The sequence below is a fragment of the Podarcis raffonei genome, chromosome Z (genome assembly GCF_027172205.1).
Source record: "Podarcis raffonei isolate rPodRaf1 chromosome Z, rPodRaf1.pri, whole genome shotgun sequence".
Taxonomy (NCBI): Eukaryota; Metazoa; Chordata; class Lepidosauria; order Squamata; family Lacertidae; genus Podarcis; species Podarcis raffonei.
The window spans coordinates 11070232-11127030 of NC_070621.1; the positions used below are offsets into that span (position 1 = coordinate 11070232).

General features: G+C 45.0%; 3 protein-coding genes and 1 pseudogene across 9 annotated transcripts; 2 read left to right on the forward strand and 2 right to left on the reverse strand.

Annotated features, from left to right (window-relative positions):
• Positions 1 to 547: 547 nt before the first annotated feature.
• Positions 548 to 15942, reverse strand: SLC2A8 (solute carrier family 2 member 8). Of its 4 annotated transcripts, XM_053373934.1 has the most exons (11): positions 15654 to 15942; positions 12328 to 12489; positions 9204 to 9366; positions 7840 to 8046; positions 7349 to 7448; positions 6373 to 6584; positions 5046 to 5192; positions 4696 to 4804; positions 4100 to 4276; positions 2425 to 2570; positions 548 to 1888 (listed from the first exon to the last, which is right to left on the reverse strand). In XM_053373934.1, exons 2-11 carry the CDS (start codon positions 12426 to 12428, stop codon positions 1748 to 1750), a joined length of 1503 nt encoding a protein of 500 aa, XP_053229909.1. In that variant the 5' UTR covers positions 12429 to 12489; positions 15654 to 15942; the 3' UTR covers positions 548 to 1747. The 4 variants fall into 4 exon arrangements, with proteins under 4 accessions (XP_053229909.1, XP_053229910.1, XP_053229911.1 ...); XM_053373935.1 differs by lacking the exon at positions 7840 to 8046; XM_053373936.1 differs by lacking the exons at positions 12328 to 12489; positions 15654 to 15942 and adding an exon at positions 11653 to 11816.
• Positions 15943 to 16164: 222 nt separating this feature from the next.
• On the forward strand, positions 16165 to 35883 carry FBXW2 (F-box and WD repeat domain containing 2). 4 transcript variants are annotated; one of them, XM_053373938.1, is made up of 8 exons: positions 16165 to 16267; positions 19926 to 20034; positions 20644 to 21153; positions 28026 to 28220; positions 30458 to 30591; positions 31754 to 31840; positions 32916 to 33085; positions 34149 to 35883. In XM_053373938.1, the coding sequence occupies exons 3-8, from the start codon at positions 20664 to 20666 to the stop codon at positions 34435 to 34437; spliced, it is 1365 nt and encodes a 454-aa protein (XP_053229913.1). In that variant the 5' UTR covers positions 16165 to 16267; positions 19926 to 20034; positions 20644 to 20663; the 3' UTR covers positions 34438 to 35883. The 4 variants fall into 4 exon arrangements, with proteins under 4 accessions (XP_053229913.1, XP_053229915.1, XP_053229916.1 ...); XM_053373940.1 differs by having other exon boundaries at positions 16195 to 16267; positions 19929 to 20034; XM_053373941.1 differs by lacking the exon at positions 16165 to 16267 and adding an exon at positions 16402 to 16485 and having other exon boundaries at positions 19929 to 20034.
• Positions 35884 to 40861: 4978 nt separating this feature from the next.
• On the reverse strand, positions 40862 to 50913 carry LOC128406498 (uncharacterized). Its single transcript, XM_053373942.1, has 2 exons — positions 50809 to 50913; positions 40862 to 42364 (listed from the first exon to the last, which is right to left on the reverse strand). The coding sequence occupies exon 2, from the start codon at positions 42319 to 42321 to the stop codon at positions 40996 to 40998; it is 1326 nt and encodes a 441-aa protein (XP_053229917.1). The 5' UTR covers positions 42322 to 42364; positions 50809 to 50913; the 3' UTR covers positions 40862 to 40995.
• LOC128406949 (nucleic acid dioxygenase ALKBH1-like) lies at positions 43990 to 44882 on the forward strand (annotated as a pseudogene).
• Positions 50914 to 56799: the final 5886 nt, after the last annotated feature.

Here is a 56799-nt window from a genome sequence, read left to right on the forward strand (position 1 = left end):
TCTACTCTGTTTTAAAAGAAACATTTTTTAAAAAGCATTATTAAGAAGGCAATTCATAATAAAATACATAATAAATATCACATATTCTGGTTAATAATTTCACTAATGAATTGGTTAGATTGTGCCCAGTATTTCAATTACTACTAGATTCTGGGTGGGAGGAATCCTCCAGTGTGTTCTTTCTACCACAAGCCCACAAAAACAGCGCACACACAATCATATACTCCATTCTTTCAGATTAAGGATGACTGACTCAGTGCAGACCCAAGTGTAAAATGTGTCTAGGAGGAAATTTAACAATAGATTTGAAAGTAGAAATTGTAATGAATTCTAACTGGGAGAGGGGAATGTGCCTGAATCCCCACTCCTGACCTGGAAGCTCCCTCCCTCCCCGCCATAATCTCAAAACTAGTTGATGAGCAGAGGTTTATGTTCTGGTCCAAAAATGGGAAAGTAATCCTCCCTAGTTTGTCCCTCAGTGTTATTTACGGTACACAATATTTACTGAACATTAATAAAACAGAGATGGTTTGCCCAAGGCATCAGATGGAATTCAATATATTGGTTTATTCCACATAGCACCATATTCCTTGAAACTTTATTCCACAAAACAAGATTAGAAGTCTGGAAACGAAGACTTTGGAACCTTACTAGCAGAACTGGGTCCAATCCCTATCCACCCCATGACATGTTTTAGATGGAGTCGCCTTGGGGCAGAGATTGACAAGAAATGCAATAATGGGAATGAGATTTATCATTTCCCAGCTACAGCACTACTAACCTCCTGAACAGAACTCAAGAACCCGGGGGGGGGGGGGAATAGTGGGCAGCAGTATGCTGAACCCATTCATTAAAAAAAATCATCCCACGTGATTGCCCAAGTTTGACCTTTCGTGTGCAAATCAGAACAAACCTTTGGCAGCTTTAAACCCCTCTGCATTAAAATCTACACATACCATGGAAAGAACTGGTAGCATACCACTTCAGACAGCATGGATGCATCTCATTTTAAAATGTTTGTGTGAGAAACATTGGGGGTGCAAAATAGTCTGGTGACGTTGGCTAAGTCAGACCCTGTTTCCCTCTTTTGCTAGGTTTTTTGTGCGTGCTGTGTGCAATGCTCAATGTGCCTTTTCAGGACTCTGCCTCACCCTTCTACACCTATAGAGTAGGCCCAGATTACACAGAATTAGAAGGTAGTTCGTGAGAGCTTTCGAAACACAGAGACAAAGGAAGTGACAGTAGAGAGGGGTAGTGATGGCAGAAAGAGGAAGGGGTTGAGCCCAGGGGAGAGGGCACCCACTTTTGGCTCTAGCCCCACCTACTACCAGGATGACCCTCCCATCAGCCCCCCCGCCCCCGAGGAATACAGTCCTCAGCAGAAGAAAAGGCTGGCCACACAGAACATGGCCAACGAACAGAGAAAAGCAATGTTTTGTTCAAAACCAATTCTTAATCACCTTGTTCTAGATGTCAGAAAACTGAACAATGCCTGCCGTTCTGTAATACTGTATGTGGTGCTGTAATACTGAAAAGTGGTAGGTCATTGCCCCACACAAAATGAACCTGCCTTTCATCTTGCCCACACATTCTACACCCCAGACAGTTCTCTGGACCCAGTTGAACCCGGTGAAGACTTTACATTCGTGCAAATCTCTGAAGAAGGGTTGGGTCCCACCAGCCACCACCACCCACACCTTAAGTCCAAGACCAAGGGGAAAAGTTCTCCCACTAAGATTGCAAACAGCTAATGTGATCTTTGGAAGTAGGCCTCTATCTCTTCTAGGCTTTTCCCTCTGGTTTCAGGAACGAAGAGTATGGTAAAAAGCACGTTGGAGAAACACATGGCACAAAACAACCAGAAAGTACCATGAGGCGTCAGGAAGACCTGGGGCAGAAGAGAAAGAGATGTCTGATTAAGAACCAGAAGCAGTACCAAGGTGGTTGAGCTGTACTCTTGAGATGGCAAATGGGGAACCTTTGGCCTTCTAGGTGTAGATGAATGACAACTTATATTATCCCTGGCCATCAGCCACACTTGCTAGGGCTCATGGGAGTTGTACTTCAGCAACATCCAGAGGGCCAAAGGTTCCCCATGCCCAACATAAGAGAATGTTTTCTCATCCAGAATATCCCTGCATGCAGAAACCTAGCATGTCTGTAGTACCTGCAGACACAGGTTGATGCTCTCAGTAAGCATGAGAGCTCTCAGTAAGCAGCTAAGACTCCTAGCCCTTCCACTGGCTACGTCACAGCATGGTTACTGCTTTTCACTCTAGCAGGATCCTTGCATATGGTAGGCAAAAAGAATCCAACAACCCATTTTTGCCACTGGCATGTGGCCCCCAGAAGGCTGCTGAAAAGAAAATGGGGGCCACTGTTCCCATTCCTGCTGTAAACCATTCTGATGTGATCCTTGCTTACCATGAGGTCATGGAACTCCTTGGTGATCAGAAAAGCCATGAGCCAATTTGTTAAGACACAGGCACCACTGGCTACGCCTCGAGCTCGGAGGGGGAATATTTCAGACATCAACAGCCATGGGATCGGGCCCCAGCCCAAGGCAAAGCCTGCAAGTTGCAGAGGAAGGAGAAAGTGAACTCATTGAGAGCACAGTTAGTAGAGGTTTCCCTGAACTGAGCAAGGTCAGTAATGAACAGGCAACCCTGATTGGAAACCAGAAAGATACAACTAGACAAGACTTCCCCTCTTCCTCACATGTTATCTAGCAGCAGGCTGCAGCTAAAGGGGAGAAGGGAAGCAGAGCCACTCCATCGGTTCAGCTTGGAACCCAGCGTCCATCAGGCTCTTCTCTCCATCAACAGTCACATGATAGCAGCCATTTTATTAGGCTACAGGAAGAGAAGAGAAGCAGCGCCACTCCATCAGCTCAGCTTAAAGAGGAGCAACTTTTGGCTGCTCAGTTGAACTCTTCCCATCATAGCTGCCATTATAAGAAAGAAATAGTGCCAAGTTTGTTTCCCCCGCTCCCTTCCCAATCCTTTCCCTTTCGTGACATGCCATGCAGCGTGGAAGACTGATAGCAGGGACTGTATTATCAATTTTCATAAGCTGCCCAGGGAGCCTTTTGGATGAAGAGCAGGGTAAACACACTTGAAAATAATAATAATGCAAGGGTACTTTTAAGAGGTCGACTTGAGTGAGGCAGGAGTTCTATGCCCAGGACTGGCATCAGGGGGTAGCCATTGCTTGGCAAGTATCTAAGACCACACCCCAGCAGGTACACAACAACCCCCATAGCCACCCAACCTTGCTGCTCTCCTTCTTCGTTGCCTCTTCCTGTTCGCCTGCCCTTCTCCAAGTCAGCAAGCAGTGATGGTAAGGAGGAGAGATATCTGCCACCACTCACACAATATGTCCTCTCTTTCTGAGCAGCAGTGCAGCTCAATGAAAGCAAACAGCCAGCAGCAATAGCAATGTGGAGGAGGTTGTGCTACCCAGGGAGGGGCTCCCCCAACAGCATCTTCAAAAGAGCCCCTGTCAGGCCCCTCCACCTAGCTTTCAAGACCCCAGGACCCACACCCTCCTTGCACACTTTTGCCTGTGTCACTGAACTCGGATCATGTCACTTGCTTGCCTTGATGGAGGATAGAGAGGGGTGTCTGAATCTGTGTGTAGAAACCAGGCTATTGTAAAACTGAACATGTGTTGCTCTGGCCCCACCCACCACATGACCCTTGCGGAACACTGCCCCCCCCCCAAATGTGACCCTCTGGCTGAAGAAAGGTTCCCTACCCCTAAGGTCTATGCTCCACAAGCACTAGGCTACCAATAAGCAGGTCATTAATCTGACCTCAAAAAAGCTGGACTCCAGCGAAGGAGGAGGAATCAAGGGGCTTTGTTGTGATCAAACAGGACTCTTCCGACATGTGTATTTCCTGTGTCTGCATCACCTGCTGCTGCAGCAGAGAGGGCATTCTGGTGTGGGAAGAATCCACGTAGTCAAAGCATACTCGACCTTTACTATGTGGCTGGGAAACTCCTCAAGGCACCAAAAGGCCCAGAATTCTCTAGGTGGATGGATCTATATAGACTAGCTTTTGTGGGTACAGCAACTGCAGCAAAAGTGCCCACTAACCCATGACGAAGAGGCCCAGGCTCAATACCGCCAACCACGCAAGGTGATGATCTTCTTCCACAACAGCAGCACTCAGAATGGAGCTTGGTGGGTTGGCATGGGAGGAGTTGATGGGGACTGGGAGAGCCATTTTGCAATAGATCGCGAAGATGGCAGCACTGATAGCCATAATGAACCCTGGGAAAGATGAGATAAATAGTTAACAGAAGACCTAGTTATACTGTTTGGGAACAAGAGTGTATGTAACAAGAGCTGTGCTGGATCAGAGCAATGGACCATCTAGTTCAGCATCCTTTCTCTCCCCCCCCCGTCTCCCTCTCTCTCTCTCACACACACAAGCACAAAGTGTGTGTGTGTGTGTGTGTGTGTGTGTGTGTGTGTGTGAGTGTGTGTCCTGCCGGGGTATGCTGGGGATTATGTCCAGCCACTGACCTAAGGCCCTAAGGCCAGTTATTTCAAACACATAAAAGCTTGCCTTGCTGGACATCCACCACCAGAAAATTTTATCCAGCTGTTCATGGTGTTCCACATTAAATTAACTTGCAAAGGCACAGAATCCTACACTTCACACTGGAAGGATAGCTTTTCTGCAATACCTGATACGACCAGAAGGACTTTTCGACCTTTTCTATCAATAATAAGAGCAGCCACAGCAGTGAAAAAGACTTGGATGGATCCCACAATGATGGAAGCAGCACCACTCTCCTGAAAACACACAGCAGCAAGAAGTAAATAAAAATCTCAAATATTTGAAAATGTGTGATGCAGCAGCAAAGAAAAGCTAATGCTATTCTAGGCTGCATCAACAGAAGACCAAGGGAAGTAATAGTACCACTCTATTGTGCCTTAGTCAGACCACACTTGGAATACTGTGTCCAATTCTGGGCATCTGACCAAGATATGAATGAGTATGGCTGCATCCAAGGTGTCAAGAAGAGCCCCCCACCTTGAATTTGGCTTCTTCAAAGATGGTTTCCGCATAAAACATGATGGCATTGATCCCCGACACTTGCTGGAAGAACATCATGGCAATCCCAATGAAGAATGGCTTGTAAATGGCTGGATTCTTAAACTCGGCCAGACTCAGCTCCTCCTGCAAAGGAAGACGTAGCCAGTGTTTCAGTGTCGAGGGGCAACTGTACCCCTCTGGGGTCTGAGGTAGAGATCCCAGCACCCTGGCTGCAGATGTCAGGGACTGAACTAGGGATCTTGGCCCATGAGGACAACCAATTTGGCCAGCTGGGCCATTTCCCCAAAACCATGCCCACCTGCCCATCAGCTGATGTCAATCCTGCTGGGTACTGTTTTGCCAGCACGTTCCCTGCAGAGAAACGTGAGCAAAACAAACCCCTGCAGAGTGGAGGATTGCACCCTTCACTCATCAGCTGGGGAGCAGAGAGTTCAGTGCTGCCAGTTGCTGCTTCGCCACTATGACAAAGCAGACCCCTACAAAGAGAAGGGTTGAACCTTCCCCACTCATCAGCTGCCAAGCAGCTAGTTCAATCCTGCTGGCTGGCCACAGGGAATGCAAAGTGGCAAAGCAGACCTCATCCCAGCCCGCCCCGCCTTGCAGGTCAGCTGTGACAGGTGGACATGACTGTAAGTGGCTGTACCAGGCCACCCCCTGTTCTATTTGCAAAACTGCTGCTGATTCCTATGCAGTTTCAGCATGGGATTGACTACTGAGCAGTTCAGCAGCAGGGGAAAAGAATGTCAGGGGGCAGTTAGCACCTGCCAGATTATACCAGGAGGTAAAAGGTAAAGGGACCCCTGACCGTTAGGTCCAGTCGTGGACGACTCTTGGGTTGCGGTGTTCATCTCGCTTTACTGGCCAAGGGAGCCGGCGTACAGCTTCCAGGTCAGCATGAGTAAGCTGCTTCTGGCAAACCAGAGCAGTGCACGGAAAAGCCGTTTACCTTCCCACCGAAGTGGTACCTATTTATCTACTTTCACTTTGACGTGCTTTCGAATTGCTAGGTTGGCAGGAGCTGGGACCGAGCAATGGGAGCTCACCCTGTGGCGGGGATTCAAACCACCGACCTTCTGATTGGCAAGCCCTAGGCTGTGGTTTAGACCACAGCACCACCTGCGTCCCTATACCAGGAGGAGCAGATGGCAAACACTTCAGGCTTCCACCCTCCTCCCCTGAAAAGCCTAAAGCTGAAGAGAGCTGAGCTAGCAGGGGGAAGAGGCAGGTCCGTTCTCCTGCCACCTTTCCCAGCCTTGCAACCCAAGAACGTGCCTGGTTTCAGTATGGTTCCAGCTCCACTCACCTGTCCTTCGGCGTTTACTTCAATCTCTCTGCATTCCCACTCATGGTCCACCAGGGGCCCCCGCAGGAACTCCAGAGCAGCAATGGCCTCTGGCCGCTGATTCCGGCTCAGCAGGAAGCGAGGCGTTTCGGGCATGAAAGCCACAAGTACCAGCATAAAACACGGTGGGACGGAACACAGTACGGCCAGCCAGCGCCAGTCCAGCCCTGTGCCTGAGGGAGGAGACCCAAAAGAAGAAGAGCCGTTCTTAGAGCCAAGGAATAAAGGACACTTGGCAGCTTTTGTCATGCCCAGAGGGCCAAATGCAAGCTGGTGCACATTATAGAAGCAAACCGCTCCCCCAGCATTCAAGTGATGTATTCCGTTAAGACAGAGTGCCTGTTGGTGCCCGTGGTGGGTGAGGCCAGAGGCAAATGTGAGAAATGAATGCAGATATTGCCTTTGTACAGTAGGTTAGTATCTGCAGACATTCTCACACACCAACTCTCTACCCATCATCCAGGCAAGCAAGATGCATGATCAGAATTCAAGGACACTTTCCACCCAAGCAAAAGTGCTCAAAGGTATGAAGGCAGGCAGCCATACTCCCTCCTTTCAAGGTACAGTGGTACCTTGGGTTACAGACGCTTCAGGTTACAGACTCTGCTAACCCAGAAATAGTACCTTGGGTTAAGAACTTTGCTTCAGGATGAGAACAGAAATCATGTGGTGGTGGTGGTGTGGTGGCAAGCAGGAGGCCCCATTAGCTAAAGTGGTGCTTCAGGTTAAGAACAGTTTCAGCTTAAGAACAGACCTCTGGAACGAATTAAGTTCTTAACCTGAGGTACCACTGTACCTCCCTCTTCCCACTCAGTTTCCCACAACATTCTGTGCCAACACCATCCACAGATGTTGGTTGGTGTACTTGTATCCCACGATGATGTGTGCAAGAGAAAATGTGCAAACCCAAGAACACAACAGAGCCCAATGGGTGTACCTGCTATATAAGCTCCCAAGATTCCAGTCACCACCATCAGCTGAACGCACGATCCAAGCATCCCTCGAACTTTGGAGTGGGCTATTTCAGAAATATATACCTACAGCATGGACAAAAGGGGAAGGGAGTCTTGTTCAAGTCATACAGAGAAAAGGATATATTTTATTTGTTTTTGCATTTGCAGAATTTTGCATTTTTTCAATACAACAAGAAAAAAGAGAGGGGGCCCAATAATGTATCCCTGTTTTTCTTATAGAATCAAGGCAATCAGAGGCATACAGGATACAATATCAGAATCAAAGTACTGAAATTCCCTAATTAACAGTGCAATTAGGCCTCTGGGCCTGAAATTCCCCATCCCCTTAATAGATAGCACTGAGCTAGATGGGTCAATGGTCTCCAACTCAGTAAAATGCAGCTTCTGGTATTCAGCAGATGGCTCTCTTTCCACAAAACTGCAATGAGAAAGGACAGGGCAGGCCACCTCTTACCGGGACCACCAAGGATGTTATCCCACTCGCCAAGCCGTTCAATAGCCGGCCGACATAAAGCATCCAGACATTCTGAGCTGAGATTATGATTGTGAAGCCAAAAACGAATGGGATGGCACACAGCATCAAGGTAAGCTTCCGGCCAAATTTATCCACGACATATCCCCCCAGAATCCCGCCTGCTGCAGCGCCCAGCGTTACGACAGACTGCAAAAGAAAAAGAAAAAGGAACTGACTCTCACAACTGAACGGTTTCTGGTTGCAGATTCCTGCCCCTTTCAATCACATTAACTAACCCAAGATTTGGTGTATGCAATGATGGCACAATATAAATGGCATTTATATCTGACCTGTCCTGCAAGGTGTTCGGAGGCGACATACACACCTCTCCCCTGCTCTGTATAAGGTGACTTCCTACGTTCCTGTTTGATTCAGCAAGACTATTGAGGACTAGAATCCTACTTTACTTTTAAGGGAGGGGGCCCTAGCTCTATGGTGGGACATCAGCTTTGCATGCTCATGGTCCCAAGTTTAATCACCGGCATCTTCAAGTTGGACTGTGAGGGAATCTTTGCCTAAAACCCTGGAGAGCTGCTGACAATCAGTGTAGACAGTACTAAGCTAGATGAGCTGATGTACTGATTTGGTAGAAGGCAGGTAGAGACTCTGGAGAGCTGCTGACATTCAAGAGTGCTGGACTAGATGGAAGAATGATCTGACTCAATAAACCTTCCTATGTCTCTATACAAGGTAAAGGGACCCCTGACCATTAGGTCCAGTCGTGCCCGACTCTGGGGTTGCGCGCTCATCTTGCTCTATAGGCCGAGGGAGCTGGCATACAGCTTCCGGGTCATGTGGCCAGCATGCAGAGCAGTGCACGGAAATGCCGTTTATCTTCCCACTGGAGCGGTACCTATTTATCTACTTGCACTTTGACGTGCTTTCAAACTGCTAGGTTGGTAGGATCAGGGACCGAGCAACGGGAGCTCACCCTGTCACGGGGATTCGAACCGCCGACCTTCTGATCGGCAAGTCCTAGACTCTGTGGTTTAACCCACAGCGCCACCCGCGTCCCATACGTCTCTATACTCTGGCACAAGTCAATAAGCATTTATTTTCCACCCCATATTATCAAACCAACAGAAGAACACAGGAAGCTGCCTTATATAAAGTCATTTCACAAGGGTTCATCTAGTGAGGTGCTGCCAACACTGCCGTGCAGCAGGTCTCCAGGGTATTAAGAAGGGACAATTCCAGCTCCACCTGAAGATGCTGGAGAATGAAGCTAGGATCTTCTGCACGCAAAGGAGATGCTCTGCCACTGTAGTATTGCCCTTCCTTTGCTTGTGGAGCAGAAGACTTACCCCAAACCAAGATGCTTGAATGTCTTCCAACCTTAATTCCGGGTTGCTAGCTTTCTTTAGGCTCGGAATAGCCGGCGAACTGTAGCCAAGGACAAATCCAAAGCTTAGCGGTCCCAGCACAGCAGCAAACGTAGCCAGGAAGAGATTCTGATTTTGGACCTTGCTGCACAAGAAGTGAAAATGAAAAATATGGGGGTGGGAGAGAGACACACAAACAGCTGCCCTTTTTTGCAGACCATGCAGCTCAGCAGACACCTGAAAAGATCACACGCTTTTGTTTCAGATCTTTCAATTGCAGATGTATTAGTGCTTCCGCTGACCCTTCCTTTTGTTTTATAAAAAGATATTTATTAAAATTTTCCATTGTAATACATTAAAAAAATCAAAAAAGAAGAAACAAAAAAGTTTAAAAACACATAGAATTCACAGTCCTTATTTTCAATAACATATTTCCCTGACTTCACCACGCCTCCCCCTCTTGTATTCCAATTCAAATTGTTGGTTCAACAAGTTCTTGTCCCTAATTTTTAACCTTTTTATATTTTATATTTAGTTCATTTTGAAAAACCAATTTTGCCTTGTAAACATCAATGATTATAAATCAGTGCTTATTCTTAAAACCTTTTTCTAAAGTCGGCCTAAATTCCCTTCCATGATTTTCTCAATTCTCATACAAATAACAAAACAAAGTAAAAGCAAAACAGATTATAATTATACACCCTTTGGATTCCCAAACTCCACCCCCCCTTTCCCGGTTCCAATCCCCAACAAGCGTCCATCAGTCAATCTACTATCAGCCTGGAGACCTCACGTCTGGGGCTCTTAATTCTCTCTCAATTCCTCTCTGCCGGTTTTTTTGATAGTCCTTGGTATTAAACACCAAATCTCAGAGAAGCTCTAGTCCAGTAGGGTCCATGTTTCTTCCAGCCAGACCTCCATACTTAAAAGTGGAACCTGAATCTTGTTTCTTACTCCTTTCAAATCCAAATGTCTCCAAAGCTCCAACTTCCACCTTAATCAAATTTGTAATACTTGGGTCTTCAGATCTCCACATAAGGAGATCTCTCCATTCTTCAGTCTCCAATTCAGACCAAATTTTCACCATCAAGTTCTTATTTTCCTTTATAGCCATCATGTCAGGCCTCTGGCTCTCCTTTATCATCTGCAAAGTTACAGCTCCTCCTTCCTTTTCCTCAGGAACAACATATATCTCTTTCTTCACACTCTCAAAACTCTCAAGTTTCTCTTCTTGTCCAGCTGCATGGGCTTCCTGAGTCCCGCTGACCCTTCCTTTTGAAAGAACATAAGAACAGTCTGCTGGATCAAGCCAATGGTCCACCTATTCTAGCATCCTGTTCTCACAGTGACCAATTAGATGTCCTTGGGAAGCCCACAAGCAAGACCTGAGCACCACAGTGTTCTCCCTAGCTGAGATTCCTAGAAACTGGCATTCAGAGGTGTGTGACAGTGGAGGAAGAACATATAGCCACTGCAGCTAGTAGCTACAGATAGCCACACCCTTCATGAATTTGTCTGATCCTCTTTTGAAGCCATCCAAGTTGGTGGCCATCACTACATCTATTTAGTTCAGCACCCAAACACACAAATATTTAAGCATGCAGGAAACTGCCTTATACCAAGTCAGTCCATTACATTGACTGGCAGCTGGCCTCCAGGGATTGAGATGGGGGATACTTCCTAGTTCCACCAAGGGGCATTGTCAGAGTTAAAGGACTAATTCCTGCTAGGCAAAAATGTTAAGGGTGCGAAGCAGGGCCGGGAGGAGTGGGAGACACATGGCCAGAGAATAGTTCCAGAATAGTTCCAAGGGTCAAATGAAGAGGCCACATTCCCCACCCCTGGTGTAAGACAATAGGAAGGGATGTGCTGTGTAGCTCCCACTCAATTATGAAGGCACGGCTGTGGCAACAAGATGTGATTAGGGATAACTGATAACATCTTCTCTATGGGTGATACTGTCTCCAAGCAGATAAAAAGTTACCACTGTGGCGGGAAGGTAAACAGTGTTTCCGTGCGCTCTGGCACTCGTCACAGTCCTCCGTGCGCCAGTAGCAGTTTAGTCATGCTGGCCACATGACCCGGAAAGCTGTCTGTGGACAAATGCTGGCTCCCTCGGCCTGAAAAGCAAGATGAGTGCTGCACCCCATAGTCACCTTTGACTGGACTTAACCATCCAGAGGTCCTTTTACTGTCTCCCAATAGGTGCCATTTGTAAAGCTGGTGCAGTAAATGGCTTTAAAATATTAGGCAAATTCACAAGCCTATAAATGGCTACTAGCCAAAATGACAATGTTCTGCCTCCACTGTCAGAGGCAGTCTGCCTCTGAATACAAGGTGTTGGAAACTGCAGGAGGGGAGAGCTGCTTCTACACTCACATCCAGCTATCACACAAAGCAAGGATAGGGTCTTCAAATGGAGATGACAGACCAGCATCTTGGGATTGTGGTAGAAAACTCAATGAAAACACCAAAAAAGAAAAACAGCAACCAAATGTTGCAGAATGGAGTGTTCTAACCAGACATGCCCTTTTCATGGATTATCCATTCCATTTCCTCACTTTCTGAATCTCTCTCCCAGCAGTCAACATTCCACAGATAACAAGCATGCTCAGTCATCACTGGCCTGCTTTTGAAAGAGTTTTCCTCCCTTGGGACCCCCCCCCCGCCACTAAACACTCCCCCTCCAAGCCTGCTGTGATCTTGTGTTCAAATGGTGCCATTTGGGCTGTGCAAGGATTGGCATGCCTGAACATCAGAAATAGCTCAGATTATGCATTTAGAAGAAAAGCCCTCTTGTTCCAAGATTCTCAATCAGATTTGGAAAACCTCTCAGGGTGATTCTGTTGAGCCAGCAATTCAGAATCTGGCAAGCAGAGACGTCATTCATTAAACTCCATTACAAACAGCTGATACAGTGTGAGGGCAAAGGGGCAGAGGGACAGAGGCTGACTACTGGACTTGTAGATAACCAACATTAGGACCTTGTCCTCTTTGTCCCTCAGTCCATATTTGGCAAAGCCTTATATTCCTGGCCAACAGTGCATAACTAGAACAATTGCGTTTTGACATTTTCCAAAAACAAAAGCCAGATAAATACACACACCTCAGATAGATCTCCAGTGGAGAGGGTCTTTGAGCAGGCAGTTCTGTCTCCACCTCAGTACTCAAAAGGGGTCTGGTTTCCTCAGATGCCATATCTCCCATTGGTGGCAAAGGAGAATGCAATTCTGCCCAGCAAATGATGTCTGTTCCTTAGCCCTGAAGACTTTAAAATAGAAACAAAAATAGATAAGGGGGGGAGATGAAGATCATACGCAAGAAGTAGCAAATGAAAGTCTTGTGACCTATTTCGCTTCCTCAACCATACATTGCTGCCTTAACTTTTGAAAATGAGACAAAACTGCAGCTGACCGGAAGGGGGAACTGAAACAAAACTTTGTAGCGTGAACTGCTCTTGTTCAGGGTTCCAGCTAGCCAGCCATACCCTCTTCCAGGGCACTCAATTTCATTCCCTCTCATTCCCATGTTTTCCATCTCAACACTCAATGGTTTCCCAATAGTTCGCTGCCACAAATAGAGCTCCTCTTGCCTACTGTATAGGGAAGCCTTTTAATGTGCACTGTTTTCTGATGTTTTTATATACATTACTGTATATACATCATACATTTATATACATCATTTATATATCTTTGGGGGGTGTTATTGGGTTATTGTTCTTATTTTGATTTTATATATTGTCATCTTTTCTGTGAACCGCCCTGAGACCTCTGGGTATAGGGCGGTATATAAATTCAATAAACAAATAAATAAACACACTCAGCATTCTATGGATCCTGAGCATGTTCAAGACTTCAGTGGGCTAGGTTTTGTTACAGGGAGGCCAGGGGGTTCCTCAGAACCTACAGATACCCCCCTCTTGTATGAGGGGATGGTACCCTTTTGGCAATGTAAGGACTGGCACTCTGAGAACTGAGAGCACCATAACCATTAATGATCCAAAAATAACAGCGGGAAACTACTGTTAACATACCCAAGGGAAAGGTCTCAAAGAAGCCAGGAAAGGCTTTCATCAGGCTAGGTGTGAAGCAAAAAGTATAGGACACTGTTGCTGGGCAGGATTGTGGAGCATTGTCCTGACTCCCATCCAACACACGCAAGCAGAGGCTCTTACTTGGAAGCACAGGCTCAGCAGCAGACACAAGACTTGGGAGTCACAATTCAGGAGTTCAGGAGCAGAGCAAGTTACTCAAAACTGGATGGAAGCACCAAAAATGTTCCAACAAGTTTCTACACTCTGCCTGTCTAAACATAGTGCCCTCACTATCTTGCCTTGTGGCGATGTTGGAACTGCAAATGTGCATTCTGTTGGGGTATGTGGATCTGTTACCATTAGTGAAGGCAGATCCTGATCCTAGAGGGCAAGGCAGCACCCTCCTGCTCAGGGTCTTGTTCAGTGGCTGCCACCTCCTGTGCAGCCTTCCTAGCTTTTACTGGTGCTTCCTGCTCTGCAGCATGGTTGGAGGAAAGAGGAGGGACCCCTCCTCCTCCTCCAACCCAGATTATCCCACTTCAGCCCCCTCCCCCATTTATTCCTACTTCATCAGAGCATGCCAACCGAATTCCAATAGGACTGCAGGTCTCATGACATCCTCTCCAGACTGGTGCTTTTTTTGGCGGTAGGTGGGTGTACTCTGCAACATGCCATTGAATAGAGCATTAGTGCTGGATTCATGCTAGATTATCCACATACAGTGGTACCTCGGGTTACAGATGCTTCAGGATACAGACTCCGCTAACCCAGAAATAGTGCTTCAGGTTAAGAACTTTGCTTCAGGGTGAGAACAGAAATCGTGCTCTGGCGGCGCGGCGGCAGCGGGAGGCCCCATTAGCTAAAGTGGTGCTTTAGGTTAAGAACAGTTTCAGGTTAAGTACAGACCTCCGGAACGAATTAAGTACTTACCCTGAGGTACCACTGTACCAGTGCATTTCATTACTTTTCTGCAATGCTTTTTCACTGTTACTACTTTACTGCCATCTATAGGGGAACTTCAGCACAATAACAGCTACTACAACAAAGCCCCTCTCCTCCTGAACGTTTGTGGTATGAAAAATTTTCATATTTCAGCAGGAAGCTAGCAGGGCATGCACATGTGCAAAACAGTATGGGAAACGGGATCATGTATAACTGCCCTGATACCATCATGAGTACAAATCACCAAGAATGCAGAATAAAAAGGACATCTAGAGGGGCCCCATAATGAGAATACTTGGTACAGTTCCAGCTGCCCCATCTCAAAAAGGTTATTGAAGAGTATCAAGCAATCCAGAAAGGTTGGGAAAGGAGACTAGGTGTGATGGTATCATAGAAAAGGCACTCTGTATTTGTTCAATCAATCACATGCTTTCCTGTGGAGCGTCAGATTTGAGCTAGAGAAATCTAGGAGCAAATCCATGTTCTGCCAGCAAACTAATGGGGATCACTTTGTGCCAGTCTCCCTCTAATCTGGGTCACCCAAGAACAACTGGACAGCCACCACCTGCCTGAACACCTTGCCCCAAATGGTAACACTTGCAACTGGCCCTGAAGCTGAAACAATTTCAAGATCTAGGGAAATTAATTTGGGAGTGGCCTCACAACCACCATCTTCAAGGCAGTTGGGGTCGCTCCCTCTCGTGACAAGCTATGACTCAACTCCTGATCTTTGCTGATCACCAACTCTTCTGCATGGGCGTAGCAAAGCGGGGGAGGGGGCAGGAGGGGCAGCTGCCCCTCCCTACATCAAGTAAAACAATGGAAATAACTGACGAATCACGTCGGTTCTGCCCCCCCCCCGCCCCAACAAAAGCCCTGACTACGCCCATGCTTTTCTGCCCTGTATTGTTAGGAAAGAGCGATGGACAGAGTAAACAGGCAGCCAGCCTGAAAAGCACTGCAATTCCAAAGGGCTAGTAAAACGCAAAGTGGGCATTTGCTGAGGGAGACTGAACATCAGGAACCCCACAAAGAGAACCCCACACGTCCCTCACTGGCACACAAGGGAGTGGTCAAATAGGCACTATTATTTCTCTCTGGCACCACATAGGCGCTATTAACCATATCTGTAGTGCTCTTCTTGGGTGTCATCTCACAATCCAACACCCCTAACGCACAAAACTTGTTTCACCAGAGAAGTCGTGGGTCATGTCCCAGGATCAGCCTCCAACTTCTTTAGTGGCAGGCCTGGGAAGACCCCTCCCCAAGACCTCTGTGGAAGTACAGAATGCGACGCTAGACTGATAAAATAGCCTCTGACCGGAGAGCTTGGCAGAAAGCGTGCAAAATTAGGGAATTTAGGAGAGAGAATGAATTAAAATCTAGTTGAAGGAGGGTGGAAGCGGGATGATGTAAGGAAAAAATATTGGGGGAGGCTTTGGGCGGCGCAAACTCACCTTCCCTTCCCGTCCAAGGACTAAAGCATCGCTCTTCACCTCCAAATTAAAGCCGGCAACTACAATCTTGAGAATCAACTGCAAGGCGGAACTAAACAGTTGGGACCACGTTTTCAGGGTAGAGAGGAAAATAACAACGGACCAGAAACTCAGTCGATTAAATCCTTTCCCCCATGTGATTGTACTTCCGGCTTGGCCTCTCTTGTGCCCTGGAAGGAGAAAGAAAAAAACAAAGATATAGGAAAACAAAGAGCCACACATCGTCAACAATACACAATGGCAACTCCCGTTCTCAATTTCAACTGGTTTTCCAATGCTGTAAAGAGCATTGGAGGGCCGTCGGTCTCTAGAGAGAATTTCGAGAGACTTTGTAGCAGTGCAAGAGAATCATGTCCAACGGTGTCACCGTTCACATTTTATATGGGTGGTTCAGAAAATGCTCTACATTTCTATCTCTATGGGTACCTTAAGCTAGACTTTTTAAAAAAGTTTCCGTTTCCGGACGGAAGTGACTCTAAAACCCGGGGCGGGAAAGAGGCGCGAGGAAGATGACGTCAGGTGCTCACGCCGGAAGTGCCTGTGGTAGAGTGTTTGCTGGGACCCGGCGGCGAAAGGTTGGACCCCCCGCCCCCGAAAAATAAAGTGGGCGGGAGGGGGCGGGAAGAGAAGAGGGGCAGTGCGGTGGGAGGAGGGAGCGCGGCGGAAGGGGGCGGGGCTCAGGTGGGTTGTCATAGAGACCGCCTGCAGTGGGGAGGGGGGCTGAGGGGGCGGGGCGGGTGGAAGGCGAGACTTGCGCCCTTTGGGGTGAAGTTGAGGAGAGGTCTCCGTTGAGGTAGGTGCAGAAGAGGTTGCGGGAGGGCCCGGGATTGAGGAGGGGGTAAGGGGGGGGTGCAGAATGATGGGATCGGCGTCGTGTTTTGATTCTTAGCTATTATGTATTATCCTATTTACACCCTTCCTTTATTCCCGGGAGATCAGCGTATTCTCCCCTTCCCCGTTTTATCCCCACTGGGCAGTTGGCTTCATGAGCAAATGGTTGTTTGAATCCTGATCTCGCGGGCACAGATGCGACACTCTAGCTCAGCCTTTCCCAACCTCAGGTTTCTCCCCAGGTGTCGTTGGATGGTCCTGCTAGCTAGGGATGAGGGGAACTATAGTCTAGTAACATCTGGAGACCGCCCAGCTGATGCCACAAGACTCTGCATGTCGCATATGGCTGTTCTTGTTCTCCGATATTGAACTAGTTAGCATGGGGGTTTTCCCCACCCCAGGCTTTTCAGAGGCAAATTTCACGTGTGAACACTATCCGGTCACAGGTGTGCCCTGAAGCGGGATCCCTTGGCCAGCATCAAATGTAGTTGGACTGTATGCTTTGGATGTAGAATGTTCTAGACAGCTTTCAACCTGTCATAATTACCTTAAAAGAAAAACAAATCATGTATCAGGTGGTGGAAAGGGTCTTGCTTTCTAGGGAGCTACCACCAGTCAGCATAGACTGGGCTAGAGAAATAGTCTGACCTGTTAAAAGCCAGCTCTCTATAAAAACATCAAATGCATGGATTGCTTCCCAGACAACAGTAGGAACTTAAGATGCTGCTTTATACCCAAACCATTGGTCCATCCAGCTCAGTATTGCCACACCAACTACACTTCTCCAGGGTTTCAGGCATGGGACAGTCCCAGCCCTAACTCAAGATGGCCAGGTCCCCTGGGATCATCTGCATGCAAAGTAGATGCTCTACTACTGAGCTATGACCCTTTCCCCATCCTTCGTCTCCAGAATCAGATCTAGAAACCTAAGATGCATAGGCTGATAAAGAGTGTTTTCCATTCCACTTGTGTGTGTGCTCTTTTATGGGAGACTTATTATTATTATTATTATTATTATTATTATTATTATTACATTTTGACCTTTATGCACTAATGCACAGTTGTACAGACCCAGTCCTTTGAAATAAATGGCAATAGTTCAGTGCAAATTTAGGTGTGCTCAACTCTTTGTTGTATTGTGGCCAAAGATTATAAAAGCAATCCACTTTTCTGATTCCACGTCAAGACCCAACTTGAAAGAAAAAAATATGCATGAGGCATGCTATCTACTTTATACCTCACCCCCATTAACGTCATCTCTCCCATTTATTTGTTAAATGCTGCCCTCCCCCCCCCCACTCTATATTTAAAATAATAATAATTCTTAAGTGTTTAAAAGATACTCATCAATAGGCACTTTGCAGTTTAAAGCTTCAGCAAAAATAACATAACTCTGTCTTGAGGCTTGCAATCTAAATAGTCACATAAGGGAAAGGGTTTTTTGAAGGGTTTGGCTTTTTTTTACAATGGAATGGTATATAGATAAATCTGGGAATAATGTACATTTTGAAAGGATTCAACCTTCCCCTACGGTTAAGGTTTAATGACTCCCATCTATCAATAACTAAAGAAGCCTCTTTTATTATTTTGTTTATATGAATTGTAACTAATTGAGTTATGTCTCTTGGCATTAAACCTAGTTATATAATAGATTTGGAGCAAATCCGGAATTGATAATTCCTTAACTGAAAGAGTAATCAATTTTTCACGTAATGGCATCAATCCCTTTTGGACCAGTTAATAAAGTATCCTGATATTTTACCAAAAGCACCTATTGTTTGCATCAATATAGGAATACTAGTTTGGTACCACCTGAAAATAAAATCAATTTATATTCAACTGAATTATGAACCGCTGCGTGAATCTCACAATGTTGTCTAATAGCGCAAGCTAGGGGGTTCTAAACAATTATTTAAAAAGCAAACATGAAAGTGAACATCCTTGTCTAGCTCCTCAAGGCAGTGAAAAGGTGGTGGTCATGATACCATTCACTTTAACTCTAGATTTAGGTGAATCATACACTACTTTAATCCATTTTATAAAAACTAAAGGGAAAACCAATTTAGTTAAAGCTACCTCTATATACAGGGATGCGGGTGGCGATGTGGGTTAAACCACAGAGCCTAGGACTTGCCGATCAGAAGGTTGGCGGTTCAAATCCCCGCGACGGGGTGAGCTCCCGTTGCTCGGTCCCTGCCCCTGCCAACCTAGCAGTTCGAAAGCACGTCAAAGTGCAGGTAGATAAATAGGTGCCGCTTCAGCGGGAAGGTAAATGGCATTTCCGTGTGCTGCTCTGATTCGCCAGAAGTGGCTTAGTCATGCTGGTCACATGACCCGGAAGCTGTACGCCGGCTCCCTCGGCCACTAAAGCGAGATGAGCGCCGCAACCCCAGAGTCGTCCACAACTGGACCTAATGGTCAGGGGTCCCTTTACCTTTACATACATAAATATTGTTGAAAACCATTTCATTGCCTAATGATATAATTAAAAATTGTCTTTATTTTTATTTAAATCTTACAAATCCACCACTAATCTAATATTATTTGCTGCCTCATTTTTATAAAGCCAGTCTGGTCATTCTCCGTAACCACCACTATTACTTGCTGAATTCTATTTGCTTGGGTCGTTGTTAAAATCTTTGTATCAACTTTACTCAGTTTGTCTGATTTGGTATAGCTGTAATATAAGCTTGATTAAATGCCATTGATAAAATACCTTTGTCACACATCTCTTCATACAGTTGATGAGGTTTTGGTACTAGTAGATTAATGTATGTCTTATATTGTTCAATAGGAAATCATGGTGTTTTACCAGTTGTCATTTTAAGAATAGTTTGCTTGATTTCTGCTTCTGATATTGGTGAAAAATAACATTTGCATTTGTCAATAATCTAAATAGGGTTATTTTATTTTATTTTTAAAAGCTTCTACACCCTCATAAGCTATGACTTTTAGTTTATTATCTAATTCCAAATAACATTTTAAAAAATAATCATTAATATCTTTTAAGTTTTTATAAACTTCGCCTTTCTCCCCTCTACTACTTTGGATTATTGTCTTATCCCACTTTGACAAAATTTTACCTAGTCTTTCGCAAAACAAGTATTAACACCTGGATCTTAACACATACTTTGCAAGAACCTTTATTGAACTACAGAACTCCTTAACACATTCTTTGGAGTTGGCTTCAATGGAATTTACTCCCAAGACAGCAAACATAGAATCCTAGTCATTATAAAGAAATATCCCTTGATCAGATGAATTAGGTTGGAAAGTTAAGGTGTGGTCAAAAGTGAGTGGTAACAGTAGTGGGTTTGGGAATCATTAGAGCACTATGCAGTGATTGGAGAAGAGGAGAAAATCTGGCCTCAGTGACTTATATGGTTCTTGTTTCACCTACAGAAGAAATGGCCCCAGAGGAATCCCAATCCCTGCCGGGTTCTGAGGAGCAAGAAGACAATTGGCAGCTACCTGCTAAGCAACTATCTGATAATACAGACAACTACTTAAGGTAAATACGCCCCCTTTCCCATTGAAATGCTAGGTAGGATAAAATGCTAGGTAGGGAAGAAAGTTGGGTGGAACCAATATGCATTGTGGTTCAACTCCTTGCTGCTCAGCTGTCCATTCAGCAATTGTCTTTGGACAGGTCCTCTGATAAATCTAAACCAGGGGTTGGGACCTGGATGGGGCTAGCAGTCCAGAGACTTGCCTTCCCCCAAACCTTTTGGACCAAGTCTGAGAGGAGAGCTGAGACACCTACCTGTCAGGCACCTGATGTCACATTGACGTTGGGTCCCTTGTTTTCCTTTGATCATGCAATGTGAAACCAAACATAAGGACTAGCAGCTGAAAATCATAGGCTTTCAAAGGCACTACTATATTTTGCACTGGACAGACAAAAATCCCCCAGTTTTTGCATGTTGTGCTCAGCACATTCGGTTTAAAGGGGAGTTCTCCTTCACATTGTACATTGCTGATTTTTCTATATTAACTGCCCTGTGCCATGTTGTTGTTTGAAGTGCATCTGAGGCAGAGTGTGTCATTTTTTATTTTTTTATTTAAGATGTTCATATTTGGTTTTTGAGCAGAACTAATACTGTATTTTGATGTCCCACAGGTAAATGTTTCCATAACCTTATGGAGAGAAAGGACTTTGAAGCATGGCTTGATAATATTTCTGTTACGTTTCTCTCTCTGACGGACTTGCAGAAAAATGAGTCGTTGGATCACCTGATTAGCTTGAGTGGGGCTATCCAGCTCAGGCACCTCTCCAATAACCTAGAGACCCTCCTCAAACGGGACTTCCTCAAACTCCTCCCGTTGGAACTCAGTTTTTATTTGTTAAAATGGCTTGACCCTCAGACCTTACTCACATGCTGCCTCGTCTCTAAGCAATGGAACAAGGTCATAAGTGCCTGTATGGAGGTGTGGCAGACTGCCTGTAGAAAACTGGGCTGGCAGATTGATGACTCTGTCCAAGATGCTTTGCACTGGAAGAAGGTGTACTTGAAGGCCATCTTAAGGATGAAGCAACTAGAGGACCACAAAGCCTTTGAGACCTCCTCACTGATTGGACACAGTGCCAGAGTGTACGCACTTTACTATAAAGATGGACTTCTTTGTACAGGTAGGATGGCCCAAATGGCTTGGGTGTAGCGGTGCAATGAGAATTAGTGTTGTGTATGTGTGTGAGAGGGCTGCGAGCCAGGAAGTCACCAATTTATTTATTTATTTCACAAAATGTATACACTTGGTTTTTCAAAATACACCAAAAGATAAAACAATAAAATTATACCTAGGAACACGTACAATAATACAGGCAACTTTCCACTTACGTGGGGGTTACGTTCCCCCCCCCAAACATAAATGAAATGTGCGTAAGTGGGGAGCTTGAGTGGCTTTGTTTTCTGTTCTCTCCCCCCCCCCCACATCCACTTTTGTTTTCCCTTGTTCTGCTCCTTCCCTTCTAATCTAAAGGGTAATGAAGACTCCCTTCCTCCCCTCTTCACCTTCAGTCTTGGCAGGAAGGATAGGGAAGCCGCGCAGCTGAGCCCGCTGCAAGGAACAGCTTCCTGCCTTTCAGCTTCCCACACATGAATTTGGAACCTGCAGCCCTGTTGACACATTTTAAAGCTTTTGTTCTTCATTAGGTGGATATAGAAGGGATTATTTCCAGCAGAGCCCCCTCCCCTCACCAGAGAGGCTGGGAAAGCCGCACAGACAGGACTTGCGAAGTGGCTTTCCCAGTTCTCACCTGGTGAGCATGATGGTGCAGCAGCAGCAGGGGCTCCATGCGCCTTTTTCAAGCCTTCATAATCTATAGAAAAAATCATTTTCCAGGGAGGGTGTCCTTGCAAGCCACGGGGACTCCTGCTCTCCTGCCATTTCCAGGTTTGAATAGAATTATTTTTAATTTCCCGGTGCGTGTAAACGGTTGCACATGAGTCGAATATGCGTAAGGGGTGGTGCCTGTATTTTAAAACACACAAAACTTTGAAATGCTAAAACAAGTTAAAACTCACATCAACTTTCTAAGCATCTGGGTAGGCTTGTCTAAACAAGAATATATTTAGCAGGCACCTAAAAGAATACAGTGAATACTGCTTGCTATTAATAGGCAGGGAGTTCCAAAGTGTAAGTGCTGCCACAGTAAATGATTGAGTTCTTACAAATGCAGAATGGGTATTATATGGCACTTGTGGTAGTACCAATTCCGCTGATTGAAGCGGTCAAGTGGGCACGTGTTGGGTAAGCTGATCTCTTAGGTAAACTGGCCCCAAGTTATTATGGCCATTATATACTGATAGTAACACCTTGAACTTGGCCTGGTAACAAATTGGTAACCAGTGCAGATCACTGAACAGGCACGATATGCTGACAAGGCCTCACTCCTGTCAGCAATTGTGCTGCAGCATTCTGCACTAATTGCAGCTTCCGGATCAAGTGCAAGGGAAGCCCCCCATAGAGCATATTGCAATCTTGAAGTAACCAATTCATGATCTACTGTGGCCAGACTTTCTCAGTTCAGGAATGTCTATAGCTGTTGAACCAGTCACAGTTGGTAAAAGGCACTTCCAACCACTGTATATACCTGAGCCTCCAGTGACAGAGCTGGATCCAGAAGCACTCCCAAACAGCGAACCTGCTCCATAAGGGGGAGTGCAAGCCCAGCAAGGACAGGCAATTAACCATTTGCTGTAGTGAAGATGTTAGGATGTTGATTCCTAGGAATAGTTAAAAGGGCAGGGGGAATGGTAACTGATGGGATCACTTAATTGAAATCAAATGAGTACCAAGTGACCCTAGGTTTAAGATCCTTTCCTGGAACATTGTGGGCTTGAGGGAAAAGGCCAATGACCCTGAATTTATTAGTTTTATTAAATCTTTTGATGTTATTTTACTACGAGAAACGTGGACTTGTTACAAAATCAATTTGATGGGATATAAATCACATTCTATTTTAGCCCACAAATCCTAACCCTTCTTTGTGCGTGGCAGACTAAACTTAAAATCACTCCCCTCAAGACTTTTGAGGGATTTTGACCACCCCTTGGAACTTTGTATTATGAAATAAAAATAGTAAAGAAGAAAAGATTGGTAACAACTGGATTGACTGTCTGTTAAGTACTCGGAAGAGAGAAAAAACTGGAGTTGGAGGTAATGGAACAGAGGATTGACAGGATGGACTCCAGGAAGATTTATTTGTTTAGTGGGGAGGATGGAGAGGAGATACAGATTTTGTTGAGATTACATTGGCCCACCCCGTTGAAGCTTAAAGCTGGAAATAAGAACAGTGAAAGGGACAGGATGGACCATAGTATATACCATCTTGATGGCTTCTGAAACTTTCAGACAGAAAAGAAGAGAGATGGATTGTGTTTATTTATTTATGATGTGGTTGAATGTAAAATTGCGGATTAAATGTGAAGGGTGGGTGACACTGGAAGACTGACAGTCTTAGAGGTGGGGAATGTATATTAAATATTTATACCCAAAAAAAATTTTTTTAAAATTCTAGGGGCTTCATTTTTACCCTCTGCACTTCACACCAGTGAGGCTGAGTTGTTGATTACTGGGGCCAGATACCAGACAACAATGTTCAAGGCCATATTAGAAAGGAATGTGCATCAGTTGTCTGGGAGGAAGCAAGATCTATTTTTCTCAGGCAACGTGTTACTCAAGAGGTATCAGAAGGAGATGTTTGACATACCGCTGGGTGAAGTTGCGGTTGCGGTCTGTCTGTCATACTGGACCGGGCGGGGTAAATACATCGCCAAGGCCTGCACCTCACCCCGTAACTCCCAATAGCCAACCCCAGCAGTTTCATATACAGTGGTACCTTGGTTTTAGAACAGCTTAGTTTATGAACAACTTGGAAATAGAACGCTGCAAACTTGGAAGTAGGTGTTCTGGTTTGTGAACTTTGCCTTGGAAGCAGAACATGTTCTGCTTCCTGTTGAGTGTGTTCTGTTTGTAAATTGAGTCCCCCGCTGCTAATCAGAGGCTTCCTGCTGAGTCCCAAGCACCCATGCAACACAGAGGTGATATTTGGAGCTTTTGTTTTTGCTATAAAAAAAATTTGGCGTTTTCGTTTGTGTGGTTTTTTTTCGTTTTTTTGACATTTTAACAGCTTTCTGGCTGTTGGGAACTTTATCAAAAACCTTATTGAAATCAAGATACCCTATGTCCACAGCATTCCTCTGAAAAGCTTGTAACTTTTATTATATAAGAAAATGAGATTCATCTGGCATGACTTGTTTTTGAGAAACCCATGCTGGGTCGTAGTAATCACAGCATCTTTTTCTAATTGCTCACAAACCAACTGTTTAGTTATCTGGGACCTTTCCTGGTGTTGATGTCAAGCTCACCAGTAGGTAGTTACCTGGGCTTTTGAAGATGGGGAGAACATTTGCCCACCTCCAATCCACAGGGACTTCCCATATTCACCAAGAATTCTCAAAGATTATAGACAGAGGTTCTGAGATTACATCCACAAGATCCTTAATACCCTTGGGTGCAGCTCAACAGGCCCTGGAGATTTGAATTCATTTAAAGTAGCTAGATGTTCCCTTACTATCTCTTTCCCTATCTTGGGCTGAAACTCCCTCCTTGCATTATTCATTCTGTAATCACCAGGTTGTGCACTGCTTTCCCTTCAAAGCTGTACATGTCTTGGACCTGGAGGAGGTGATCCTTCAGGAACTCAGCCCAAGCTGGCATATGTGCTGAGATAATCTTCAAAGACCCTACCTTCTGGGTGAGGTGGTTTCCAACTGAGGAGAGAGTCTTCTTAATGGTGGCACCTGCCTTTAGATCTCATTCCTGAAGAAGGCATATATTTACTATCTCTAGTACCAGGAGAAGTATTCCTACATTTCCTCAGCCGTTAAATCCACATTAGACTGTTTTACATGTTGATTTTATCTACTGTTTTTATTCTTACATAATGTTATCATTGGGTTCCTACTACTTTGTAGATTGTATTGTTCATCAGACATTTAAGGTGTCCTTAGAAATGTTTTGTCATGGTAGTCCAAATACTATGGAACTCCCTTTCATTGGAGGTCAGGGCACCCTACATATTGAAATTCCGGCACCTACAGAAGACATTTTAAATATTTCAGCAGGTGTTTTAACTGAATTCTGATTTTATAGTTTTAACTGATTTTTATCTTTATTGTGGAGTTGTTTGCACACCACTCAGGGACTATCATAATTAATTGGTACAAGCAACTCCCATTTTGTGCGCGTTCAAGGAACACATGACCACTGATGCATGCACAGATTTCAGCCCCAGAAGTGGGAGGGAGGGCTTATGCGTGCCCTGCCAACACACATGATGACCCGGAATGCAACCCCCACACACTTGGGAAGTTGCCTGTATATAAATTGCCAGAGTAAGTAATATTACTGGGAGGTGGCATATATAAGAAGAGCCCTGCTGGAACAGGCCTATGGCCCATCCAGTCCAGCTTCTCACAGTGGCCATCCAGATGCTTGCAGGATACACATGAACAGGATTCAAGCACAAGAGCACTCTCCTCTCCTGAGGTTTCCAGCAGCTGGTATTCTGATGCTTTATTGCTTTCAACTGTGGAGGCAGAACATAGCTATTGTGAACCTTTTCCTCCATGAATTTGTCTACTCTTTTGAAAGCATCCCAAGTTGGTGACCACCACTGCCTCCTGTGGGAGCAAGTGCCATAGTTCAGCTATTCACCACATGAAATAGTACTTTTCTTATCTGTCCTGGATCTTCCAATATTCAGCTTCATTGAGTGGGCTGAGGCTGGAAGGCTTGTCTAAAGCTGCTTAGTGACGTTATAGCAAGACCAAGATCTGAATAGGAGATTTGATCATTCATTCATCACCATAGGCCATGATCAGGCCCCACAGATCCCAGACCTTGTTCTAGCCACAAGCTTTCACTAACATTGTAGAAATGTATTTGATAAAAGCATGCAGTGTCTGTATTTGGACACTACAATAAGCTATGATTTGTTGTGATAGGAACAAGCCTGGTGCCCCTCCCCAGGCTTGCCTGGTCCCCCCTGACAAATGCAAGGACAAGCTTCGAAGCTTTTGCTTCTATTTAACTGCAGCTTGCCATCTTGCAGAAACCCAATACACTGTGATTCATTTTTGCTATGTTGCAACAAACCAGCATCAGACCACTGTTTATAAAGTTGGCATGTTTCCACAGATTGTAATTATGTGTAGCCGCACTTTAGAGTTCATGTGTCATGCTAAACTGTGGCTAATAAGAAGCAAAAATTTCCAGTTTCCTTGCACCAGAGTGCAGAGCATATGAGCCTAGGAGTAGGCTAATCTTGTTGCTATTGTGTTAACCATAGTTTATTGTGACGTTTGAACACAGCCAATGTGTGCTAATATTAAAGAAAGGCCTCTTCAGCATTCTAAAACCTTCAATACATTCTGAGGAGGAGGCTGCTCCTTTGGCTTCACACCAGTCTTCCCTACAAATTCCCCTACCATGGATCTGCTGTGGAGTGTGGATCTCCCTGTGAGGGTGGCTTTTTGGTGGTGGGGTGGGGCTTAAAACCAAATGCTCAAATTATCCATTAATGAAAGGGCAGCAAGGGGACAGGCAGCATTGATTTGTTTATACAAAAAGCAGCTGACCTAATATAAATAATCATTTCTGTCTGGAAAAGTGAAGGATTTATTTGCAAGCCAAAGTTTTTAATCCTTTGAGATTTCCTACTAGCGAGAGAGTTAATTGTCACAGATCCTATCATGTGTGACCAAAAGCTTCATCTTCCACTATTGGAGGCTAATGATTTTGCATGACTAGGACTTTCTGTTCTGCACCAACCACACCTCTTCCCAAATCAAAATTATTGAGTTGGAATCAATTATGTGCCACAAGTGTATCTGCATTCTTGTTTGCTTAATTGTGCTCACTTGTTCTGCATCATAAACTCAAGCTTGGAAATCCTTGTCAATGACAGGAAGGGCATGGATATATTTCTGAGTTTTCTCCTGCATGCATGAGTACTAGAAGCTTGTTTTATTTTTAAATGCCAAGCAGAGATTTCCCCCCCCCCCCCAAGATATTCAAAATAGTTTTAAAGCAGGAATGTCTTTCCTTTTTTGCGCCGAGGGCTGCATTGACCTATGTGCAATCCTCCAGGGGCACAGAAATAATAAATGACCAATTTTGAGGGATCTTGGGGGAGATCACAGAAAATTTTCAGCAGAATAATATCATGGCGGAATACTTTTGGGAGCAGAGAGCTGTCAGTAGGGTTTACTTTTTCATTGTAAAATTGGGGTGGGGGGATCTCAGATACCTTTTTAGGAAAGTTTGACATCACAACTTTAAAGCTTTCTTGTGCCAATAATTCCCAAATTAAATGGTATAGAAGAACAGCTAAAGTGCCAATTCCCATGTGCCCAATAACTTGACTGAACAGAAGACTGCCCTTTGTGTCTCTGTGTGTGATTGAGTGCTCAACTTTCCCTCCTTCCATTCAGCCCCTGGGTAGGTAATTATGCACTGTGGTTTTAGGATGATCAGATTATTCAAGGCACTCTTTTGCGGCAGACTTGCCCTCTCCACCCAATTTGCCCTGTTGCATTTATGCATGAGCCATTGGTCTAGGCATGCCTTGGGATCGGAGTGGAACGAGTACTAATACAGAACCACTGAGGACACACTCCTCTTTGAATGGGTTATTTTTCTTTTCATTTGTTATGAAAGTAAAACAGTTTCAGGTGTTAAAAAAAATAGGCCCCCAAATTTTGATCAGATGTTTGGGAAACAGTGAGACAGACTCTAACCAGTGTCTCTTTCTAGATGGGTCACTGAGAAGCTTAAGTAGTGACTGGGCAATTAGTGAAACTATGGCTGATCTGAACTCAATTCTCCCAGGTCCTGGTCGGATGCCATTGTTTTGTGGATCATGTTGGATACCTTCTGAACCCTCTGACTTCTCAGCCACTAAACCACACTTCATTTCTTCCTTTGCGGCCACAGGTTCAGATGACTTGTCTGCAAAGCTGTGGGATGTGAGCACAGGGCAATGCATCTATGGGATCCAGACCCACACCTGTGCAGCAGTGAAGTTTGATGAACAAAAGCTGGTCACAGGCTCCTTTGACAACACGGTAGCCTGCTGGGAGTGGAGCTCAGGAACTAAGACCCAGCACTTCAGAGGCCACACGGGGGCAGGTGTGTTGGTGTCCTGAGGAATACCTGAAGCCCTTTAGGCCATTTCAAGCAACATCTGTCTGCAATCTAGCCCTGCTACACATCTCCCCTAGTTTAGCAGCTACCCTACTCTCCATGTTGGATCAGGCTAGTTGCCCATCTAGTCCAGCATCCTGTTCTCACAGTGGCCAAACAGATGCCTGTGGGAAACCTGCAAGCAGGACCTGAGCACAAGAGCAGCCCTCTCCCCTCCTATGGATTCCAGCTACTGGTATTCAGAAGCATTTCTGCCTCTGACTGTTGAGGCAGAGAGTAGCCGTCGTGGCTACTGACCATCGATAGCATTTCCCTCCATGAATTTGTCTAATCCTCTTTCAAAGCCATCTAAATTGGTGGCCATCACTGTCCACAGCAGCTGCAACTTCCTGATATGAGAGAGGGAGAAAAACTTCTCTATCTACTTTGTCCACCCCATGCATAGTTTCGTAAACTTCTATAAGGTCTTACCTGCCTTTTCTCTAAACTAAAATGTTCCAAATGTTGCAGCCTTTCCTCATGGGAGTTGCTCCATCCCCTTGATCATTTTAGTTGTCCTTTTCTGAAATTTTTCCAACTGTATATAATCCTTTCTGAGATGAAGCAACCAGAACTCTACACAGTTCCATGTTGCTTGGGACTGACTCTAGCATGGGCTTTACATGTAGAAGGTCTCTGGTTCAGTTCCTGGCATTGCTAGATAATAATAATTAATTAATTAATTAATTATACTCCACCCCTCTGGCTGGGTTTCCCCTGACACTCCAGGCGGCTCCCACAGAACATTAAAAACACGACAAAACATAAAACATTTAAAACTTTCCTAAACAGGGCTGCCTTCAGATGTCTTCTAAAAGTCAGATAGTTGTTTATTTCCTTGACATCTGCTGGGAGGTGGGCACCACTACCGAGAAGGCCCTCTGCCTGGTTCCCTGTAATCTCACTTCTCGCAGGGAGGGAACCGCCAGAAGGCCCTCAGCGCTGGACCTCAGCGTCCGGGCAGAACAATGGGGGTGGAGACGCTCCTTCAGGTATACTGGACCTAGGCCGTTTAGGGCTTTAAAGGTCAGCACCAACACTTTGAATTGTGCTTGGATACATACTGGGAGCCAATGTAGGTCTTTCAGGACCGGTGTTATATGGTCTTGGCGGCCACTCTTTCAGTGGGTCTGGGAAGGCTCCCTCACAAAGGGAAGCACTCACCAACCCCCAGAGCCCATCAGCCAGCCCTTCCCAGCTCGCTGTTATTAGCCAGGATTGGCAAGGATCAAGGGGACAGGTGGTTGGTTTCACTCATCCCAGCAGCCTGTCCACATCCTTGGAGGTAACAGATTGGAATTGATCCCATGCAACTTGACCAGAAAGGACTCTAGCACTCTCCCGGCCCTGCTCACATGGTGGAGTCTACCTCTTTCCAAATCTGAGTGACTTTATCTGCAAAAAGGTCTCCTGCAATGAGTTTGCAAAGCTTTTTTTGCAGATAAAGTCACTCAGATTTGGAAAGAGGTAGACTCCAGGAGAACATCCACCACGACCTGAAGCAGCTCAGGCAGGGAATCTTGATGCAGTGGAGAGGTTGGTACTCCAAAAGGAATCCTGTACTGCCCCTATTGCCCAACTTCCAGAACATGCACTCAGAAAACTGGGTTTTCCCAACAGGACGCCTGATGTAAGCTAATGACTTCCTAAAAATCACTGCAACCCCACCCCACCCATATGACATGGGTTGCTGTGTATAAGAGAAACCTGGTGGACAAGCAGCGACAAGAACAGGCCCATCTGCCTCATCTAACCAAGTCTCTGTCACACATGCCAGATATGGCTGGGAGAAACTCCCTGTTTGAAACCCTCGAGAGCCGCTGCCAACTCATACAGATAGTCCTGAGCTACATGAACCAATAGCCTGGCCCAGAATAAGACAGCTTTCTAGGCAAGGGAACCCCCTCCCCTGGCTGCAGTTCTCTAGCTCTAATCATTGGGTAGGCATTACCTAAGTATGTTTACCTGGCTATCCTTCCAAACTTGTAAATTCTACACGTCTATTACATGGAAGGGAAAACTCTAAATTTCAAGGAAGCCAAATCAGTATAACTGCAGTGTGACTCACAATTGCACACACACACATCCCAAAATAACTGCATGATTACTTTGATCTGACTTGGTATAGAGATCAGCATGGCCAATCTCTTTTAAAGTTCCCTTTTCTTTTTTGGCTTTTGTAGTTTTCAGTGTTGATTACAATGACGAGCTCGACATCCTGGTCAGTGGCTCAGCGGATTTCACTGTGAAGGTCTGGGCCTTATCAACGGGAGTGTGTCTCAATACACTAACAGGGCACACGGAATGGGTCACAAAGGTAGGCTGGGTTAGCTCCCTTCCTGTTTAAAGTTTGCACTGGGTGTCATTTATTAATAGTTGCATTTATATCCCACCTTTCCTCAAAACGCTCAAGGTGGCATATGTGGTTCTCTCCTTTTGTCCAATTTTATCCTCATAACAACCCTGTGAGGTAGGTAGGTAGGTTAGGTTGTAAGGCAGCAGTTGGCCCAAGGTCATCTTTGTGGCTGAGTGGGGATTTGAATTCTAGTTTCCCAGATCCAGTGCTCTAACTGCTATACCACAGTGGCTAAAATTTAACTACAAACCATTTGAGGCCAAAGGTTATTTGCCAGCTTTGCATATCTGGTGCTAGAGGGCAAGGCCACCACATGCAGGAATATAGGTAATCGCTTTTCGCTGAGTCAGACCACTAGGTCCATCTAGCTTGCCTACACCGACAGGCAGTGGCTCACCAGGGTTTCAGACCTTGCGTCTCTCCCAGGCCTACCTGGAGATGGCAGGGATTGAACTTGGGACATTCTGCATGCAAAGGAAGTACTCAGAGCTACAGTTGCTGGTTCGCAACATGTGGAGGAAACCATGATGTGCATGCAGCATTCTATATTTTTTCCCCTTTACATAATACCATTAGTGCACATGATGCTTTATAGAGCACAAGAGGATCAATCCCTGCTCTTAAGAAGCTTACAAAAATTCAACATAGGGAAACGAGGAAAAAGGAGGAGATGGAAACGGGGGTTAACATTGAAGCAGTGTGTGGTTGTTTCAGTTACACAGGCTTAAAGCAGGGCATGAGACCCAGGTGGTTGTACCATAAGCTTAATGGGAAAAAGTGGGTTTCAATACAGCAGAAATCGTTTTGTGTAAGAATGTGTAACAACAGAGATCATTCTGAAGTAAGAACAAAATCTTTCTGTACAGAACGTACTGAACGTACTGTACTGAAGTAAGAACAACAAAATCCAGCTGCACAGTGGGTTAGTTGGAGACAGTGCACAGCCTCCATTGTGGCTTCTCTTTCTCGGACATAATAGAGCAGCATCTGGCATTTCTTACTGTGAGATTAGATTTTTACCTCCCAGGACATAAGTGTATCTGAACGAACATTGCAGTGCTTTTTTTAGTGACCTGTCTGACATGTTGCCTCAAGCCTTAGACACACTTTGTTCCTACTGCAGGTGGTCTTGCAGAAGTGCAAAGTCAAATCTCTCATGCACAGCCCTGGGGATTACATCTTGTTAAGTGCAGATAAATACGAAATCAAGGTATGTATGGTCTCAGCTTCATGGAGCTCCAGAAATCAGGGGAAATTGCAGGTGTAAATAAATTCTGGAAAGTCACAAGCCTTTGCTAGATTAGACTAGATCTGTACAAATCTGAATCTGACTAGGAAGGTGCCTTCAGTATTGGCTGGCTATCAGTATTTGTTGGCTGGCTTCAGTATTCAGCTGGCTATCAGTATTGTCCACACTGACTGGCAGCAGCAGTTCTCCAGGGTTTCAGGTAGGGGACATTACTAGCCCTACCTAGAGATGCCAGAGGATTGAACATGAGAACTTCTGCCTGCAAAGCACATGCTCTGTGGTCCTTCGCCCTAATGGATCCTGAGGGGTGAATTATTCTGCCCATTGTCTGCCAGCTGCTTGGTAGTTAGAAGGCTTTTTCCTAAGCATGTTAAGAGGCAGGTTTTAGAGGACGAGGCTTCCCTTCAGTAGCAGAAGAAGGTAAAGAATATTTATTGCAGCCATAGGCCAGCATAAGGTAAAAGCACCTACTTAGCATGACTAACATGGGTACATTAATTTCAGTGGGTCTACTCCAAGTAGAATGTTGTTGCATACAGCCCAATAGTAATAATGGGTTATCTCAAACTAAGTTCTTCTAACAGTAGACCTATTGAAATTAATGGATCTAAAATAATCACACCCATTATTTTCAATGGGCCTATTCTGGGTAGAACCAGCACGGGATACAGTCCAGTTTTATCATCATCATTAGTGTGCATGGTACTTTGCAGTGTAATATAAGCAAAAAATAAAAGTACAGGTCTCTGCCCTAAGAAATTTATAAACTAGACAGGGGGAAGAAAGGGCTGCTGAATTGCAAAGCTGAAAGGCAGTTACACAAACTTTTCCCATAACGACTGTGGGTTAAAAAGAGCTGCACCCATGAGGCTTTGCAGATGTTGAAGTGGGAGAGCTTTCCTTCAAGAGAGAGGCAGGGTTCTGGGAGGGAGTTCTTGGCTTGAAGGCCTGCAAGGGAGACTTCACCAAGTTAGCAAAGTGTACCCCCTTTATCCTTCCCTGTTGCCACAATCATTGGTTGATTGTATTGTTACAGATCTGGCCCATTGGGAGAGAGATCAACTGCAAGTGCTTAAAAACCCTTACCGTCTCAGAAGACCGCAGCATCTCCCTCCAGCCTCGGCTTCATTTCGATGGCAAATACATTGTCTGCAGTTCAGCTATTGGGTTGTATCAGTGGGACTTCGCCAGCTACGATATCCACAGGTAAACAGTCTGGATTTGAGGCCAACATATGCAGAGGTTGTTGGGATCTGTATTTCTCCTCCTCTTCTTTCTCTCTCTTTCTCTCTCTCTCTCTCTCTCTCTCACACACACAGATATATATATATATATATATATATATATACGCATATGTATGTATATTTTTGTTCTCTGTGTATGTGCCACAGAAGCTTCAGTAAAGCAGTTAAACACACCAACATGAAACAGTTGTTTTTAGCAGAGTTGTTCTAGTTGGCACACACAAAACACACACTCCATTTACACACACTATATATAGAAAAGCTTCTTTCTCTCTGGTCCCAGAGAGGGTTCTGTACTTCAAAGTCCTTGCTGAAACAAAGTCCATTAGCAAGTTCTAACTCTGGTTGCTCAGAATCCTGCAGCTGACTGAGTTCTCTTAGTTCTGTAGTCTGGCAGTTCTCCTTTTCAGATGATTTTTTCCCCAAAAACTCTTCACACAAACCCATAGTTCAACGGATGGCGTTCAACAATTCCTGCAATCCCCTATCACGACCCACACTTTATACTGTAAAGTGAACCCTTTTACTGTGTACACAAAGTTGCTTGCCAAATCTGCCCGGTGACATAGATAAGAAGGTTACCACATTCAGCCAGGTGCATTGTGAGGCATGAGCCACTATTTCCAACTCATGTGGAATTAACCCAGTAAACACTTTTCTTAATAGAGGAAACTTAAGTGTTGATGCTTCCTGAGTCATGTTCCCGGAGTGTGCTGTGGAGGTCTGGCCAAGAGGTCTAAAGTGGACAAGCTAAGCCGAATACCCTGACAATGTCAGCGATAACTTGTAAGAGTCAGGTTTTGAATGACTGGTGCCATTCCAGATGGGATTCCTTTGGTATCTTGCATTTACATGGCAACATGTCACTTGCAAGGCACCAGGATGCCAGTTGGTTAAGTAGCAGCAGACTGCAATCTAGATCATATCAACACCATTTAAAAAATCATTTAAAAGATCAACTCTCCATTCTTTGCAGCATTTTCTTCTGATATTTGTGGTGGTCTGTTTCTTCTCTCCCCTTGCAGGGTTATCAAACCTCCTGAATTTGCGAACTTGTCCTTGCTGGGCTTCGGCGACATTTTTGCCCTCCTGTTTGATAACCACTACCTGTACATAATGGACTTGAGGACAGAGAAACTGATCAGCCGCTGGCCACTGCCGGAATACAGAAAGTCAAAGAGGGGCTCGAGCTTCCTGGCCGGGGAAATGGATTGGCTGGACGGTTTGGATGGTCAAAATGACATGGGCCTGGTCTTTGCCACCAGCATGCCAGACCACAGTATTCACCTGGTTTTGTGGAAGGAGCATGGCTGAAGCAAACCAGCAGGACTACGTGACGAACAAAACCACACAATTGGGCCAGCCAGCCATGAGCCAGCCAGAGGAGACTGTGCATGAACCAAAGCAGCTCACCTTAACAGATATCATCATGCAATGCACAATCATTTTGCCTTCATTTTTTCCCTCTCTGTCATTTTCTGACAATAGGCAGGGGAGTCGCAACCAGTTGCAGAGAAGAGGGGGTGTTTGTTTTCACTTTGTTTAAGCATAATGCATCATACAGCATGCGACTATCCCCCCACCTCTGGCTCATGTATTCTCATACATTTGAGCACATTTTTAACTATGATTTTACTTTCCTTCTCTCCCACCCCCTTTTTTTTTGGAGAGGGGTGGAGGCAGAAGCGGGTTGGAAATGTATTCATAAGAAAGGATATTAGACACATCTCCTTCCCACACCCATATTTGTTTATGAAAGGAAGAAAAAGAAATGAGGGTGTTAATCACATACACACATCTTATTCACAGCCAGTGTGAAAGATCTGATGGCTCTGTAAAAGGGGACCATGCTGGTCAATTAATTTCTTTAGGGCCGGTGTTACTTTTTTATTTGCCATGCATGGAAGGGATGAACACTTGAGCCTGGAGAACTTACAAGTGTATGAATGTGGGTATTGAACCTGTGTGTGGTTTACTGGCTTCAACATCCAGGATTTCTGAAGTCAGGTATTCACTTGGGACTGTGATGGTGGTGTGGAGAAACTCGCAAACCTGAACTCCACCCTTGATATTATAGAAACAAGCCAGCAAGATCAAAAGCCAAATGGCTGCCTTAGGAGGGATGCTTTGTCTCATAAGGCAAATTCTTAGGTCAGGGATAAATTGAATTGTGCAGGCTGATGAGCTTTTGATCAAAGGACAGCTCATGTCATTAGAGGTTCAAGCAGCTGATATACCTCTTTTTAACCCTCTTTTTAAAGAGCTCTTGAAGCCCTTGCTTCTAGTGAGAAAAAGCAAGGGTGTTAACAAGGCCAGTGAGTAGATTGGAACAGCAGGCACAGCCACACTTTCCTCAAGAAGAGAGTGGGGAAAGATTGGAAGGAAGTTTTATAGCAGTGTGTGCCTGCAGTGCTCATCAGAGGCAGCTACCTCCACAGGCATTTTGAGGCTTCTTTTTCAATGATGACTCATTTTAAAAGCTGTCATTCTTTTAATCGTTTTATGGACAACATGTTACCCACACTTAAAGGGCAAAACTGAGTTTGCTCCAGACCCTTACAAATCCATTGCAAAACATAGCTGAATTGAGTTTGGAACTTTGAAAGTGGAGGTAAGGGTATGCAGCAGGGATGTGGTGATGGCCTTCCCATCTTCCTGTGCTTCTCGGAAGGGAGCTGGGGCAGAGGTGGTAAGTCTTCCAGCACGTGCTATAAAAGTTTACACAACAATTTTAATTAAAAAAAAATCTGCCTGTTTTAATTATTGTCCCAATGTGAAGTTTTTGGAAATGAATGCATTTGTACTTCTTGGGCATCTGTGGCGCAGCTTCTCTCACTAGCAGCTGATAATGTATACTACCATACTGTGTAGAGCATCATCTGAGAATTTCTGCAAAGTAAGGTGCTGTGCAAGGCAGAGGAGCATAGCATACTAGTCTCAGTTTGTGTTTCCTAGGCTATTGGGATCCCAGGAGGAAGTGTAGAGCAAGCATGCAAAGCATAAATATCCAGTGACCCACCACCACCAACTTATATCAGATTTGGATAGAAGTTTTTCTGATCCCCATCTCCCCCACCCCAGATCAAGTACAAGATTTCTTTAAAATAAAATTTAAAAAGTTAGAAAGCAAAAGAAAGACTAAATAATAAAGCACCACAGTGCTGAAGGGACAGTTACCTGCAATAAAGCCAAAGGCCCATCTAGTCCAACATCCCATTCTCACCGTGGGTGAGTGCTGTGGTCTAAACCACTGAGCCTCTTGGGCTTGCCAGTCGGAAGATCAGCGGTTCAAATCCGTGCAATGAAGTGAGCTCCCATTGCTCTGCCCCAGCTCCTGCCAACCTAGCAGTTCGAAAGCGCACCAGTGCAAGTAGATAAATGGGTGCCACTGCAGCAGGAAAGTGAACAGCTTTTCCATGCACTCTGGCACTCGTCATGGTCCTCCGTGCACCAGTCGCAGTTTAGTCATGCTGGCCACATGACGCATGAAGCTGTCTGTGGACAAACGCCAGCTCTCTTGGCCTAAAGAGCGAGATGAGCACCGCAACCCTATAGTCACCTTTGACTGGACTTAACCGCCCAGGGGTCCTTTACCTTTACCTCTCACAGTGGCCAACCAGATGCCCCAATGGGAAGCCAACAAGCAAGACAGGAATGCCACACAGTATTGTACATGCCACCCTAAGCTCCTTAGGAAGGACATAAATTGAATGAATTAAATAAATAAATAAATAAATAAAATCTGTTCCAGAGTCAAGCATTATTTACCAGCATAAAGGCAATGTGTTTGGCGGGCCACCATCCCCTGGCTGACAGTATGAGACCACCTGTTCAGTAAAGAGTATTTGCTCTACACCGCAAAAGGTGGCATCTCCAGGTAGGCCTGGAGGTGTCCCCTGCCTAATACTCTGGGATGAACTTCTGCCAGTTGGTATAAACCGTCAACTAGCTGGACCATTAGTCTGACTCAGAATAGGGCAGATTCTTGCATTTTGCACTGTTTAGGCCAGAGATGAGAGGAACCCTTTTCAGCTTGAGGGCTGCATTATCTTCTGGGCAACCTTCTGAGGGACACATGGCAGTGGTGAGCAGATCCAGAGATAAAAACATGCAGAGAAACAAATGCAGCTGTCACCTTTAGTATAGCACACATCTTCCATCCAGACAGTATTAGCAGGTGCTTAAGGACACATTCCAACCATGGAAAAGCACTCAACGCTGTAAAGGTGTGGCCTGGGGAATGTTCCAAGGGCCAGACAGGCCTGGAGGGCCACATTTGACCCCCTCCCACTCCAACCTGAGGTTCCCCACTGTGTGAAGAAGTGTGTCCTCCTGTGTCCTTCCCATAGTCAGCTTCATTGGATGTCCCAGAGTTCTAGTATTATGGGCAAGGAAGAAGAAATCTCTCCACTTTCTTCTCACCAGACACATTTTTATCCACTAGCTTTTCTCCTGACGCTCATAATTCTGCAAGCACACCACTGGATAGTTTAGATTGGGACATTTCTACAGTTACTTCTACCACTATCTTCCTATAACTGGTAACTTCTTCCTTGTTTCTACACATCTCTCACATGTGGTAAAAAGTCTCCCTCCAGATGCTGATTTTCCACATTTCCCAATATGTCAAGTACCACTGCATACCCCACCCCACTTTTCAGTTTTCTCTATATTCAACTGTCACTGAGAATTGACATACAAAAATCAGTTCTCAGTAACTCTTAAGAACATGACATAAGTGGGAAAAACTCTGGCTTCAGATGTTTTAAGCTATGACTTCCATCATTCCAGGCTGATGGGAGTTGAACTCCCAACAACATTAACAACCTTCAGAAGTGATACAATAAAGAAAAAAACCTGTTCTTGGGTGTCATGGTACAAGAGAGCATTCATGATGGGTTGAAAACAGCCTTATGTTTAATTGCAAACAAACAAGCCACATTATTACTACTTTCCATTTAATCTAGGGTTTAACTGTGGAACTCACTGTCACAGTATAAGGAGAAATGGAATCAGGCACACTTATTGAACATTAGTAACTTTTTATGGCAATAACATACCACAATAGTAATAATGAATAAATAATAATACCCCCACAGCTGCCATTTTGTGTTATGCCACACACCCCATAACACCCATTTGTGATTGACACCCACAGAAAACTTTCCAATTGTGCCAACAGGCCCCAAAAAGGCTGGGGACCCCTGAGTTATGTGATCCCTGAGGCCTCCCCACCCTTTGTGCCTCCCTTCATAACTTGACAACCAAAGAAGAGCTTGCTGGATCAGGCAAGTGGCCCATCTAGTCCAGCATCCAGTTCTCACAGTGGCGAACTAGATGCCTGTAGGAAACCCACACGCAGGATTCGAACACAAGAGCACTCTCCTGCCCTGTGGTTTCCAGCAACGTATTCAGAAGTATTGCTGCTTCCTGACTGGGCAGGCAGAGCATAGCCATCATTTCTTGCATCAAACAAGACCCTCTTCCAACTCTATGGTACCAAATAAGATGTCAGCCCCACCTTAATGATGTTAAGATTGCAATCTTAACAAGGAGTGCTAAACATAGGTCAACCATGCACCTCAAAAGCAGAATTCAAAAGCCATACAACGTGGTAGTTGTATGATATGCAATTCAGAGAGCCCACTGAACTTCATTCAGCTTTAGGAAATCCTCTCTTGGTTTTCTTATTTCTTGCAGCAACTGCAAAAAAAAATGCCACATTGCTTGGCTATAATCTTCATCCTGAAGTTCTCACTTCTCTGGCTAACAGGAAATTTAAAAGAAACCATCAGTCCTTAGGACAGAACTAGAATGGAAGGTACAGTATCTATATGAGTAGGACCGCAGTCCCTAACAGACTTGCTAGGCAGTAAGCCACCTTAAACACAATGACTCTTATTTCCAAATAAACACAAGTAGGATTGCAAAAGGAGAGCACAAGGAGAAGGGGACGACAGAGGATGAGATGGTTGGACAGTGTTCTCAAAGCTACCAGCATGAGTTTGACCAAACTGTGGGAGGCAGTGGAAGACGGGAGTGCCTGGCGTGCTCTGGTCCATGGGGTCACGAAGAGTCGGACACGACTAAACGGCTAAACAACAACAAGGATTGCGCTGAAAGTATTTTCATCAACTGCATTACAAAAAGGCAGACTGCAGTTAATATGTGGCTTGGGGCTGGTTGAGGCCAATGGGACCTGTGGCAAAAAACATCTGGAGGGCATCAGGTTGGAGAAAGCTGGTAGCAGGGGCAAAGGGGGGAGGCAGGGAAGCCATAGCCCCAGGTGCACAATTTTGAGGGGGTGCAAAACAGGTGCCTCCACGCAGGAATCCCTGCCCCCCCGCCTGTCACCCGGAAACTCTGGGCCTCGGAGCCTGGCCTGGCCTCACTGCCACATCTCTAGCCCCCTCCTGGGGGGGGTCGCATGCCAAAGGCCACGTTGGCCGGCTGGGCTTCCCCCTGCACAGGTGGGCAGGGGGCACAGTGCCGCCTCGTGAACCCTCCATGCCATGCGCATGTCCCTGCTCCTGCCCGATGCAAGGTTTCAAGGGGAAACTGAAACTGATGGTCATAAATATGCATTAATTTCCATGGGTCGACTCTGACCAGAACACAGCTGGATACAGTGTGTAATGTTGAGCTGAGGAAGTCTGTGGTAGTACAGAACCACATTACTGGGTCCAGAAAGCAGCTGCCTCGGAATCTCTGCTGTTGTTTGTTTGAGAAGAAATAGGTTTCTAGCCCCCAGTAGTTTAAAGGATTTGCATGGGAGGGGGTGTGGAGGTGTAGGCAATGCCTACCAAAATAGTCAGGGGAGCAGCGGATTAAGATGCTCAGTAGGTCTTGACACAAGGTTCCGGAATAGTATCATGCTACTTCCTTAACAGGTCAAACTAGAATAAATTATGTAATGAATATAATATCAAACCTGCAAATCTACTCAATTTGCAGGTGACAATTTTTCTACAACTATATATTATGCTGATTGTAGAACTCATCTAAGTGGTAAAGAGTTCACATCACCTTTTTCTTTGTGTGTTAGATGTATTATTCTTTATTTTTCCATCATTCAGCCTGTGCATGCCATTTCTTGTGTAGCCAAGGTTTTCACACATATAAAAGTAGGAGATAGCAGCTCATTTGGGAGAACCACAAGGACTGTGTACTCATGGACCATGGAATACTGGGAAGATGGACAGAATGGAATAACCTAGAAAAGGGCACGATCAGCTGGAATTTTGAACAGAAGCATTCTGCAATTATATATATGATATGCACATATGACACTGATACTTATATTTATATCTGATATATTTATATACAGACTACACACAGTACTGGATGAGTTAAACAGACCCTTCATCAAGGATGGGTCGTATTCAACTAAGTTGCACTTGGAGGAGACCCATTGAAATTAATGGATCTCACTTTGTCATGTTCATTCTTTACAATGGGTCTATTCTGAGCAGAACTAAAAGTGAATATAACCCTAATCCTTAAAATTGTTGCTAGGAGCTCAGTGCAAAAAGGATGGTGCCTTTGATGGCTACCCTTGATTTTGGTCCATGACCTCAGAAAAATCTTGCTGCTATCATAGATGGGATGTTGACACAGACGGACCACTGGGTCTCTGACCCATCATTTCCCATATCTAGTGCACTTTTGCAATGCATGACAAATCATGCCATCACTTTTTTTTGTAGCTCCATGAATCACGTTCTCAAGAAAGTCAAGAACAAACATGTTCCTTTTGAATTCATGGTACTCCTCTCTTGAACATGCATTGGAAATTCATCCTGTACAACTTGCTCCCAAATACTTTTTGGATGAACCTCCAAAGGGAAATATCAGTAATGTTTCCTGTGTTTACTACTTCACCACTTCAAATGGTATCTTCTGTAGCACTTTGTTAACTCTACCTATTAGTGATGTGCTATATCTCCAGAGTATTGTGTCGTTGATCAGGGATTCCCTGGGCAAATCCGGTTGTAAAGGAGACCGACAGTGGAAGACAATTGCAACATCTGCAGGGACTTCCACACTGCCTCCGATCCCCTGAAGGACAGAGTGAACAGATGTCTGAACCACTTTCCTCGGATCAACAATCATTTTCCTTGGGTTTATGATCTCTTTCTTGTTTGGTTCTCGGAGGACATGCTGCAGGATGTTGACTCCAGGTACCATATTCCAAGAATGTGGAACATGAACAGGGGGGGAGGTGAAGACATTATTTGGGAAAATGTGGTTCTCAAAGAGGAAGATACCAATCTCCGGATTTTGTTTCTCAAGGTTTTGCATCAAGGTTTTCCAATCCATATGTTGAACGGGAAGAATAATTTCATCAATGTCATTCAGCAGAACGTACCTGCTCCTGTACATATTCCGGTAGACACAGTCATTCAGAGCAGCGATTTGTCCATAGTAGCCAATTTTGGTCCCATCATTCGTGAAATGCCATTCATTAGAAACACTGAGATAGGATGTGATTGGCCAGGGCACCACCTCCACAGTACCTTCCACCACATAGAATTGAAGGACTTTCTCCATCAACTGGCTGCAGCTGTTCTTATAGATCACCACCTTCTGCACTCCAAGGAATTTATACATTTCCATGCTCTGCACGAATTGGAGGATGTTGTTATAGTCTCCAAACATGGTGGAGATGCACACTGTGAAGTCCACCAGAGTCCTTTGTCGCTGGCGATTTTTTATTTCAAACCGTGGTGACATGCCACTGTCAGATCCTTCGCCAGATGACTGCAATGCCATGTAACGAGGCTCACAGTGTGAGGGTTCCAAACAAATCAAGTCTGTGACCACATATGGAAATCCAAAACGATCCAAGTGGAACTCTATTGAAGCCTTAGAGATAAAGGCCACATCATCAGCTGGGCAACAAAACCAGCAATAGTGGTCCTTAACTTCCTTGTGATGTACAATCCCAATCACCCGAGTCTGCTTTTCCACCCTGTCATCGAAGTATGGAGTGATGATAAAAGATCTGTTGTCACTCAAAGCAGAGATTGAGTTATTGGTGACCCATCCTTTGCAGAGGTCTTTTTCTTTCTGTGTAACAAGTTTGGGTAGTAAAGAGTATTTCTGTATCCGGTAGTAGGAAAGTGTTAGTATAGAGGCAAGAGCCACCAGACATACCCCTGTAGCTAAAAAAGTTCTTCTTCGAAAACGGAACATCATTTCCAGCTTGAGATCCACACCAGCATCTGTTCCACTGCTGAGCCTGCAACAGAGAGAAGGTTGTTGAAGTTTTTTAATGTTACATAAAATAGTAATTTCATTGTATTTTAAGTTACTGTGAAAAATCTATGAACACATGATGAGAGCTTGTATTTTTCCATTGCAATATATTCCATGGGCCAGAATTGTGACTGGCCATGGATCTTTGGATAGAATTTCATAATGTTTATTTAGGTTTATGAAGTAGCCCATTCGGAGTCACAGAGTTGTTGCAAGCTGACACAGATCTTCTCTGGGTGTTGCCGAAGATGCAAGCAAGCAGGAAACAGAACGGGACAAAGTTCATTTATTTTTAGCTGGAAAACCTGGTTTGAGATGTTCTAGAGACTTATACTGGGACCAGTGCATGTAAGAAGGGAAATGTATAACTGATACAATGTATCAATTACTGTTTTCATAACATTTAAATCAAGTTTCTGAAGTAAAGCTTTAAAACTTAATTATTGTGATGGAATTTTTTTTCTATACAAGAGACCAGAACAGGGAGAAATATGCAAATATGAATAATTCACTGCAGATATGACTAATTCACAAAGGTGAGGCAGGGAAATCTGTTTGTGGTTATTGACACAGCTCCATTTAATTTCATACTACAACAAAAGGCATCAAACAGTCTGACAGTAAATAAATATATTGCCAATTCTTAAATACAGGTATGTCAAAACATGCATTCTTCAAATACAGTGTCCTATATGCAACAAGAATATATGCTACATCATCTGCATAGCTAGGTGTATATGAATTGAGCTCAGTATTTAAAAAAATACTTCTAAAGCTCTATAGCAGGGGTGGAGAACCTGAAGCCTAGAGGCTGAATGCAGACCTCCAAGCCTCTCTGTTTGTCCTTTAAGATTCTCACCATCTTTTATCTTTTTTTTTTTTTTTTTTTTTTGCTGCTGAGCAGGAATACCAGATGGATGGTTGGGAAGGCTTCTCCTGTGGCAGAGCTGGGGGTGAGGTTTTTTAGGGGTGGGTAGGCCAGACACCTAGACAGCATCTTAAAAAGCAGGTCCGTATAGTTAAAGCCATGGTTTTCCCAGTAGTGATGTATGGAAGTGAGAGCTGGACCATAAAGAAGGCTGATCACCGAAGAATTGATGCTTTTGAATTATGGTGCTGGAGGAGACTCTTGAGAGTCCCATGGACTGCAAGAAGATCAAACCTCTCCATTCTGAAGGAAATCGGCCCTGAGTGCTCACTGGAAGGACAGATCGTGAAGCTGAGACTCCAATACTTTGGCCACCTCATGAGAAGAGAAGACTCCCTGGAAAAGACCCTGATGTTCCGAAAGATGGAGGGCACAAGGAGAAGGGGGCGACAGAGGACGAGATGGTTGGACAGTGTTCTCGAAGCTACCAGCATGAGTTTGAACAAACTGCGGGAGGCAGTGGAATACAGGAATGCCTGGCATGCTCTGGTCCAGGGGGTCACGAAGAGTCGACTAAACGACTAAACAACAACAACAAAAGGCCAGACACCCATAAAAGGTGTACTGAGGTATGGAATTATTGACTAACTCCTCAGATTGTCAGCTATCCCTTGAGTTTTTCTTCAGTAAGTGATCACAATGCTTACAGAGCAAGACTGTGTCCAGCCAATGGAAAGCCTATGGTCTCAATAACTACCCAGGGGTTATATTTATCCCAGATCCCTTCATTCCAGGCTGCCAGCATCACTGGGTGAAGCAGTGCCTGAAGACGTACACCCAGAAGCCTAATGTGTGCAATTTGGATATGCGCTTGTCTTCTACGGAGACTGCTGATCTGTGGGGGGAAAGTCAGCATCAGCTGCAAAACAAAAGTTCCAGCAAATGGGCCTCAAAAACTTTACTGGAAAAGCTTTGCTGGGTGACTTTGTCTCACCATTATAAATGGAATACAAATAAATATTCAGCCAACCACTACACCCCCTTTCCATCTGACTTGGCTTTCCTCTCGGAGCAAGGCGCTAAAGCTTGTGGTTTTCCACATTTCCAAGGGGAAGCAGGGATTCTGAACTACCATCACTTCGATTCATCTCTGGGAATTCATGTGGATGAGTCCAAATTGGACTGTTTTCAGCCACTTCTATCATTCAGTTTTGGACAATCATCCATATTTTTGTTAGGGGGGCTGAAACAAGATGAAGCCCCTGTGGCTATGTTCATGCACAGCGGGGACATGATGATCATGTCCAGCTACAGCTGCCTGCTGTACCACGTATGCCCCAGGATTCTGCCCAACCTGGATGGGAAGCCCTTGCCTTCTTGTCTGGAGCTGCCTCTCTCAGCTGACCTTCCTGAAGACTCTGTTATGGAGCCCTGCTCTCAAGAGGACAAGCAGGTCTGTGACAAATATCTGCAAGCATCCCATATCAACATGATTGTCAGGCAGGTACCAGCTGAAGGTCAGAGCTTCCCAAGTGAAGCCAGGACAGAGAGAGACTTGGATGTTTCCTCCCTAGGCTCTTATCATGAGGAGCACAGCAAAATAAAAAAGCACAAGTCTGGTAAAGACAGCTGAAACCTGCAGTTTCCCCTTCCTTCAACATAGACTGTGTTGGTAACAACCCGGGAGCAGCCTGGCCATATGGAGCAGCAACTAAAACAGCAACATACTAATTGGATGTATAACAAAATGTTTTGAACTTTGTGGGCAGAGTACATGGCTTGGGCCAAAAGACCACTTGTGTTGTGTTTTCTCCCAAGGTCACACAACCAAAGAATGCCACTCCGGTGCTTTGGTTAACACTGTCTGAATATAATATACATTCCTTGGGGAAAGAAAAGATTCTCATCATATCACACCCACTCCCCTGCCACACTCCCTATTGACCCTGCTTCACAGTGTCCTTGAATGTCTTTGCCAGGCTCAAATGTGTACTGGAAACTCTGGCAATGCCTCTTACTAGACTGAGTGGAGAGGAATGGGTGAGTGTGAAGATGTTAGCCTGTTATACAAAGGCAACATTTACATCAATTGCTCCACTTGCTTTTGCTTCTGGCTCTGCCCACCACTGTCACGTGGCCCCCGGAAGGCTGCCCAGTAGGAAATGTGGCCCTTGGGCTGGAAATATCACGCCTGCTATATCAGGGCATCAGTATACATATACTGGGTGCACATGACAAAGGCATGTTAGTGCTGTTTCCTGACAAGGTGGACTCAAACTGTATTCCAATAAAATGCTCTATACATGAAGCAAGCAATAAAAATAAAATGTAAAAGCATACAGCATCTACTGCAGCACATTGCTACAGCAGGCAGAAAACAATTACCGTATTTTTCGCTCTATAAGATGCACTTTTTTTCCTCCTAAAAAGTAAGAGGAAGTGTGTGTGTGTCTTATGAAGTGAACGCAGGCTGCGCAGCTCTCCCTCTTGCTTGTCCCGCTTTGCTGAAAAGGCTTTGCGTTCCTTTCGCTGAAGCCAGAACAGCAAGAGGCAGTGCTGCGCAGCCTGCGTTCACTCCATAAGATCACTCTTGTCCTGATGCCTTAGCCTGATCCTCCCTCCTCCTTCTTCTTCAACAACATTTGATTCAGAATATTTTTTTCCTTGTTTTCCTCCTCTAAAAATTACGTGTGTCTTATGGTCAGGTGCATCTTATAGAGCGAAAAATATGGTAGGTAGTCTGCCAAGAACCCCTGCAGTTTTCAAGTAGCCCATCTCAGGTGGTGGGGAGCTTGGAAACCTATGTTGTAATGTAAACCGCCCTGTGGTCTTTTGATAAAGGGTACAGTACAGTGGTACCTCGAGTTACAAACGCCTCAGGTTACAAACTCCGCTAACCTGGAAGAGTTACCTTGAGTTGAGAACTTTGCCCCAGGATGAGAATGGAAATCGTGTGCCGGTGGCCTCTGGAATAAATTAGGTTCGTAACTAGAGGTACCACATCTTAATTAGTTCCAGAGGTCCATTCTCAACCTGAAACTTTTCTTAACTAGAGGCACACTTTCCCTAATGTGGCCTCTTGCTGCCACTGCTTCGCAGGCACACAATTTCCATTCTCATCCTGGGGCAAAGTTCTCAACTCGAGATAACTCTTCCAGGTTAGTGGAGTTTGTAACCTGAAGCGTTTGTAACCTGAGGCGTTTGTAACTAGAGGTACCACTGTATATAAGCGATAAAATTTAAAACTGTACAGAGAGGTAATCATGTTAGTTGGTTGCAGCAAAGAGTTTTGCAGCCCATAAAGACTGGCAGAAACCTGAAAGGCTTCGTGGTCCATTATATACCTGCTCAGAGTTGGAGGTCAGTGGGGGATGCACTTCTTAAGGTCGCGCCATAAAGTTTAGCTGAGATCCTAGTTCTTGGTTCAAGTTTCCCCTCCTGAGCAAGAGAAAAGCTGACTCCATCTTAAAATATTTAAATATTTAAAGGTGGCTGTTGTCTTGCCTCTAAAATGTCTCTTCTCCAGGTTAAATGTAGAGCAGATACTCTTAAATACTAGCTGAAGACTTGTTTTATTTGATGGGAGGGAGAGGAATGCGAAGTCCAAGTTCCATCCCTGACTCCCCTCAACTTATTCTCCACAAGCTGTTTTTGGGGAGAAATGGTCAGTAAAGACCATCCCAAACCAAAAAGCCTTTCTTCTGCAACAAGGAGTCAAATATGGTCTAACATAATGCATTTTCATGTGATATTTTCACAAATATGTGTATTTTTAATGTGTACTTTAGTCTACGCAAGTTTGTGCACATAGCTTGGCTGGAGAACTACACTGCAAAATTTGGAGAAGGGAAAGTTTTGAAAGATGGCCATGTTTCAGTTCCTATACTGTTTCAGAAAATGGAAATTATGTTATTTGCCTTTAAGTGAGAATGGAATAGAGCATCTCTCTCTCCACCCCCGCCCCGCCCTTCTTGCTCAAGTGTCTCAGCAGGCTTCCAAGGGCTCCAAAGCTGGGTTCAATGGAGTAGATGAAAGCAAACCTTGTGCTACAGGGAAAGGCTCTAGTAGGCAGCTACTTGAGGATTTAGTGAACGCAGCAAAGTAGGCCTTCTTTGTCACAATAGCAGGCACAATCATATGGTCTTACATATGTTTCGGCAGTCACACCTATAACAGATATTGCACCCCTTGCACTCCAGCTGTTTCCAAGCCTTTATCCTTTCCTGGAGCTCCCCAATAAACACGAGAGCTGCCAGAACTCCACAGAACCATAGACGGCACTCAGGTGCAATTGTGTCTATGGCTCACTGTGCCCTCCTATTCCATAATATAGGTGTGAGCAAAAAACAACAGCAAGAGAGCTTTAATCTAACATTTTTAGAGAATTAATTTGTTTCAGCATTGGTAATTTGTTCTGCAATTTATGATTTTATACTTTTCATAAAGTTTAACTATCTCATTGTGCACCACCAATATATATTATAGCATGCACACACAAATTATATAATAAAACTGCTTCTTTAAAAACCATATTTGGACCAGTGGTGGAGCATATGCCCGCGCTGCCCAGGGCAGGCGTGCTCCTGAGGGGCGCGGGGCGCAGAGGGTGCCCTCCATGGCGCAGGATAGCTGCTTGGGTGCATGGAGCAGCATGTGTGCCCTGCAGCTGGGGGCAGAGTGAGCCACCGATGGTGGACATTTGGCACACCTCCTGTCGCAACTCCCAAGCCTCCCTCAAGCTGTCAGAATGAAGGGGAAGGGGGGAATGCTGCTGGCAAAGTGGCGCAGCTCCTCCTCCTTCCCCCAACAGCTCAGGGTAGGCTTGGGATCCTCAGCGAAGACACCTGGGGCGGTCTGCCCCACCCCACCCCTTCTTCTGCCCCGATTTGGACCTGGCCATTATGGCCAATTATTGCTCAGTCTCAAATCTTCCGTTCCTGGGCAAGGTGACTGAGCAGATGGTCACAGAACAACTCCAGGCACGTCTGAGGGATGTGGACCATTTGGATCCCTTCCAATCAGCATTCAGGCCCCATCATGGGACTGAAACTGCCTAGTAGATGATCTCTAGCAGGCTAGGGACAAAGGTGAAAGCTGTTTCCTAGTTCTGCTGGATCTCAGCACCTTTTGATACCATCAACCTAGGCTCCTTCCTTCTGGGCCATGTCCAGAAAGTGGTGTAGGGGGATGAGTGTTTGGACCCCTGAGCACTCACTTGTGGGGTGCCTCAGGGCTCCGTACTCTACCCCATGCTTTTTAACATCTATATGAAACCACTGAGGGAGATCATCAGGGGTTTGGACTGTGTATTTACCAATATGTGGATGGTACCCAGCTCTACCTCTTGTTTAAATCGGAACCAGTGAGTGACTGGATGCGGTTGGAGGATGGATGGTAGGACTGTTTCTGGGGGACACAGGATGGGTAGGTGTGGGGGACTCCCTGGTCCTGAATAACTGTGCACATCCTTGGAGTCATTTTGGACTTAGCTGTCCATGGGTGTAGCCAGGATTTTTGTTGGGGGGACAGGGCTTGGTTAAGGGGAACATGATTGGTCAGTTAGATAGTTTTACTTGACCTGGGGGCAGGGGGGCTGCCCCCTGCACCCCATTAGTTACACCCATGTAGCTGTCCATGGAAGCTCAGGTTAATTATGTGTCCAGGGTAGCTGTCTACTAGTTCCACCTGGTAGAATGGCTGAGACCCTACCTGCCTGCACCCTGTCTCGTCAGAGTGGTATATGCTCTGGTTATCGGACTACTGCAATGTGCTCTATGTGGGGCTATCTTTGAAGACGGCTTGGAAACTACAATCCAGAATGCAGCAGCTAGACTGGTGACTGGGAGCAGCTGCCAGGACCATAGAACAACAATCCTAAAGGCTCTACATTGGCTCCCAGTACATTCAGACACTCCAATAGTCCCTATTTTCCAGGGACATCCCTGATTTAGAGAAGCTGTCCTGGTTTCTGATTTGATCCTGGAATGTCCCACTTTTCCTTAGGATGTCCCTATTTTCACTGGATAAATGTTGGAGTGTATGGAGTTATCCAACCCCCAAGCCGTCTGAAGGTAATCCTGTATTGGGAAGGTATTTAAATTTTAATGTTTTATTATGTTTTTATATATGTTGGAAGCTGCCCAGAGTGCTGGGGCAACCCAATAAGATGTGTGGGGAATAAACAGTAAAATTATCATTATGGAATGGGATGTCCTTATTTTCATCAGAGAAATGTTGAAACACATGTACATTTCTGAGCACAATTCAAAGTGTTGGTACTGACCTTTAAAGCCCGAAACAGCCTTGGCCCCATATACCTGAAGGGGTGTCTGCACCCCTATTGTTCAGCCCAGACACTGAGATCCAGCTCTAAGGGTCTTCTGGTGGTTCCCTAACTGCGAGAAGTGAAGCTACAGGGAACCAGGCTATGGCTGTCAACTTTTCCCTTTTCTTGCAAGGAATCCTATTCGGAATAAGGTAATTTCTCTTTAAAAAAGGGAAAAGTTGACAGCTATGAACCAGGCAGAGGGCCTTATTCATAGTGGCACCCACCATGTGGAACATCCTCCCATCAGATGTGAAGGAGATAAAGAATTACACAACTTTTAGAAGACATCTGAAGGCAGCCACTGGTACAGGGAAGTTTTTTATGTTTGAGCTTTTACTGTGTTTTTATATATTTTGTTGGGATAAATAATATATATCTAATAATTTTTCTATAATCTATCTATCTATCATCTATCTACACACACACACACTCTCACACAAATGGATCTACTATGAAACTAATGATGCTTAAGCTTCAGGGCTCCTAATCGGGGGGGGGGCAGAAGCAACTTTTGTCTGCATTGCTTTAAAAAATTGGGTCTAGTGGCTTGACTCAAATAGATTAATTTTTGTTGTATATATTTGGACAGTCAAACCTCATGATACGGATGCTTCAGGTTACGCATTTTCGGATTGCGGACCGCAGGAAACCCAGAAGTACCGGAACGGGTTACTTCCGGGTTTCGCAGCTCGCGCATGCGCAGAAGTGTCAAATCGTGCCCGCGCCGGCGCAGCGCTTCAGACTGCGAACGCTGCGGGTTGCAGACGTTCCCCCAACATGGATTATGTCCGCAACCTGAGGTTCCACTGTATATATTTCAATAATCCCATAGTTTGAGAGTCAGTAGCACAGAGGCTGTAAAGGATCACATTTATACTAAATAAGTAAGCAGATGAGACACACACAAAGACCTCAGTTCTATAACATGCATAGCAGCAGGACATAAGCAAAATTAATTAATTAATAAAAAATATCAGTAAAAACAGCAATTACCGGAGAAGAGAAAAGTCATCAGCCAAAGATAAAACCCTCCAGACAGCTTCAAGTAACTCCTAATGTCTTCTGAAAGATCCAGGTTTATGTACTTCCTACATATATTATTAAAATGTTACTACCATTAAGCAAAGCACATTTTTTAAAATGTTTTTCAGAGACCACCAAGGAGCATAATTATTTAGCACATTTAGCACCATTTAGCACAACAAGACAAAGGTAAAATGGGACACAGTACCTGCTTTTGTCTTCAGGTCACACAGGAAAGTGCCAATTGTCTATTTCCCTCCTCCTTTTCACCCTACAAATAAAAAACCAGAAAATCCGCCAGAGCAAGCACGTTTCAAAAAAAAAAAAGAAAAGTTAATGCAAAGAATCCCCAGCTCTTCCAATTTATCCCAAAAATATGTATAAGACCATCAGCCAATAGTCTGATGTCTTGTCTTGTTCATCGCAGGAGAAAAGTAAGAGATGAGAAGATCCAGAGACACATCACAGTATGCAAAATAGTTTAGCAGGAACAGCTAGCATGATGTAAAATTTGAGTTCAGTGGAAAAACAAGCCTAACAAGTGGCTGAGGCAAGGAGATCATAATCTGCTGTTCTTTGAAGGAAAGTCTAGCTGTGATTCACCATCTGACTGCGATGTTGACCCAGGAAAGGGAGAGAAAAGAGACATACCTGGGCATCATGAACTGAATTAGATGGGAGAGCTTTCAGTGTGCAGTTCACATTTTCCTGATCTCTCCCTCTCTCCTTTTCATCTAATCCAGGTGTCACCCTGCCTGTCCTGAGCAGCTGTTTGGAACCAGTAATGAGCTCAATTTGGGTGAATGAACTGAAGCTTGATCCACGCAAATAAGAAGTGCTGTTAGGTAATAACATATTACCAAAGAATGAAAGTGGTTCTCATGTTCTGGAAATCCACAGATTAAATGACTGCAACATGCCAGATTCAGGTCTGCCACCGAGTTACACCTTCAAATTACATTTTGGACAAGGTGCAGTCTATAAATATTATTTATAAATAAACTGGGAGGAGATTTCAAACCATTCAGAAGCATCCACACAGATGCTAGATTGTTCACTGGGACCAGCTGAATGGGGGTCATATTTTCAGTTCTTGGGACTTTCTCCAGATGGCCTGTTTATGGAGAATTTGTTCTGATTTGTTTGCAGGATAAAGGTAAAGGTAAAGGTACACCTGCCCGTATGGGCCAGTCTTGACAGACTCTGGGGTCGTGCGCCCATCTCACTTAAGAGGCCAGGGGCCAGCGCTGTCCGGAGACACTTCCAGGTCACGTGGCCAGTGTGACAAAGCTGCATCTGGCGAGCCAGAGCCGCACACGGAAACGCCGTTTACCTTCCCGCCAGTAAGCGGTCCCTATTTATCTACTTGCACCCGGGGGTGCTTTCGAACTGCTGGGTTGGCAGGCGCTGGGACTGAACGACGGGAGCGCACCCCGCCGCGGGGATTCGAACTGCCGACCTTTCGATCGGCAAGCCCTAGGCACTGAGGCTTTTACCCACAGCACCACCCGCGTCCCTTGTTTGCAGGATGCTTATATGATAATGAGCATTTTTCCTGTGTTCAAGCTTATTTGCTTCTGGGCTGTTTAAGTGTTCCCATGGGTTATTCGTTCATCCCATACGTTTCTATGCATTTCCTAGTCACTTAACACACACACAAAGTCTGGCTCTTTTTTAAGAGCAGAGTTGTGGTTCTAGAGTGACAGAGAACTTTTAATCTCAACCCTAGGATTTCCCTGCCCTCAGAACAGCGAAACTCTTAAACATCTTGGCCAGCTGCCAGTCTGTTTCTGCGTAAGTGTCCAGAGTGTGTTAAGTATAAGGTTGCCATCTTTGTTCTGGCAAAACAGGACAGGGTGTGGTGGAGGGGTGAGATCATTTTTCTCCAAGCTGGTGCTGAATGACTTTTATGCAATACAATACAATACAATACAATCCACACATAGTGGCTGAGTTTCATGCTCCCTCACCGGGGGCGGAGAGCAGACAGGACAGGGCTGGTGCGCATCCCAGGGGTGTGGCGCGCATCCTGGGGCCGTGGCGTGGCGCCTGTGGGGGCGTGGTGCCCAGTGTGGGTGGGTGGTGCAGCCGCAATGGCACCCCATTGGGAGCACGTTGTCGGGGGCGGTGCACTCCCCCCGCACTCCTCTTCCTCCGCCACTGTCTACACACACACACACACACACTCCCACCCACTTGTAAATCTCTGTGCTTTGCTAACCAGAGTTTAAATACATGACCTTTCACACACATGCAGTACTGTTCAGGTTGTGAACACTGTGGGACGTGCATCCCACACCGATCACTTTTGCAACCCTATCATCCACTGTACAATGATACATGCAGGCCAGGACAAAATAAACAAATAAATAGAGGAGCATATTCTGATGAGGGGGTGTGATAGGAATTTTATGGTCTTAGATATATGGCAACATTCATAAACACACATACATAGATCAGCACAGGAAAGCCAACCTGGAACCATTTTGATTCCTAAACTGAGCAAATGTTTCTCTGCATGGTCAAAATGGAAAAGCCTCCCCATTGTCTCTTCCTTCACAAATCCTGTCTTAATCTGTGTTTGAATAAGGGTGTGAGCCTTATCATTACAAAAGACTGCCCAGGCTCCCCAAGAAATCCAATCAAGTAACCTGCCAGACAGGAAATAAACAAAGCGACAGGAGAAAACAACATGCAAATGTTCTGTTTTAGACCTCCTTATCTGGGGGGTGGTCTTAGGTTACACCCCTTCTGTGATGAATGCATAATGTTTCTGGGGGTGGTCTGGATCTAGAGGATGGGAATTTCAAAAGTCTTTATAAGCCCTTGCACAGCATTTTTTGGGGGTCCTCTTCCTCTCCTGCGTGTGAGGGGAGTACCCTGTTGCAACAGATCAATAAAGATCAAGCTTACTAGCTGCTTTGCTTCTCAATATTCTCTGGTTGGCCTCTGTTATTTTCTCCTACCAATAGGGAACCTATGTAAGGACTCTAAATGGGCTCTTGGATACCCCATAAGGGAAAAGGGCATATTTTTATTTACAACAGGGGTTAGCTTTGTTCCACATGTTAAATTTCTGAAAAAAGAGAAGATAAAAGACAGGCGGGGGGGGGGACCTTGTGGGGAGCTACTTCTCTCCCACCCTCCTCTCTCAAATATTATGCAGATAACTATGATCAGAACTGGAACTTCTGGGCTACATTGAGACAAAACTGTTTGTTTCTAGAGACTCGGACCTTAGTCATGGCCTGGTGACTAAAGAAATAATCTATTCAGTGGTGGTATCCCCACTGATGGGACATAGGAAGCTGTCCTATCCTGAGTCAGACCATTGGTCCATCTAGCTTAGTGGTGTCTACACTGACTGGCAGAAGCTCTCCAGGGTTTCCAACAGGGTTTCCAACATTCTCAGCCCTACCTAAAAATGCCAGAGATTGAAACTAAGACATTTTGCATGCAAAGCACATGCTCTACTAATGGACTATGCCTCTTCCCCAACAGAAATGTACCTGACTTTGAATCATATGCCCCCAGAACTTCAACCTGGGTCTTTAAGTATGGCAATAAAGGATATATTCTACTGTTGATGCTATTGGAGCACCATCCCTCCTCCTTTTTTTTTAAAATGATATTTATTGAAGTTTCAGAAAAGGTTACAAAAGTAAGAAAAAGATAGAGAAAAGAAGCAAAAAATACAAAATACAGAAAGAATAAAAACAATTAAAAATAAATCCATCTTTCCATGTCTTGTCTTTCATTTACTTATTTCCCTGACCTCCTCACACCTCCCTTTTTTGTATTCCAGTTCAGTTGGTTAATTCAGCAAATCCTTTCCCTCTTTGTTTTTATCTTAATCCTTTATCTTAATATATTATAACTTTACATTTTCACCTGTTAACAATCCATTTTTACATACTCCTTTGTAACATTGCTGCTAAAACCGCTTAACTTCATTCCGACATCATTCTAACATTCATTAATTTTACAGTGTTTCTGTAAATAGTCTTTAAATTTCTTCCAATCTTCTTCCACCGACTCTTCTCCCTGGTCTTGGATTCTGCCAGTCATTTCCGCCAGTTCCATATAGTCCATCACCTTCATCTGCCATTCTTCCAGGGTGGGTAGATCTTGTGTCTTCCAGTACTTTGCAATGAGTATTCTTGCTGCTGTTGTAGCATACATAAAGAAAGTTCTATCCTTCTTTGACACCAATTGGCCGACCATGCCCAGGAGAAAGGCCTCTGGTTTCTTCAGAAAGGTATATTTAAATACCTTTTTCATTTCATTATAGATCATCTCCCAGAAAGCCTTAATCCTTGGGCACGTCCACCAAAGGTGAAAGAATGTACCTTCATTTTCTTTACATTTCCAACATTTATTATCGGGCAAATGATAGATTTTTGCAAGCTTGACTGGTGTCATGTACCACCTATATATCATTTTCATAATATTCTCTTTTAAGGCATTACATGCCGTAAATTTCATACCTGTGCACCATCCCTCCTCCTCTTCCAATCTTCCCCATCCAGACTGGCCTAGGGACAACCAGTCAGTTCCATTCCATGGAATCATTGTCATTAACCTAATTGTCCCATGGAAAATGATTTAACCCATGGAATCATTGTCTCAATTTTCCAAGGACAGTCCCAGAATTACAGAAGCGTCTGATCCCAGAATGTCCCAGTTTGCCTTTTTCTCCCCCTCCATGTCTCGGAGAACAATTAAAGTGAAGCGGGGGGGTGGGGGTGTATATTTGTTTTTATAACGAAAATAAAATACCTGTGCCAAATTAAGGCATACAAAGTCCTTCCTACAATTTCAAAGGAAAATGTCACCATTCCACTATAAATTCTTTAATTGCAATGAATACAATAGAATAGACTTTATTTGCATAGCCAACAGGCCATAGCATCAAAGGACAGACAAAAACAAAAATACATACGTGTGATGGGATGATGAGCTGCTTGTGCATAAAGTCCTAGTCCCTCAGAGTTTGGCTAAGTCCACAAACCTCTGTCTGTGACGGAGCTCCTTAAGCATGGCTCCATCAGTCGCTCGTAGAATCGGACAGTGGGCGTTTACGGAACTTCTTCCAGCATAAAAGTTCCTTAATGGAAACGCGTCTTCTGGACTCTTGGCGTGACAGTTTCCGGCGAGGAGTGGGTGTCCCTATGGGAGGTCCTGAAACCTCCCCGCTATTTTCGCTGGAAGTGTCTCTGAGCCCTCCCTCCGACTCACTTTCCCTTGGAGCTCTTCCTCTCCCCCTGCTGGTTCCCTCCTCAGCGGATAAGTCTCTCTCAGCCTCTGTGAGCCCTTTCACCTCCTGTTTCTCCGATGGCAGTTCCCTGACATCCACCTCCCCTCCAGGGCCCCCTTCACCACCTCCCCTTCCCTCCTCTGCGGGAGGCGAGGGAGCAAAACCCCTGAAAGAACCTCCCTCATCTTCCGAAGTTTCGAACACTTCCCTCCACCGGTTGCTGTTTCCGGTTTCTAAGTACTCCTCCTCATCGGAGTCTGTACCTTCTTCCAACTCCGATTCCCTGAATCCTTCCAGTTCCTCCTCCTCGTCGGTGGTGCCAAAGTACTCCCTCCGGAACCTCGCTACTGGCTGAGGTTTCCTGGGGAACCTTTGGTGGAACGTTTCGATCAAGATCTCGTCACTGACCTCCTCTGCCGTCACCCAGGTGTTTTCCGACTCCGGTTCCCCTTCCCACGCGACCAAATACTCCACCTGATTACCCTTCCACCTGGAGTCGATGATCTCCGCCACATGGTTGCTGCTTTCCCTTTCTTCTAAGACTGGCCCCCGTGTGGAGACCCCTTCACCTTCCCCCCTATATGGTGACAGTAATGACCTGTGGAATACTGGGTGCAGTTTCATGTGGTTCGGTAACCGGAGTCTGAAAGCCACTGGGTTGACCTGTTGAATGACCTCAAATGGTCCCAATCTTTTGGGTCTCAATTTCTTGCAACCCCCCTTGAACGGCAACCCTTGGATTGACAGCCAGACCTGACTCCCCACCCTAATGGTTTCACCTTCCCTTCTGCTCTTGTCTGCCTGCCTCTTATATTCTTCTTTGGCCCTTTCTAAGTTGAGTTGGAGTTGACGATGGATCGCTTCCATTTCTTCTACAAAATGTTCGGCGGCCAGGACACTCCATCTCTCCCCTCCTCCCCCTGGAAACGCCCTGGGATGGCA

Coding starts and splice junctions, on each gene's coding strand:
- SLC2A8 (XM_053373934.1), bottom strand. CDS start 12,428: ATGGGAGATATGGCATCTGAGGAAACCAGACCCCTTTTGAGTACTGAG. Junction 5,193..6,372: donor AAGTAAACGCCGAAGGACAG/GTGAGTGGAGCT, acceptor CTTCCTTTGCAG/GAGGAGCTGAGTCTGGCCGA. Junction 1,889..2,424: donor AGGAGTTCCATGACCTCATG/GTAAGCAAGGAT, acceptor CTTCTGCCCCAG/GTCTTCCTGACGCCTCATGG.
- FBXW2 (XM_053373938.1), top strand. CDS start 20,664: ATGGAGAGAAAGGACTTTGAAGCATGGCTTGATAATATTTCTGTTACG. Junction 21,154..28,025: donor AGATGGACTTCTTTGTACAG/GTAGGATGGCCC, acceptor TTGCGGCCACAG/GTTCAGATGACTTGTCTGCA. Junction 30,592..31,753: donor ACACGGAATGGGTCACAAAG/GTAGGCTGGGTT, acceptor TTCCTACTGCAG/GTGGTCTTGCAGAAGTGCAA.
- LOC128406498 (XM_053373942.1), bottom strand. CDS start 42,321: ATGATGTTCCGTTTTCGAAGAAGAACTTTTTTAGCTACAGGGGTATGT.